This window comes from Myotis daubentonii, chromosome 14 (genome assembly GCF_963259705.1).
Source record: "Myotis daubentonii chromosome 14, mMyoDau2.1, whole genome shotgun sequence".
In the NCBI taxonomy this organism is placed as follows: domain Eukaryota; kingdom Metazoa; phylum Chordata; class Mammalia; order Chiroptera; family Vespertilionidae; genus Myotis; species Myotis daubentonii.
This window is the reverse complement of record NC_081853.1, coordinates 33,780,618-33,852,706: the sequence shown is the minus strand read 5'-3', so window position 1 is coordinate 33,852,706 and position 72,089 is coordinate 33,780,618. Positions and strand designations below refer to the sequence as shown.

General features: G+C 41.1%; 1 protein-coding gene across 8 annotated transcripts; it reads left to right on the top strand.

Moving 5' to 3' along the window:
- Positions 1–26,743: 26,743 nt before the first annotated feature.
- ACP3 (acid phosphatase 3) lies at positions 26,744–71,015 on the top strand. Of its 8 annotated transcripts, none has more exons than XM_059663953.1 (12): positions 26,746–26,945; positions 36,231–36,326; positions 39,857–39,943; positions 40,400–40,552; positions 45,596–45,694; positions 47,112–47,204; positions 49,071–49,203; positions 53,431–53,513; positions 56,027–56,130; positions 58,267–58,436; positions 62,353–62,405; positions 67,425–67,525. In XM_059663953.1, exons 1-12 carry the CDS (start codon positions 26,832–26,834, stop codon positions 67,428–67,430), a joined length of 1,191 nt encoding a protein of 396 aa, XP_059519936.1. In that variant the 5' UTR covers positions 26,746–26,831; the 3' UTR covers positions 67,431–67,525. The 8 variants fall into 8 exon arrangements, with proteins under 8 accessions (XP_059519940.1, XP_059519943.1, XP_059519941.1 ...); XM_059663959.1 differs by lacking the exon at positions 62,353–62,405 and adding an exon at positions 29,034–29,201 and having other exon boundaries at positions 26,823–26,945; positions 67,425–71,015; XM_059663952.1 differs by lacking the exon at positions 62,353–62,405 and having other exon boundaries at positions 67,425–71,015.
- Positions 71,016–72,089: the final 1,074 nt, after the last annotated feature.

Sequence of the window (72,089 nt, the reverse complement as noted above, 5' to 3'; positions counted from 1 at the left end):
TGACAGATGAGCTTCAACTTGAAGGATTAGCAGGAATCATAAGGTAAAAGGAGGGTATGAAAACAGTGTTACCATCAGGGAGAGCAACATGTACAAAATAGATTTTACACAAAAATAAATATAAAGTGAAAATAAAGATGGTCACTACATATTACAAAGAGTTGAATACTCCAGGGAGAAAGTGACTCTAAATTCTATTTTTCTAATAAAATCATTTTTGAAATGTATTAACCAAATTGACAGAAAGCAAAAGAGAAAAAAAAATCTACCATTATAATGACACATTTTAATACATTTCTCTCAGTAGTTGATAAATCAAGAAGACAAAAATTAGTACGAACATAGAAGATTTGAATAAACAATTCAGACACTTGCCCTAACTGGTTTGGCTCGGTGGATAGAATGTCGGCCTGCGGACTGAAGGGTCCCAGGTTCAATTCCGGTCAAGGGCATGTACCTTGGTTGTGGGCACATCCCCAGTAGGGGGTGTGAAGGAGGCAGCTGATTGATGTTTCTCTCTCATCGATGTTTCTAGCTCTCTATCCCTCTCCCTTCCTCTCTGTAAAAAAATCAATAAAATATATTTTAAAAAAACAATTAAGACACTTGATCTAATGAGGACTAATAGACATCCGACATATATAGAACACTGCAACCAAACATTTCAAAATACACAATCTTTTCAAGCTCACAGGAAACATTATATACTAGGCCAGAAAGCAAGTCTCAAAACATTTTCAATAAACAGTGTCAGACCAAAGTCTCAGTTTAAAAATGTGACTAAGTTAAAAATCAATACCAAAAAGATAACCACCAAAAAACCTGATGTTTTGGAATAAAAAACAAAACATGCATCTAAGTAATTCATAGGTTAAAGAATAAATATCAACAGAATCTATAAAATATTTAGCAATAAATAATAATAAATATACCTCATCTTATAATTTATGAGATGCAGCTAAATAGTACTTAGAGGGAAAAGTATAGCCTTAAATACACAAATTGGCAAGGATGGAAAGGGACTAAGATGAATGAGCTAAATCTCTCTAGATCCATATATGCCCCCTTCTAGATGCATTGGTGGCCCTTTTATTCCTATTCTGTGTCCCAGAAAGCTCACCTTGTAAGGACTACATCATTCCAGCTACCTTTCAGCTGGCTTCCAGTTGAGTTTACCCATTGGATGAATTTACGCAATTAGTGATTCCAGCAGACATCAGAGGGTAAGAAGAGAAATCAGGTTATGTATTCTCTGTTCCCTCCTTACACCATGGTTGCGGCAAAGGCTACATTGCTCTGCCTAAGTTCATAGCTCTCCTTGGCAGCCCCTTTCCCAAGGTTACAGATCTCACCAGGGGGTCTGAAAGTATTGTACCTTCCCTTTCAACTTCAGTCTGAGGAGTAATAATGGCTTCCTACTGCTGTGAATTCTGGGTACTTCGCCTCTTGTTGGTTTCCTTAACCCTGCCACATCTATGTAAATGCTCTCTTCATTGAACTAATCCTTTCTGTGAGTGGCCATCTATTTCCTGCCTGGACCCTGGCTAATAGAGCATCCAACTTAAGAAGTTAAAAAAAAAAGTAACAGAATAAACCCAAAGAAAATAGATGGAAGAAAAATAAAGATCAGTAGAAATTAATATAATATAAAATAAACATAGAGACAAAAGTTGATAAACCATTAGCATGATTGAGCAGGGGGGAAAAACACTCCGGAATAATATTAAGAAGAGAAAGATATAGTTAAATATCATGTAGAGATTTAAAATATACCAAGAGGATATTGTGAACAATTTTATGCTAATAAATTTGAAAACAGGTGAAATGGAAAAATTTCTAGAAAAAAATATAATGCAATTCCAATAAAAACCTCAAAATACATATCCCTATAAATGATATATTTACATTGAACCATCTCACACTGAAATCCAGGAGCCAATTATTAAGTATTAATAATTGTGAGGTGATTGCTAACTGCTGTTAGCTTGCTATCAAGTATAGTGGGAGAATTTACACTACAGAAACCAGTGACTACTACAACCATTAAAAGTATTATAGAATTTAAGTCACCAGTTAAAAATCTCTCCCCCATCAAGATCTATCAAACATTCAAGATCAACAAACAGATAATTCCAGTCGTGTACAAATTCTTCCAGGGAAGACTAAGTAAAAATTTTAATGAGTTTCACATGACCTTGATATTCAAACTGATAAAACATGAATAAGAAAAATCTAAGGACAATCTCAATCATTACCATAGAAACAAAAATGGCAAACAAACTACTAGCAAAATAAATCCAGTGATGTATAAATCAGAGAGAGATAACAAACAAAATGGTTTCTTCCCAGAAATGCAAGGATGGTTATAGAAAATCCTTTCATGTAATACCCCACCTTAATAATCTTATTGAGAAAAGTTTGTCATTGTCTCAAAAAATAAAAAAAGAACCTTTGAGGAACATCAATAATGTTCATAACTTTAAGAAGAAAAACTCCTAACATCAAGAATAGAAGGCAATGTCTTTAACTTAATAAACAATAGCCCCCTTCCCCTGCAGAAATTAGAGCAAATGTGGTCACACATTGAAATCCTCTTATAAAATCAGGGACAGCTCCATGGCATCAATCACTTTCACTACTTCTATGCAACATTGTACTGGGGGTTTCAGCTAGCACTTTAAGGCTTGGGAAAGAAATAACATGGATGAAATAACAAAGCTTGTTGCAATATAAATACAGTGTGGGAGAAGGGAGCTGGCGCCACTCTCCAGGAGGAATTTATAGCCAACATCTATATCACAACAAACCTTGAAGGCAGGCAGAGAAGAGTTAAGGGGAAGACCTAAGAAGCTAAAAAAACAATTTCCCTCCTTGCTCTTCGGTAATGATTTGACCACCAGGTAAGACCATCACTACCCGGCAGTTATTAGTGATTCCCTAGGATCTCTCCACCCTCCTAGGGACCACAGACCCTGAAGACAATGAGCAGTGAATTCCCATTTCATCAGCCCACTCCAGCCTCCAGTAGCCAGCATGAGCCCAGGGTGAAGCAATCACTCCTTCTCTCCCAGGACACTGAATCCCTATTCACTGCTCATCCCCTATGGCTGGTGGCTCCAGATTCCAGTATCTTCTAGTGAAATTTTAAAAACAACCAACCAAACAAATAAAAATACTTCACCTGGGGCACGTTTTAAATTCTCGTTGCCCAGGCCACACCCTGTACCTATTAAATCAGAGTCTTGGGTATGGCACCAGACACCAGTCTTTTAAAATAACAATAAAACAGACTGTTCCAGTATACAAGCCGGTTGGAGCCTTTCTTCTCAAAGGGTGCCTGTGGACCGGCAACATCGGCATCGCTAGGACGCACGTCGGAGCTGCAGGAGCTCGGACCCCACTCAGGCCTCCTGAATCGGAATTTGTGTTTCAACGAGATTTGTATGCCCATTCAAGTCTGAAAAGATTAACCTTAGAGAAATGGTCCCTGGTAAAAAAATGCATGTGGAGGCACCAAGGAACAGATTCTTCTGGGAAGCCAAGTTGAGCTGGGTGTCCATCACCAGCGCTACTATTAGCAGAAAGCCTCCCTGTTGCCATCCATCTTTCCCACTGCTGCCAAAGCGATCTTTCCTAAACTCTAATCTTGTACTGCTCGCCTATGCGATTGAGATACAAAGTCAAGGCCAAACCCCTGATCATGAGGTCCACTCACCACCCCTCTCTCCAGCCCCAACATTCTGTCCCCTTTCCTGTCTGCCCAAACGCCTACACACCTCCTCCCTACCTCCACACACCCTGGACACTCGTGCCTCTGCTAATTCTGCTCCTCCTGCCTCAAATTCTCCTCACTCTCGGTTAACACTGGTGAGGCTGTTAACCTCACCCTCTTCTCTGCCTAAAGAACTCCTTTCCCTACTTCAAACTCAGCTTAATTGTCTCTTCTCCAAAATCAGGCATTTTCTCCTCCAGTTTCCCACAATTCTCCTACATTGGTTTGAATATGACCATGTTTATGGAGTGGGAACCACTTGTTCACATGTTTGTCTTGCTCACAGTTATGTGCTCTGAAGGGCAGGGTCCATGGCCTCTCACATCCACTCTGTAGCTAAAGGAATCATGAATTTTGGAAGGACCATTGGCTAGGGGTCTAATTGGGTCTCTATCCCTCCCCACAGTTCCAGCACCCACTCATGGGGTTTCCCCTTTAACACTCCCAAATAAGTAACCATATGCAGCAAACATTTAGTAAATGCTGCCTTGGGAATACAAAGATGAGGACATATACACACCTTTTCAGAAATTTATCTCTGCGACACTTGATGAGTCCACCCTCCATTCCCACCCAGCAAATGCTTTAAAACTCATAACCCAGTGGGAAGGTAGGGTGATGGCATTCTACATTTCCAGCAAAGGGATCAAGGGTTAAGAACTAGATTAAAACATTTATAAACTGGGTGATATTCTGAATATGGTTGATTCTCATTATCCACAGCAGTTATGTTGTATACATTTATCACAAACACTAACTTAGTGAGTACTAACTCATTGCTTCTAGGGAAAACACAAGGTTAGATCCTGTGAGCCACTGATCACATCTTCATCACCTGATCAACACACAACCTTGCTTTATGTATGTTTCTGTTTAAAGGCACCGTATTTAATACGTATTGTTGATTACACTGAACCTAGCCAATAGCACTGTTAACTCATGCCTGAATGGTGCCTATCTAACACATGCATTTTCTCTTTAAGGCCCATCACAGTGTTGTTCTGCACTTAGGAACACTAGACAGCACTTCAGCACTGCTCTTCTGGGCCATTTTAAAAGTGGAGTCACCAACAAAATGCAAAAATCATGGTGCTAATCAAACTATGAAAGGGGACAGCATGAGAGCTGACGCAAGAAGGCAAGGCATCACTTTGTTTAGAGGGAATGTGCATGTCGGGTATAGGCACATTTTTCACCATTCTGCACGTGTCCTCAGATGACTGCAAAAGCACCGTGAGCATGGACTTGGGGTTACAAATGAATTTTAGCAAGGAGGCAGAATCTGCCAAGAGTGAGGATTGACTGTATCTAACAAGTAGTAGGACAGGAGCAGCAACAAATCAGAAGAGATGCAAACCACATTATTTAAGGCTCTGGGGACTCCAGATGTACCAGGAAAGAATACTTTGATTGTTGAGTGCTGGGTCCATGGGAGCCCAAGGGAGAGCCTGAAGGAAGAGCCTGGCAGCCAGGGTGGCATAGGGACAACAGGCACTTACCAACCCATTTTGGAAGGACTGTAGTATCTTATTAATTCAATTGGCTCTAGTGGCCCTTGCTAATGTCAAAACAGTTCCTGGCTGAGAAATCCCAAATTTTCCCATTATTTTCTAAGTCTGTTTGATCTATTTATGTGGGAAATTTTATTAGATTTACTTCAGACCAAAAAGAATTTTTTTAATTGTATCTTAAGAAAGGGAAAATCTGACAATTTTAATAGCAACCTGTTGGCTATTGGCAAACATTACATTTCAAGTGGCACCACCCCCAGTCTTTGTGGATTGGAGCTGAGCCTGCTCCGCAAGAAATTTTGGTGCTGTCCAAGTTTGCAAAATGCTAGTTCATAATAGTATCACACGAGTGCATAGAGAAGAGGAATTCATCAGGAGGCTTCAGTGATATGATGACTGGGATAAAAGGAGTCATAGACTGGGCCTGGCTCAATGCTCTTTTTATATTATTGTGGGAAGGGGGGGGGGCATCAATGTGAGAAAGAAACATTGGTTGGTTGCCCCCTGTATGCACCCTCAACCTGGGCATGTGCTCTGACTAGGAATTGAACCAGCAACCTTTCAGTGCATGGGATGACAATTAACCAACTAAACCACACCAGCCAGGGCCTGGCTCAGTGCTCTTTAAGGTACCATCTGTCCTGAGCAGTGCTTCACAAATGCAAGGTGCATACCTGGGAATCCTGTTAAAGGCCACACACTGATTCAGTAGGTCTAGAATGGGGTCCAACACTCTTACATTCCTCACAAGCTCCCAGGGGATGCTGATGGACCACACTGTGACTATTGAGGTCTAGATTGGAGCAGTGGTTATCAGCCACACCTGAGCAGGCATCAGAATCACAGAGTCTGTGGCCCTAGCTGGTTTGGCTCAATGGATAGAGCATCGGCCCATGGGCTAAATGGTCCTGGGTTCGATTCTGGTCAAGGGCACATACCTCGGTTGCAGGAGTTGCAGGCTTGATCCCGTGCAGGAGGAAACCTATCAATGTGTCTGTCTCATATCGATGTTTCTCTCTCTGTCTTTTCCACTCTCTCTCTAAAATAAATAAAAATAAAATTATTTAAGAATCACAGAATCTGTTAGAGCATCAATTGCTACCCTCCTCAGCCCGAGTTTCAGATTCAGTAGCCCTAGGTTAGGGTCTACAAATTTGTCCCTTTCACAAATTCCCAAGTGACAATAATGCTGCTAGTCTGACAGTCACACTTTACAGCCTAAGTGCCCATCAGTAGATGAGTGGATGAAAAAAGCTATAATACATTTATGCAGTGGAATACTATGAAGCTGTAAAAAGAAGGAAGAAGAAACTATTGCCCTTTGAGGCAACATGGAAGGACCTAGAGATTATTATGCTAAGCAAAATAACCCAGTCAGAGAAAGACAAGTATCACATAATCTCACTCATATGTGGAATCTAATGAACAAAATAAACTGACAAACAAAATAGATCCAGAGACATGGAAGCATGCAACAGACTGACAAATCTAAGGGGGAGTTGGGGGAGTGGGAAAAGATTAACCAAAGAACTTATATGCATACTAGTAACCCAGTGCATGGATTCGTACACATTGCAAGGAAATTAATTAGAAGGTGGCCAGTGGGGTGGGACTGGGTGAGATGGGCCAGACACACCCTGGAGCCAACCTCCCTCGGTCCCTCCCTGGTGTCTGGAGAGTGAGCGGGGGTCCCTTCAGCAGGTGGGTTCCCTCAGCCTGGCCTGCAGGGATAAGGCCAAAACTGGCTCTCCAACATCCCCGCCCCCCACCCAGGGGTCCCAGAGTGCAAAGTTACTGTCGTACAGGGTGTGGAATGCAAACACAAGTGTACAGTAAACCAGATTCGGGCCAACAGTGCCCCAGCAACAACATAACCCACTGCCGAAGGTGGAATCGCGAGGCCGCGCAAGGAATAGGGCTCCCTCCTCCCTGGTTTTGGGGTGCGTCACCCAAGAACTGCCGCTGCCAAATCATTGCAGCTCAGCAGTTCCTGCGTTAAGCATCTGCCCCCTGGTGGCCAGTGTGCATCATAGCAACCGGTTGGACGGTAGGAGGGACACTTAGCATATTAGCCTTTTATATATATATAGATATGCATAACCCATGGACACAGACAATAGTGTGGTGAAGGCCTGGGGAGGAGGTGGGAGCGGGGAAGAGGGGGTTAATGTGGGGTTAAAAGGGGATATGTATTTGTTCAACAATAAAGATAAATATTTTTAAAAAGCAGTGTGCCTGGCCAGTATGACTCAGTGGTTGAGTGTCAGTCTATGCATTAGGAGGTCACCAGTTCAATTCCTGGTTAGGGCACATGCCTAGGTTTTGGGCTCAATGCCCCTCCCCAGGAGGAAGCAGGCAGGAAGCAGCCAGTCGATGTTGATGTTTCTCTCTGCTTTTCTCTCACTGATGTTTTATCTTTCTCTCCCTCTCCTTTCCTGTCTCTCTAAAAATCAATAAAAACCTGTTTTAAAAAGCAAACAAACAGCTAATTAATAAATATATTATATTTTACCTGGGGGGGGTGTGGGGGGGGGGGAACAGACTGGTCTAGACTAAGCAAGTCAGACTCTTAAAAACTTGTTTCCTGCAACTTATTTATAGATATAGTGCTAGCTTTTCATCATGTTAGCAAAGAACTTAAGATTCTCATAAAAGATATTACTCCAGTATTGAAGTTCTCAAGATCAGGGGCCATATCTTATATTAATTTGATATAATATGAATATAATAAGGGCAAAGTAAGATAAATTTGGATTTATGGGAATTGAATAATGAATTTTATTATCTGATGGGACCTTTTACCCTTTCAAGTGCTTTCTGTCTCAAATGGCTCAAAACCAATTACCAGCTGCCAACTTTTACTCTCAATTTATTTTTTATAATTTTCAAATTATGATTTTTACAAATTCCTTTTATCTTTCCCTTTTTGCAAATGAAAAACCCAAAAAAAGAAAGCAACTGGGGTGTAGGAGGATGTGGCTCCTTCACTTCCCTATGCCTAAAACAGGGTCTGTCAAAATGTAAGTACTCAATAAATATTTGAGGAAGAGGAAGGAAAGAAGGAAGGAAGGAAGGAAGGAAGGAAGGAAGGAAGGAAGGAAGGAAGGAAGGAAGGAAGGAAGGAAGAGAGGGAGGAAGGAAGAGAGGTAGGAAGGGAGGGAGGGAGGGAGGGAGGGAGGGAGGGAGGGAGGGAACTTATCCTGAGTTCAATGTGCAGCTTGCTATTAGCTTGTCTTCAAAATGACTAAACTAAATACACTTCTGAAGGTAGAATGTTAAGTTTACTTATAGTTGGGTCTTCATTCCAGATGAAGTCCTTCTGGCAATAAAAATTATTTCTTGATAATAATTATTATAATACATTTTAAAAAGCCAGTGTGTTACTTAGCTTGTACAAAGCAGTTGGCAACTAGGTCACTGGGGAGGGTATAACTATGGTCTATTCATCAAGTGAGGAAAGCACTGTCCTCTAACCAAGTTGATTGATCAGCTAATTGCTGTGTCTTGTACAATGATGGAGGCTACCAACCAGATACAGTCATGGTCTGGGTACTCAGCTAAGCAATTAAGGCCATTCATTTATTCACAGCAAGTCAACTGTACCTTCACTGAGATATTCCAAGAAGTGGTGAGGCCTGGCTGCTTCCCCTGGTGATGAGACCTGTCTTTGCAAACTTTTGCCAGGGGCCTACTAGGTGCTGGCAATTTGTGAGAGTCAAGCGATGGGGGAGATTAAAGGAGAGTGAGGTGTAGTCTATACCTAAAGTAGTCCCCAATTCTTCTGGAGAGAAGAGAAGGTGAACAAGTGACTTTATGTTATAATAGATGTGTGTACATGGCCATGAAACAGAGAAAGTAGTGACAATCTAACTTGGGGATGTCAGGAAAGACTGAGAAAGACTGACATTTACATTGGCTCTTAAAGGATATGAAGAAATGAAGAGCAAAAGGCAGCACAGTACATTCTAGAGAGAGAACAGCATGTGCAGAGGTATTGTGAATTGCACCATAAAAAACAAACAAACATTATTAGAGCAATGGGGATGGGGAGAGAGCTGACCTGGTGGTGTTTCAGCTTTGAGCACATGTCACCTGGGTCCACCCAGGCCAAATAGCTATTTAGAACAATACCTGTAGGCATGGTTTAATTCAGTGCTTAATGACAGCAGCAATTAGTTAAGAATGACTGAACTCCAACTATGGAATGAGAACCATGTATAGTTACTACACAGCTCCAGTAGCATGAACAACAAGTCAACTGACAAAGGCCTGGTATTCATTCCAAATTTCTCATTATAAAGGAAATAGTTAAAGTCCTTAGTCACCGGGACTCCGTTCCTTTAGATTTCTTTTCTTTCATTGATCAAGATCTGTTGATCCACTTTTCTAAGTCCCATGCTATTTCCATCCCAATACAATCGGCACTGTTTTCTTGGATCAAAAACCTGTACTTCCAGTGGCTGCCTCTGCGTATACTCAAGATAGTATTTTTGCCATGAAGAATTCTTCAGCTCACTATGTGAATTACTGGCCCACAAATGGCTTATGTCTTTGGTGACAGGGTCCTGCAGATTTTTCACCTTCTATCTCTTATCTGGACATTTTACATCCAGAAGAGCTGTGTGTTCTTAGGAATGAACAACCTCTGGTGGTGGCAAGAGGAGAGAAGTATCGTATACCCTGTCTCTTTTGGTGGGAAGAGTAGCTTCCTGAATGGATTTGAGTTGAAAATGGTTTCCCCAGTGTGGTAGAGTTTCCCAATGGATTTGTGGTTTCATTTATTGAACCATATTTATGGAGTATCTACTATGTGCCAGGCACTATCCCAGGTAATGGGGTGCAGTGGTAAGCCAAAACAGACAAAAATCTTCATTAATCTGTGTTCCATCATGCCCCAGTGTAATTCTGCAGGCGATTAAGCTCCCACCTTTAAATCGTTCCACCATGATTATCATGTAGTCTATACAGAGACATGGAGACATATAAGAGTAGAATGCTTTCAAAAAGCTGTGGAAAATCATATCTGTCACTTATGTACTCTCCACACCTAATAGTAGTGCATGTATTTATTCATTATTTTATTCAATAAACATTTATTGAGCACCTACTATTTACCAATGACTTGTATTCTAGAACAATTCTCCTCAAACTTTAACAGATTTATGAATCACTTGGAGATCTTGTTAGAATGCAGCTTCTGATTTCATAGGCAGGAGTGTGGGGACTTGGGTTCTATATTTCTAACAGGTTTCCCTTGTGACCAATGCTGCTGGTCCATGGGCCATACGTTAGCACCATCACTTACACTCTGGTGGAAGACAGAGATAAAGCGACAATTAGAGAATAGTGAATTAATATATAGAAAACAGCAGGAGAACAGAAAGGGGCCCCAAGTAAGAAATGACAATGAGGAGAATGTGATGAGATTGGTCTTTTGAAAATATAACTCCAAATGCAGTATGAAGGAGAGCCTGGGAGGAAGTGGGGAGAGACTGAAGACACAAATTAATAATGACAACTCTAAGGCTACTGTTCACTGAGTACTTACATCAGGGTGAGCATTGTGCAGAGTGCCTTATGGGCTTATCTCATTGAATCCGCGCAATAGCCCTGAGATAGGTACTTGTGGTCCGCAGAAAAATGTCCCCCAGAGATGTGCATGTCCTGATCCATAGAACCTGTGACTATGGCAAAGGGGGATTAAGGTTGCAGATGAAATTAAGGTTGCTGATCACCTTTCAGAAAGGGAGTATAGCCTGGGTTACCCAGTTGAGCCGAATGTAATCACAAGGATCCTTAAAGCAGAAGAGGGAAACGAAAGTCAGTGATGCCAGGTGAGATGACTCAACCGGCCATTGCTGCTTTAAAGATGGAAGGGGGCTGGGAACCAAGGAATTCAGGCAGACTGTTGAGCTGAACTATGGTAGTTCCTCCTGAGGAATAATATTCTCAATAGGATCATTGTGCTCCTCGTTCAAGAGTAGGAAATACAGAGCGGGATGGGGAGATGGAAAAACAGCATGTGAGAGAGCTTGTCAAACAGGGAGGGTCAGTCTCTACCTTTCAAAAGAGGACTTAATCTCTTGTCTGAGAATTATTATTGAACTGGCACTTTTCTTCAGTGTTTTGAACTTCCTTCAAAATCAACTTATAAAACAACTGTTTATCAAACATTCTTAATTTCTTCTTCAAGCCACGTTACAATATGAAGATTTGAGGACCCTCCTTTTCTTTTTTTTTTGAGAGACGTTATTTAAAAGTCAGAAGAGAACATCCTATTGGCTAATATGCCAAAACTCCCTGCCTGAGGGAGGCATTGTTCTGTGAGTGAACACTCATAGCCTTTGGAATTGCAGTGACCTTGGTTTCAAATGCTGGTCCTGCTGTGTGATCTTAGACAAATTATTTAACCTCTCTGAGCCTTCTTTCCTCACTCATAAAATGCGGATTTAAATCCTACCTCTTGGGATTATTGTGAGGAATAAATGAGACATATGTATATATAAAGTGCCTAGATTATGAAAGGCATTTAATCAACATTTCCTTTAACTTTTAAAATCAGAAAAACCTATGGTAAAAAAGAAAGGAAAAAAATTCTACCTGTAATATATCATTACCTATAATGGGAAGTCACTTTTACATAGTACATTTTTCAAAATAGATTTTTATTGACTTCAGAGAGGAAGGGAGAGAGAGATAGAAACATCAATGATGAGAGAGAATCATTGATCAGCTGCCTCCTGGACACCCACTACAGGGGATCCAGCCTACAACCCAGCCATGGGCCCTTGACTGGAATAGAACCTGGGACCTTTCAATCCGCAGGCTGATGCTCTATCCACAGAGCCAAACCAGCCAGGGCTTACATAGTACGTTTTTATCGCCTGTAAGATGTGGCTCAGTCTTGGCAACTACTTTCCAAGTACAATGGAGATCTTTGTCATCAACCTAATTTATTATGAAGGTTCTCATTCTGGGCTCCCAAGCTCTGCAGGGCCTGCTAGAGTGAGTGACAGCTATACTCAAACCAGAGAGCTGAGATCAAATCTCCACTGTCCTTAGGGTCACTCAACCCAATCAGTTCCTCAACAAGCATAACCCAGGTAAAACAACCCATCATGGGGTACAGTCTAAAACCACAGTTGTAGTCAAAGCAATCAAGCTCAGTAGGAAACATAAAATGGAAGAATCAAATGTTTTCCTACCTTCTCTAGTTCTTCTCCCCCTGGCCCCCTACTCACAAGCTACACTCTTCTCTCGGAAAGACACACCTTTCACTCCCTTACTTTATTCAGGTCTCTCTGTTCAAGTTTCGCCTACTCAAAGAGACCTCCCAGCCCTGGCTGGTTTTGCTCGGTAGATAAGAGTGTTGGCCTGTGGACTGAAGGGTCCCAGGTTTGATTCCAGTCAAGGGCACATGACCAGGTTTCGGGCTCGACCCCCAGTAGGGGGTCATGCAGGATGTAGCCAATCAATGATTCTGATGTTTCTATCTATATCTCCCTCTCCCTTCCTCTCTGAAATCAATAAAAATATATTTTTAAAAAATACAAAACAAAACAAAGAGACCTCCCTGTCATCTTCATCTAATAACATCTGTTTCTTCCTCTTTGCCTTGCTTAACTTTTTCATAGAACTTATTGCTATCAGAAGTTCTATCATAGGTTTATGTGTTTGGGGTATTGTCTGCTTCTATTATTCTTACATAAACTCTAGGAAGACAGAGGCTTTGTTTTGTTATGTTGTTATAAATATCACTCACTATTGTATCCCTGGCACTTAAAACTTGTCTGGCCACATAGCAGATGCTCAATGAATATTTCAAATGTCAAAAAATCAGTTGTCTAAGACAATACATGTTATGTACAGGGTGAGTACATGAAACACAGAGTTTATTCTTGTATTATTTTCCATACGAACAACTATAAACATACTTTTGCTCCACCCTATATTTTATTTTTTTAAATCAGGCCCCCCCAAATTTTATGAGTTAATCACTATTATCATCCCCATTTTACAGGTGAGAAAACTAAGGTTTTACAAGCTCAAGGAGCTGGCCCAGAGACACACAGGTTGCATGAAGTGAGATCAGGAGTCAAAGCTCCACCTGTGCCCTTATTCCCTAAAGCACATCCTGCTCTGGAGAGCTGGAAAGTGGGCAGGTGATTAGAATAATGGGCTTTTAACGTTGATTCCAAGTGTGCAGTAATGGGAAGAAGACTTATACTATGCTAAGTCAAAAAAGTAAAGCATTTTAAATATTAAGAAGTAAGCTTGCCAGCCCTCACTTTGGCCTCACTAGGAAGTGTAACTCAAGTAGAGTGCTACAGAGCAAACATGAACTAAAAGGGGCCGTATGCTTTTACCTTGGCCACTGGAGCCAACGTAGATTGACTTTACACAGGCCCATTTGGGAACTCAAGAAACTGCCTCTGCTCCAAACCACCTGTTCTGTTTATGTCCAAAAGGTACACCCTGTAGATTTATCCCTCGGGAACATGAGTCTATATTGAGAACAGAGGGAGTGGAGAGCAAACAAGTTTATATAAATTTAAGAAGCCAGTGGCTGGGACCATATAGAGGCAGGTGGTCATGTGAGGCAGGAACTCCAAGATATGGGTAGGTTTGCTTAGAAGCGACCCAGGTTTTCAGAGAATAAGGGAAGATCACACACACACACACACACACACACACACACACACACACAGAGTCAATCCCTCTCTTTTCTTTTCTGGGCACATCATGCCCACCCCATGTTAGGTGATTAGTTTATCCGATTTCCCTTGCCTCACTCTGAAATACTTTCCAAAAGTAAATATCTCTGTGTCACCAACACCACCAACCACCATGCCCAGTAAAGTTCAAATTCCAATAAATAGTTCTTAAATAAATTCATGATAGAGAACGAAATTATGTGTTACTAATTTAAATACCAAGATAATAGTTTTTTTTAATTGTCATTATTTTAAACTTGTGGCTCACACATACCTTTTAGCAGAGATATGGCAGAATGCTAAAAAGGACCGGTTTTATATTCAGGAAATCCTGGGTTGAACTCTGGCTCCTAATATTCTGTGTCCTGAGAACGTCCGTTAACCTCCAAACTCTTCTTTTTTTTCGTCTGCTCATTGTACGTAGATAACAGCTACCTTTCTGCTGGGAGAGGTCATCCAGAGGGCGTGACCTCTAGTTGACCTGAGAGCTCCATCCAGACCATTGGAAACTCCTCACCCTCTCACTCCTTGGAATTTACATTCTGCCTACCAGTCCCATGGTGGGAGCTATTGTCAAGGACGCAGCCTTGAGAGAGCAATGTGAGATTGAGACCATCCAGGGGTCCTCAAACTTTTTAAACAGGGGGCCAGTTCACTGTCCCTCAGACCGTTGGAGGGCCGGACTATAGTTTAAAAAAAAAACAACTATGAACAAATTCCTATGCACACTGCCCATATCTTATTTTAAAGTAAAAAAACAAAACGGGAACAAATACAGTATTTGTATTTGCATGTGGCCCGCGGGCCGTAGTTTGAGGACCCTTCTGGACAGTATATGTGACTAAACCCCATTCAGGCCTCTCTATCAACTTCTAAGACTCTGGTGAAAGGAATGGAGACCTACTGGTCTTGCAGTGGCCTGAGCAAGCTCATAGGGAAGCTCCCCTGCTGGTTACCCCTGCCACCTACCAATCTGAAGGGGTCATCAGCCTCTTTCTTGATTTCTCCCTGCCCTTCGTGGGGCAGTTTCAGACTTCACCAGGGCAATTCCCCAGCTTGCAAACACCATCGTTTTCAGGGTTGTTGTGAGAGTGGTGTGAAGCTCTTGTCATGGGGTCTGACAACAGGAAATTTTCAGAAAATGCTACAGATTACCCTTATGTTTCTGAGCTCAAGGGGTTCATCACTTGGGAGGTTCTGTTCAAGAACGAGGTGTGTTTGTCGTTAGGTAGTTTTATTTAGAAGGAGACAGGGGATTCACAGCCAAAGCTCTCTCCCTGGAGGGAGGCTTAGCCATTGCTCATTATCCACTACTATTTGGTTAATTACATGTTGATTCCTTCTTTACAGTTGTTAAACTTACCTGGTTGAGTTCCCATCAAGCGTATTCAGTAACAGCTGCAGCTGCACCTGCAAAATACTGTGCTACATTTTAACATTTAGCAAGAATAGCGTTTAAAAGAAAAAAAAGATGGCATTTAATAGGGGCCATCAGGAACTTGAGACTCGTGTCCTACCTAACATTTAGAATGTGTTTTTACTTAATTGTCTGAGTTTAGCCTCAGACAGTTAGTCTTGTTGGAGTTCTGGTAAATAATTGGCTCACCAACATCTGAGCTTCAAAGGGTTGAAAGAAAAAAATATAATAACTATGTAAGAATTGAATACTTTACCATGTCAAAAATATCATCAACAAAATGTAAACAAATAAACTAGGAAAAATATGTGCAATACATAAAATAAAAAGTTAATATTTAAAGAGATCAAACAATCAATATGAAAAAATACTTAAACCCTATAAAAAAAGGTAAATAGTATTAACAAATAATTAATCAAAGGAGAAATTGAAAATGGCTGCGAAACCAGAAATTTAAAATAAAAGCTTTTATACTTGCCAATAATTGAAGGAATACCTAATAAAACAATAGAATACTAATTTTTGGTATATCAAATTAGAGAGAGAGAAAGAGAGAGGTAGAGAGGAGGAAGGGAAGGAAGGAAAGGGAAGGGGAAGGAAGGGAAGGAAAAGAAGGGTAGGAAGGGAAGGGAAGGGAAGGGAGAAATACTAAGATGTGGAAATTATATGCTTTCAGCTGGGATTTTAAACATGGTCAGTGGTAATAAAAATTGAAAAAAGTTTTTTAAAAACAATTTGGCAATATTATGAAGAGCATTTAAACAATTCACTCTTGATTCAGTAGTTGCGGTTCTAAAATCTATCCTAAGAAAATAATCCAAAATTATATAAGATTTATAACATTATTCATTTCGGTGTAATTCAAAATAGGAAAAAGCAAAAAATATATACATGTTAAATACTACTAGGTGGCATCCCTTGGCCTGGCCTGTGGGGATCAGGCCAAAACCAGCTCTCCAACATCCCCCAGGGGTTCCAGATTGTGACAGGGCACAGGCCAGGTCAAGGGACCGCAGTGGTGCAGGTCAGGGCCAGGAAGGGACCGCAGGAGGGCTCCAGGGAGTGTCTGACCCATCTTGCTCAGTCCCCATCAGCCAGACCCCAGCAGCAAGCTAACCTACCGGTTGAAGCATCTGCCCCCCTGGTGGTCAGTGTGTGTCATAGCAACTGGTCAAACAGTCAACCAATCAGTTGGACGCTTAGCTTATTAGGCTTTTATTATATAGGATAAGAAAAGCAGTTGTTAACATAATTTTTAAAATATAGGGTGTCCCAAAAAATGTATACACATACATTTTTTGATAACTCAAGTGATGTTGCTTTTCAAATTAAACCCATTGGAATGAATAATTATTCGAAGTGTGTATACATTGGGGGGTGGGGGGGCACCCGGTATATATAATATCTTAAGCAAATATCCAGAAAAAGAAAGTAGAAATACAAAAAAATTACATGATTTTTGGAATTTGGGACATTTTCATAGAACTTTGTGCTTCTAATCATGAACAAATGAATATGCATGTATATATTTCATTGATCTTAAGATATCCATTTCTACATTTTGAAATTTGGATCCACCTAAAATCAATGAGGACTTAAGTGAAATACTATTCATTTCTGCTATTATTATCATATTAGTTTCTTTATAGTTTATTGTTTTTATAAATCCATAATGAGTGGTTTTACTGTTCTAATTTTATTTTATTTTTTTATTAAAAATTTTTAATGTTAACATTATTGCAGGTGTCCCCCTACCTCCCCCCCCCCCCGGGCCTTCACCAAACTATTGTCTGTGTCCATGGGGTATGCATATATATTTTTTATTTTATTTATTTATTTTAGCTAATCCCTTCACTTTCTTTATTCAGTCACTCCCACCCTACCCTCCAAATCAGGATCTCTGGGACCAGTGTCCAGGATTCAGATTTTTGTTGTTGTGGCTTAACCAGCATCACAGGTGATTCTTTCAGAACAACCCTAAGCCCTAACCTACCTGTCTTACAGAAAACCGGAGAAGAACCAAGCAACGCTTAGAGAGTTGGAGTTACACTTATTATTATTATTATTATTATTATTATTATTATTTATTATTATTACACATGGGCCCAGAGGAAAATGTCTCTCAAATTCTGGGCGAAGTCACACAGGAAGTTTCCTGTATTTATACCATTTTACCCTCTTTGTCTCCCAAATATGGGGTTTTCCGGTCCCCTTTGCAAGTTCTTAAAGAGCCCCGATGGGGCTTTGAGACCTCCACCAAAGACTTGGCCTGGTGCCAGCACTGATAACTTCGTCTGGGAAGGTTTAATTGCCTCTTTGAAATGGGAGTAGTCTTATTTTCCTTATTATTTAAGTCAGCAGGCATTTACAGAAGCCAGAAATAGCAGGGTTAAAATTTCAAACAGCGGGGGGGTTTTTTGTTGTTGTTTTTAAAATATATTTTATTGATTTTTTTACAGAGAGGAGGGGAGAGGGATAGAGAGTTAGAAACATCCATCAGCTGCCTCCTGCACACTTCCTACTGGGGATGTGCCCGCAACTAAGGTACATGCTCTTGACCAGAATCGAACCTGGGACCCTTCAGTCCACAGGCTGATGCTCCATCCACTGAGCCAAACCGGTTAGGGCTCAAACAGCAGTTTTTATACAAGATGGATGCTTCATCTTCTGTTCCCTCACTCCCCTGTTGTCCAAGTTATAAGTTGTATGTTTGGTTGGTTGGTTAGTTTTGTGGGGAATAGATTCTCTACATTCTACATTTGCCTTGATGCTAAGAGCGGACCTCGAGACATCTGGAATTCTAACAATGTCACCATTGAAGCCGTGGATCAAGTTGTAGAAGGTAGGAGTTCATCTGGCTGTTTTTTATAGGACGTGGGTTGCTTTGATGATGGACTGTCTCAAAATGAGAGGAAGTTCAGAATATACATTGTAATGTGAAGAAAAGGCTCAGTCATGTAATAATTGGGGAGACTATGCCACATCAATAAGAGAGAGGAACATCAAATTGTTGCCTCCTGTATGTGCCCGACTGGGGATTGAACCTACAACCTAGGCATGTGCCCTGACTGGGAATCGTACCTGTGACCTTTGGGTGCATGGGACAGTGTTCCAACCAACTGAGCCACATGGGCTAGGGCAAGTATGCCACTTAGATAGAGAAAAAAATATACATGAAAAATGGTCACTATATGAAAATAACGGTACAGTTCACAATGAAGATCCAGTTATCATTCATTTTTATAAGGCAAATATTATAGCATGTAAATACATAAGGCAACTTAAAAATGCGATGAGAAGTGGGCAGAAATACAATTACAGTAGGAAACATTAGCTTGCCTTTTAAAATTAATAAAAAAAAAAAGTGCCCTGTGACCAAAACATTTTGAAACCCTCTCTCAATTTGGTCAAGAAAAAAATTCAAATAAATAGTAACTAACTTATAAAATAATAATATAATCACAATGCATAAGAAACTGAGTAACCTCTAAAGCCATCATGAAAACTCGTAACTTTAAGCTTTTTTATTCTTGACCAAGAAAGAAAGCAAAAGTGCACCAAATGACACAACATGAAAAAAAGTAAGAATAAAGCAGAAAGCTATGAATTAGGAGGTGGGGGAGAAAAAACAGAGACAAAGCTATAAAGACATCTGAGACTTGAACCTTGAACCAACAACAAATAAATGGTTCACTGGCTCATATAATTTTTAAACAAACTTACATGTGAGAAAAAACCACACACATAAATATAAAGGGAACTTAAAATACTATAAGAAAGCTGGATGAAATGGATTATTTTAATATAAATTTTCAAACTCATATAAAATATAAATTAAATATTAATATAAATGACAAAAACAGTGAAAGAAATGGAGTAAAAACAAGGAGACTAAAAAACACAGAGAAAATTGTCAAACAGCTCCCCTTTGAGAACTACACAATGCTGACAATTTCACAGGGATAGCAATCAACTTCTGTCAAACTTACAAGGAACAAGATTTCACATGTTATTAAAATAGTTCCCAAGCATGAAAGCAAAAGAGGGCATTCAAACAGTATTTACAGAGCCAGGGTAACACTGACACCCAAATCTGAAAACGATAACAGAAAAATACAGACCAATATTTTATGAATACTATTTAAAAAGCAAAAATAAAATGATAGAAATGGAACACAGTTGCACATGGAAAGAAAAATGCAAAAGGAATGATTGCAGCAATTTAAAGTTCCACATACTAAAAGATCAAAGGAGTTAAAATAATTTTTCCACAGATGTTAAAAATCCGTAGAATTTTCAATATTTATTCAATATATTTTTCTTAATTTTTAGAGATTCTTAATAAAGCAGGATTTTTTAAATTCTATAAATGGGGATGGTGAAGAAATGTGTTTGTATATGTGTGTGTGTTAAGTAAAAAATCCAGCTTCCTGCCTAACAGTAAAACATTAGAAGTAGTTCCTTTAAAGTCATAAATGGGCTATAAGTGCCCCTATAGCACAACTATTATTTAAAGTTATGTTTTAAGTACTAACAATTAAAATCAGAAAAGAGAAATAAGAAAAAAATAACCCACACAACTGGAAATGTACTCTTAACAAACTTGTGCTGAATAAAAGATAAATGAGCAAACAATGAAAGTAAAGGAATGTGGAACTGTTGTAGCCAAGACCTCAAGTGGGCCCTTGGCATGGCCTGGTCGTTGCACTATACGTCCGTGGCGTATACTACCCAAGACATGTATTTCCCAACCCCTTGCTCCTGAAGCCTTTAAGACATTCTCCGCCTTCCTTGCTTCCACTCATCATATAAACTCAATACTTAACACACACAAACACAGAGCGGGGAAAACCCACATCTTCTTCCTCAACTTCTCCATCGATTTCCCCATTTTCAGCTCCTTTTCATGCAAAATTGTTCCAAAGAGTCCTTGGTGGCTGTTAGTTCTGTGTCCTCATTTCTCATTCCCTTCTCAGTCAGTCTGAGTGTACTTCCCCACTCCACGGGCACTGCTCCTATTAGAGTCAACGCCACCTCACCTTGCCCAATCCACTGGCCACTGCTTCTGTCCTCACCCTTCTTGTGCAAATACTCAGGGCTTTTGAAACAGTTGACTTCTTCCTCCATGAAATACTCTCCACCAGCTCCCATGACACTACTCTTCTGTTCCCTTTCAAGTCCGCATCAACACCCTTCCAGGTCCCTCCTGCACCCCAATTCAGAACAACTCCACAGTGCTCTGTTCTTGGTCCTTTTCTGTTTACTTTTAAAAAACAACATTATTGAGGTACATATACTTACATATCATAACATTCATTTTAAGTGTACAATTCAATGATGTTTGATAAATATACAGAGTTGTCCCAGCAAGATCCCTCTTGCTCATTTAGAGCTCATTCTGGTATCCACACCCAGCCTAGGTAACTTCTGATCAACTTTCTCTATGTATAGATTGGCTTTTCCTTTTCTCTTTCGATACATTCTCTGTATGTGTTGTCATATAAGCCTGTGGCATTATATACTAGCTCTATATCCAGGATAACCACATTTATGTCAATAGTCTCCGTCTTTCTTCCAGACTCCAGACTCACATATCCACTCGCCATTCAACATCTCTGCTTAGATTGAAATGTTGCTTGTTTACTCCCCTTGGTATAGAGACTAAGAGCATAGTCTGCAGCAAGACATCCAGGATTTGAATCTTGGCTTGTCATTTATTAGCCGTGTGGCCTTACCTTAAGCAAGTAACTTACTCTTTCTGTGCTTTAATTTCCTCATCTATAAAACAAAGTTTAATTAGAATACCTATTGCATGGTATTATAGCTATATTATAGGTATTGCAGAATTCCTCTATACCTAAATAGTGACAGCTATTTTGAAACCATAAATAGGGCTCATCTAAATGAGAGAGATGGTGAAAGAAGTAACCAGGATCTTGGTGATGTCCTTGAGCCCCTAAATTAACCAGACCTGGAATAGTCTACCACTGTTATATGAAAACACAGATGGTTCTTCTGCACCTCATGGCCAAAAGCATTCTGATATGTGACCTTGGTAACAGCACCACCATTCATCCAATTCTCAAGCCCAGCGCCTGGGAGTGCTCCTTGATTCCCACTCCCCTTCACATCTCCTATCCAAGACTGATCAGCTCTTCCCTCCATCCTCTTTTTTCCACCTCCCCTTGGTCCACCTTGATCCAAGCTATTTGTGCCAATGCTATAACCCCCTGGCTGTTCTCCTCGCTCCCTCATTTGCTTCTCTGAAATTCTCTCTGGACAAGTAGCCATAGTGATTTTTAACACATATCCCTCCCTTGATTAAAATTCCTCATTTGTCTCCCCACTGCATTTAGAATAAATCCAGGCTCCTCACCAAGCAAACAAGACCCTGTGTGATTTGACAGCTTTTCACCCCTCTGACTACACCTCCTCCCACCATATTCACAAATTTCCAGCGGAGGAAAAGCAAGAAAATCACCTGCTGATTATGAGTTAAGTCAACCCACCAACCTCCACAGGGAGAGCTCAGCTCCATGGGCTGGGTTTTACACACACAACAGGAACATATTGTCCAGTGATGCAGGGCATGGCCTCTGGGATCATACACCCTTGGTTCAAATCTTAGCTGTGTGACTATGGGCAAGTTGCTTAACCTCTTCGTGCCTCAATTCTTTTAATCTATAAAATAGGGATCATAATGTTTTTATAAAAATGTTGTAGAGTAGTTGCCAGATTTAGAAAATGAAAATACAAGATGCCCAAATATTGCATAGAACATACTTACACTAAGAAATTATTTTTTTAAAATATATTTTATTGATTTTTTACAGAGAGGAAGGGAGAGAGATAGAGAGTTAGAAATATCGATGAGAGAGAAACATCGATCAGCTGCCTCCTGCACATCTCCTACTGGGGATATGCCCGCAACCCAGGTACATGCCCTTGACAGAATTGAACCTGGGACCTTTCAGTCCGCAAGCCGACGCTCTATCCACTGAGCCAAACCGGCTTCGGCAACACTAAGAAATTATTTGTGCCCTGGTTGGGTGGTTCAGTTGGTTGAAGTGCTATGCACCAAAAGGTTGCAGGTTTGATCCCTGGTCAGGGCACAAATGGGAGGCAACTGAACAATGTCGTGAGCTCTCTCTCTCACACACACACACATATCAGTTAAAATAATTAATTAATGAATTAATGTAAAACAATGTCATTAAATATCAAAATTTTAAATAAAGACAGGATCAATATTACTGTTTTTTCCTTTCACTTCATGCTCCATTAAGGCTTGGCAGGACACTGATCCTGATCTTATCTGAATCTCCTGAACTGGAATTTCTGGGAATGAGGCCCAGGAATCTGTATTTCATTAAGCTTCCCAAGTGACTCTTACATGTGTTATAGTTAGAGAAATACTGGAAAGATGATCTCAGTTATAGCTTACTTTGATACTTTCCAATGACATAGTGATTGGTCATATGAGGGGATGTTTATCTAAATATTAAACAATAGTCATTTTATGCAAGGGCAGATAGAAGTACACACACATACACACACACACACAGTGATTGGTTTAGGGCAGTGGTCAGCAAACCGCAGCTCGCGAGCCACATGCGGCTCTTTGGCCCCTGAGTGTGGCTCTTCCACAAAATACTACGTGTGGGCGCGCACATACAGTGCAATTGAAACTTCGTGGCCCGTGCGCAGAAGTCAGTTTTCGGCCTGGGCGAGTCTATTTTGAAGAAGTGGCGTTAGAAGAAGTAGGGGGTGTCGGTCCTCGGTCGGTTGGTCTGTCGGGCAACAGGAGAGGCGGCGCAGGCGGGGAAATTGTTTTGAGGTACGTTCGCTGGAGGGGGGGGCGGGGCGGGGAAATTGTTTTGAGGTACGTTCGCTGAGGTCAACCCCTTCCAACTTTCCCATCCACACTCCTCTATCTGAAACAAGTATACAAGATGAGTGTGGATGGGAGAGTTGGAAGGGGTCGACCTCAGCGAATGTACCGCAATCAGATTGAGGACGTTTTTAGCAAAGGCCAGCTTAGGAGTACCCTAATTAAGTTAATAACAATGTACCTACCTATATCGTTTAAGTTTAAAAAATTTGGCTCTCAAAAGAGATTTCAATTGTTGTACTGTTGATATTTGGCTCTGTTGACTAATGAGTTTGCTAACCACTGGTTTTGGGGAAAAGAATTTTTACTCTAAACTTGCCTTATATTAAATTTGCCTCAAAGCAGCTAACATAGCAACAAGGTTCTGAAGCGATAATTCGCCTTTATGTTGACTGTTAATCAATCAATATTATTGAGTGCCCAAAGTCCATATGGCACTAAAAGCCAAATAATACAATTGTGAAGATGTAGCAAGTCAGAGAGTTCAAACATAGGCTTTCTACCTGGTGAACAGTCAATATACCTGCTAATGGGTTTCAACTCCAACCCCAGTCTCTTGCTATCAGAGGCATACTTAGTACTTTTATAGCCTTCCATCTACCAAAAATCATGAATTTTTTCTTCATAAATATTTGTTCATTGCTGTGATTCTGTGCTACACCACCCAGGTCTCTCTTATGAGCTGAAGGAGTAATTCACCCCAGCTCTTGGGAACTTGTCTGATATCACTCAGCTGTCAACTCCTTTGAGAAGTGTCCTGGCAGAAGGGAGTCACCTTACACAGGGCCAAACTCCCTGCCAGGAGCAACCTGCACCCAATGACTGGCTAATGTCGGAGTAAAACGTCCTGTCCCTTCACCCCAATTCAGACCAACTCCACAGGCCATCCCTGCTGTAGAACTCTAGCAGGATCAGCAGGATTTCCTTCTTTTCAACCCTGCTCATTTCTCCTCCCCTTACCTTTGCTGATCCTGAGAACACTCCCTAATAAATTTCGCATATGCAAATCTCCATCTGGGTGTTTGCTTTCCGATGAACACAGCCTGTTCCACTTATGGGACTTCCTAACACATACTAATTAGAGGTTGAACATATGACGAAAGAAATATCACAAGGAAACTAAGGTAATTCAGCCAGTAAGTTTTGCTAATCCTTGACAATAAAATGATTGGCAACCTTCATTGGGACGTCAAGGAAGACATCTCAGTATATTTTCAGGTCTCACTTTCCATGCTATCATATCCATATGTTTACTAGTATTCCAGATGACTCTTTAAGTCTTTACAAAGGCTTTGTGTGTTCAAGGTTCAAAAGACCAAAGGAGACTCTAAAACAGGTTTTATCTGAGTTAAGGTTCTTCAAACCCTACTTCATGGTATGCAGATCTGCATTTATAACCTTCTCCTCCCCTTATAATTTGATAATCAAAGTAGGAGTTTTGATGGGGACTGAGACAGAATTATAAACTACCTACTTATTCCAACTTGAATTAAGTTTGAATTGAAATGTGTTCAATTCAAGCAGCTTTTTGTTGTTCTTCTTTCTATAAGAAGTTATTGCTGTTGTTGTTCTTACTTAAAGGGCTAAAAGGAGCCCAGAGGAGGTGACAGAGATAGTAGGGTTTGGGTTAGAAGGAGGGCTTATCTAACCTAGCACAACCTAACACAGGTAGGTTACAGAACCAGTGTGATTATCAGGAGGCACTAAAACTGTAGTCAGAATAGTATCAGGCATCAATCTAAGGATGAGACAGGGAAGAAGACCAGAGAACAAGGAGCAGGCTGATCCTTGAGAAAATAAGACACTGAACAGAATCAGGTGTCCGGCACAATGTAAGGCCCGTGGTTCAGAACTAAGCCTGTGAACAGTAAGCAGGTACTGGCGCTTCCTTTCCAAGGTTGCTTGGCCCACACAGCAGGGATCAGTGTGGCAACTTCAGCTGTGCCCTGGACCACCTTTTTTCCCTGCGCCCATCTCCTCAAAATCTCACCCATTAGAAATGACAGTGGAGACTGGCAGGTGGAGAATGTAATGGCAAAGAGAGGCTCACAAGTCCCCTTAAATGTCTAACTCTAACCACACATGCTTTCACGTTTCACATACATTTCCTCGCACAGAAGAACAGCTCTCCCACACACTGCATTCTGGGGCATCCTTGATCACATCACAACAGCACCCTCCCGTCACAGGTAAGCACCGTGTGCTGGGGAACAGGTTGTGGGGAAAGCATTGCCCTCCTCTGCTAGTGGGGTGGAAGCATCAGGGACAAGAGCTCTGCTTGAAAATCCCATTTTAACCTATGATTGGAGCTGACAGGATCAGAGAAATGGAAGCTAAGTTTCCTTAGTCCAGATTATTCTCTTCCATAGCTTCCCCGATGAGATCATGGCTGGAGAGGCCAGGGTATGACTCACCCAGAATGTCAGGCTCATGGCCAACGTTGGTGATGGACAGTAAAGAGTTGGAGTTAGTTTGTTGTTGTTGTTGGGCTGTGTCATGTTAGGAAATAAACTTTTAACCCTAATTTTAAAATATCACAGGTGAGCCCCATATATCTTACTGTCTAAGTATAAAATTGCTCTTGCTCTTCTGCAATTTAAGAATACCTCTACAGGCTACATGAGAGTTCTAGAAAAGGGAGTCACGTATAGCCTGGGTAAGGGATCCAAAATATGCCAGTACCTGTGTTACCGGTGAGACAAGGAGACCTCGGTTCTTGTCTTTTTGAAAGAAAGATTTCAATCAAGAGACCAAGTATAGAAAAGCAAGCAAGAATGTATTGACCACAGCAAAAATATACTGAGGACAGTGAAACAAGGAAGGGCATAGAAGAAGCAACAGGAGAGCCCAGGCTGGGCTGCTTTGGCTCACTGGGAAGTCAGAGAAAATGGGGCCTTGGCGACAGGTTCAGGGGGTTAGCCTGGGACGAGTTACCACTGCCCGTTGCTCCCCGCGCCTGGTGGCCAGGGCAGCAAGCTTTCACCTTAACTTCTTGCTACCGCTTTCCCTCTTCCACTTGTCCTGGAATTTTCCTAGCTTCTTACTATCCTATTACACCACCAGTTTCTTCCATAGTTCACCCCCTTAGAATTCTGGACTCCCAAAAGATGAGTCATGACTGGCCTAAGGCTTCCAAAGCCGCGGTAAATCTTTTTCCCAAGTGACAGCCACAAAGCAAACGCTGGATCACACCGCATCGAAAGGAAAGATAAAGCTAAACTCAAAAGCAAAACAAAACAAAAAAATGCCTGCGAATTTGCTCTGCCACCTTGAGCCACAGCATTCCCTTCCCTGGGTCTCCTTCCAACTGAAATCCAGAAGATTGTGATCTCTCACACCTGGCCCCAAAATTAATCTGACCGTGCCAAACCCCGCCCCAAGCTACCTGGAGGTTTTACAAGTTAGGAGTCTGGCTCCTCCCAGCTCCTCCTTCTCTTTTAATTCTTGATTAAATAGCTTCCCCTTTAATGGCTTTTGCAGGGGAAGTTGCACCTCCTAGGTCCTGCCAGCAGCAGCTCTCCCCAGCATGACAGCTGCCCGGTGCCTGGTGGCCAGGGCAGCCAGCCTTAGCTTCTTGCTCCTGCTTTCCTTCTGGCCGTACCCAGGTGTGGGAGCTAAGGAGCTGAAGTTTGTGACCCTGGTGAGTACTCTTTCCTCACTGCTTTTCTCTCAAAACTGTGACCAGCCGGGTCTGAACATCGAGTGTCAGGTTTCTGGTTACCCTTCTGTTTGTTGCCTTGGGGAGACCAAACTGGGAGAGTGAATAATCAGGTTTCGCAAGTTCCTGGGAGTGAAGTTTTAACGTGTGCTGATGCAAAGGTGTTTGGTTTGGGTATTTTTGCCTTTGCCCATGTTCCTCCTTTATCCACTTTCTTCACAACTGCCTCAAATGCAGACTCCTTTTGACAGCCAATCCAGCCGGGAGAAGAAGCCACAGCTGGCGCTGTTTAGTACCAGGCGCTGAACTAGCTTCATTCTGTTTAATGATGATTTGTTTGCAAACCCCAAAAAACCCCAGTCATTTCTGAGTGAAGAAATCCTTCTGTTTATCAGTAAATTTACAAACAGTGTTTGAAAAGAGAAGTGAAACTAAACTTAAGCGTTCTAGGATGACTTCCTGATACATCGATTTGTTTGACCACTGAAATCATGTTTTTCCCCACCCATATGTGTGACAAGTTATGAGAAAAGGCGGCGGCGGGAGGCGGGTAGAGGCTGCCTAATGCATGATGTTAGGGAAAGAAAATATACTGTTGGCACTGTTTTAAAAATAGAAAGAGTTTTCAAAATAAAGGGGATTTACCACTTTACATAGGAGTTCTGGAATTAATCCTTCTGTTGGTTTCTGTTTGTGTCTGATTTTCTCTGTATCTCTGTTTCTCTTTGATCTGTTTCTGCCCCTGACCCTTTCCTTGTCTTTCACAGGTTCTCTCCCTCTCTTTCTCTCTCCCACATTTTTCCTTTGCTCGTGAAAGTATGCTGATAAATACGTAGATTTTTCTCTCTGTAAGAATGTTCATGATTTATTTTTAGAATGTTCTTAAAAATTAAACATGAAGTTCCTATTTTGTCAGCTTAAGTGTAGTCAAAACTCCTTTTCCTTCTACAAAAAAAAAATTTTTTTTTCATAACCATGAGTTTATGCAAGTCATGATTCTTAGTCCAGTAAATCTTTACTAGGTCATGAGTCAACAATGAGAGAGAGAGAGAGAGAGAGAGAGAGAGAGAGAGAGAGAGAGAGAGAGAGAAGAACCAGAGAAATATACCATCAATTTATTTACAGACGATTCACCAGCTGTCAGGCTTCTGTGCTGAAAAAGCTGTGTAATATTGTGCACTACCATGGGAAGTTAGACTTTCAGTTACAGAGGGAAATCCATGCGAGTTAGACTTTTAGTTCTGTGCCTGGGTTCCTTTGCCAACATGTGCATTGAGCAAGGGTGGGAATTGCAGAAATTGCCCTGCAATGCTGTAAACCTGTGATAAGCCAGTTCAGTAGTGATCCTCTCTGAGATATTACGGTCAACCCTCAGTGAACTGCCTGTGTTTGGGTCTCCTCCGTGTTTTACTACAGCCCAGGCCAACTTCCCTTGACTATCAAACTCTCCTCCACTCTTAGTTAACATAAGTGTAGGGAGTCCCAGTTAAGTCTTCCCTAAGAAAAACCTTACAGAGGTAGTTCACTGGCAGCCAAAAACAATGAACAATTCTCACACAAAGCCAATGTTAACAATTTCTCCTACCACAGCTTTCTTCCATGAATGGCAGATGAAAGGCAACTTAATACACCTTTCTTGGCCCTTACAAAACAACTTCTGTCCAAGGAGTTAAGCCAGAAGATATTACCTTCACCTTTTTATGGATTATAGCAAATGTTTGACTATAAATGGTTCCATTATATACCCCGGAAAATCCGTAGAAAATTATCAGGAGAACCAGAACGAAAGAAAGGTGCCTCTGATTAAAGAGATAATATTAATGACAATAACCCGTAGTTAATTGAGTGCTTACTAGGTGCCAGGCACTGCTCTGAGAGTTCAAAATGGATTATTTCACATAATCCTCCCAACCACCCTATAAAGTAGTGTTGCCAGGAGAGCACAGGATGTCCCGTGAAATTTTAATGTCAGATAAACAGCAAATAATTTTTTAGTGTTAGTAGGTTCCATGCGATATTTGGGCATCTGGCAACCACCCTATAAGGTTTTTTATGATCCCTATTTTATAGATGAAGAAAATTGAGACACAAAGAGGTTAAGCAACTTGCCCATGGTCACACAGCTAAGATTTGGACCCAGGCTGTATGATCCCAGAGGCCATGCCCTGCGTCACTGGACAATATGTTCCTGTTATGTGCATAAAACCCAGCACCTGGAGCTGAGATCAGCCTGTGAAGGTTTGGAGTGTCGTCTTAACTTATAATCCGCAGGTGGTTTTCTCCCTTTTCTTCTGTGATCCAAAATAAATAAATCTCCCCCAACTCGGAAAAGCTGTTCTTGGCAGGAAGGACAGGAGACTGGCCTTGGTCCTTGTTCCGTCTCATAAGCAGGGTCACCACATGATCCTCTAAAACAGGATCACCAAAGCGTGCCCCATAGAATGCTAGTTGGACTAGCTGTTGATAGACATTGCTTGGTGAAGTGGGTTTCAATAGTCAAATCAGCTTTGGGAATTGAACATGCTTTAAATTGTGTTTAAAGGTCTCTTAAATGCAGGACTCCCATTATACTGTAGCTTTCAAAGAAAGGATTTTGTAAATCGTATTTCCTAAATTTTGACTACAGAATCTACCTCCTTTTTTCCAGAGAGTATGCCATAGGAAACCCTTAGAGAATTGCTATTTTTAAATTGTTGAATCCTAATGTACCAGCTTCAATAATTATCACTCATGGGCAATCTTGTTTCATCCGTATGCTCACACACTCCTACTGTAATCCTGTACATCATTATTCCATCCATAAATAGGGAGATGCCTTTTGAAAGCATTCTCTCTATTCAAACAAGGGGAAAACCACAAGTTCAGGTGATCTCAGACAGAGATAAAAACTCCTCATTCCACCAAGGTTTTACAAAGAAAGAGATGATGAGTCACCTCAGCCTGCATATCAAAGGGTTGAGGGTTCGACACCGGCCCCAGTCAGGTGGAGTGTGGGAGACAACCAATCAATGTGTCTCTCTCACATCCACGTCTCTGTCTGTCTCTCCTTCTGCTTGCTCTCTCCTTCTCTCCGCTCCCTACCACTGTCTCTAAAAATCATTGGAAAAATATCCTTAGGTGAGGGTTAACAACAAAAATAAGAGTCACAGTATAAACCAGCCGTGAAAAACTACGGCCCGCAGGCCGGATCCGGCCTGTTTGAAATGAATAAAACTAAAAAAAAAAGACCGTACCCTTTTATGTAATGATGTTTACTTTGAATTTATATTAGCTCACACAAACACTCCATCCATGCTTTTGTTCCGGCCCTCCGGTCCAGTTTAAGAACCCATTGTGGCCCTCGAGTCAAAAAGTTTGCCCACCCCTGGTATAAACTCTTCTTATTCTTTATCGTTAACCTTGCAAAATTCTTACTCAGGCCATAGAATATCCTGTAAGAAAATAGCCTCTAAATCTTAAGCACAGTATCTCTACACTGGGATGAGTAACTTCCACACTGTGGTTGGGCAAATTCAAATGAGGCTGGCCATCATGCTTTTCCAGGGACCTCAGATCTTCAGGGTTCTTCCTCACTCCTCCGGGAAAGGAAACATTGGCAAGTTACTCCTCAGGTGGGCAGCCCAATACTGTTCTAAATTCTCTAGTGCTATGTGCCAAAATAAAAGTGGAAAGAAAGCCATACCTAGGAAAACGTTAAACTTTCATTGATTCAAGTTCCAGAATCACTTACCAGATATGAGACCACAGACAGGCCACTGAATCCAGCTGAGTCTCAAGTTTTCCCCAAACTTAAAGTTGGGGAGAATGACCACAACTGTACTTCCTACTTCACAGAGTTGTCTTTAGGTTCAAATGTCATGACATCCATATGAAAGAGTAACCACGTTACAAATGTGAAGTCATCAGCTGAAACAGAAGCTTCCCAACCTTTTGGATAAAATCTAGCTGATCTTTAATTATTCTTGTTTAAAATTGTGGTAAAATGCACAGAACATAAAATTATTCCCATCTTAACCATTGTAAGTGTGCAGTTCGGTGGCATTAGGTGTATTCATATTGCGGTGCTACTATTAAAACCATCCAACTCCAGAACTCTTTTCATCTTTCTTTTTTAAACACAAAAGCAATTGATTTAATTATCACAAATATTCTTCCAGTGAAGACACTTGTCTAAGATAATGTATTTTTAGACAGTTACAAGTAAATAATACCTCTCTTGATACACAGTTGTCTTGCTATAAAATTTGGAGGGACATACTGATAATATATCTACTTGCTCTGAATTACAAAGCTTGGATAAATGTTATATCTTTTTCATTGAATATATTACTTCTTACCTCAGTTTTTTGTTTGTTTGTTTCTGTGGAATTAATTCTTTTATTTTTTCAAAAAAATATTTATTGTTGAAAGGATTACCTATGTCCCAACTTTTTTCATCTTGAAAACAGAAACTCCATACCCTTTATACAGCAACTCCCCATTCTCCCCTCCCCTCAGCCCCTGGCAACCACCATCCTACTTTCTGAATATGAATCTGACTACTCTATATATTTCATATAAGTGAAATCATACAGTATTTGTCCTTTTGTGAATTACTTACCTCACTTAGCATGATGTCCTCAAGGTTCTAGATAACCCTTTATTATTTTTAAGCTTATAAACTTAATAAAATACAAATTGTACTTTCTAGTTTATAAAATTAATAAGGAAACTTCGTAGTTAAGCACATGTGTAACTGAAAGGGATCCAAGAAAAAGGAATGTAAGGTACTAGATCATTATCTACACTATAATCTTAGACTGCCTAGAACCTTAGACTAACTATGTCACCTCTTTGTACTCAAGTCTTACCCACGATGAATTATAATTCATTTTCTCTTGGAGGTGGCACATCTGCAGTATGGTTTGAGGAAGGAAAAAGCAGGAGGGGAGAACAGAGAGAGAATGCTACCACAGTTCAGGAAAAGCACAGTAAAGACCTGAGTTGGAAAATAAAGGATGAACTTCTTTAAAAAAAAATTGTGAAGGGAGAATCCCTATGGGTTGAATAATAAGGAAAAAAAGAGAAACCAAAATGACTCTGAGTTTTCAGTTTTTGGTTGCTGGAAAGATGATGATGTCATGGAGGTGGGATTATACGAGGCATTAAACATTTGAAAGTCTTAAAAATTAATATGAACTATAAACACCGAAGAAACTTACAGTACTGTGTCCTACACAGCACACGATAGCATCGTGTTTAAATGTACAGACCACCTGAGTTTGATTACAGCTCGACCCCTTACTAGCTGTGTGGCTTTTGATGAGTAACTTAACCTTTCTGTGCCTCAGTTTCATCATCAGTAAAATGGGGATAATAGTACTTCACGGAGTTGTTGTGAGACTTCATTGAGTTAATACTTAGAAGTACTTAGAAGCCTATCTGGTAAATGCCCCAAACATTGTAACTGTTATTAACATACATACACTTACATAATACATACAATTATCCCATGTGTGCTTTTTGTAACATTCATAACCAGTTAATTAAAATGCCAGGATTTGTTTTTCTTTCCTATTCTTTCTGTTCTAAAAAGGATAAAGTATTTACATGTCTTTTTTTCTTTTAAGTTTGTTCATTTTTCTTCCCAGCTTTGGGTCCCTGGCCCAATAAAAACTAGAAAAAATAAAAATTTAAAATGTGACTCAAGAGTTAAACAGAATTTATTCACTCCAACCACGGTTTGACTTACTGATCCATTGACTTACTTGTCCTTTCCTTCATAACTTTTCTCTAGAATAAGATTGGCAACTGCCCTTTTATTTGCTTTCATCTTAATTGTTCATGTTTGAACAATGCCTTAGAACACAGGCAGGAACTTCTCAAGGCTTATAAATGTTATCTTCTGCTTCTATCAAAGTAAGAATCGCAGCTACCATATTGTGAGCATCCACTAGATGCTAGGCTCTTACATTTGTATTTTGAATCCCCCAAATGACCCAGCAAGGCGTGTAATATTGTCTCGGTATTAAAGAGGAACTGGAACTTCTTTGGGACATACTGGGTGCTGGGGGCTCCCGCTGTAACTGTCCGGAGCCACGCGTACAAATTGGTTGGCATCTAAAAGGGGGACCAGGGAAAACTCTCTACTGGCAAACAAAACCAGGGCTCCGGCCTCCACTCACGAACAACCCTCCAGGGTCTCTCCTGGGCTCAGCGGCCCCCTAGGCCTACATGTCCTTCAAGGGCATCTCGCTGGGCAGAGCGCGGGGCATCTTGCTGTGTGGGAGCATGTGCGTCCTGTGTGCCAGCACTGTGTTGGGGATATAGCGGTGCCCATGACAGCAAGGATTCTACTGCCAAGGAATTTAGGGGGAGAAGAGATGCCAGATACGCATACACACAAAACACAAGAAAATAGGGTCAAAAATAGAACGGGGGGATGAGAGAGAGATGGAGCAGGAATTACTTTGTAACCTGTGGTCAAGGGAGGCCTCTCCGCAGAGGGTGCCTTTCCCAGGACAGATGTGAATTAGCAACCGTGTGTGTGTGTGTCTGTCCCAGGGGAAGAAGTAGAAACAGGCCATTTGAGGCAGGTAGGACATCAACACTCTGAGGCTGGAACAAATTTATTATATCAGATGGATGGGCCAGCAGGAGGGTTTGGTGACTAAGCATGTTTAGCAAAAATGTAAGGTGAGAACATGATGGTGGCCAAGGCCAGATCAGGTATGCTCTTGTGAGGCAGAGTAAGGAAATTATAATTTTATGCAAAGAGCAATAGGAGATGATATAATGCCTGAAATTATATGATGTCTGAGAGTAGGCAGGGGCTCACTATAACAATCTCTACTTTTGTATATCTTTACGATTTTCTGCCAAATAAACAGAATGAGAGGATTCTAAGCAACCAAGTAACACATTCTGATTGACTTTTTTTTTTTAAAGCACTTGAGGTCTGCCTGGCCGCGGTGGCTCAGTGGTTGAGCGTGAACCTATGAACCAGGAGTCATGGTTTGATTCCCAGTCAGGGCACGTGCCTTTTTGGTTGTCACAAGTGGGGAATGCTACTGTCAATCTAGTGGGCAAAGGCTAAGGATGCCGCTAAACAAGGAATAGGACAGCTCCTCACAAGGCAGAATTACCCAACCCAAGTGTCAGCAGTACTGAAGCTGAGAAACCGGGGAAATGAAACAATGTGGAGTTTATAACCTATTGAAACCATATAACAACTCTAGTTACTCAGATCTGGGAAAGTGTTTTGCATGTACTATTTTGGGAAGTAAAAGTCTGAAGTGTGTTTCTATTGTGAAAAGAGAAGCATTAATATTTAGCCTCAATAGTCTGTGGTCATAACCAAGTCACTCTTGGTGACAAATCACTGTAGGTGCTCATCAGAGGATATGTGGCCCTTCTTCCTGCCATGAGGGCACCATTTATTACAGTAATCTCTTACCTGGCCCAGACGGTTTCTTAAGACCCACTGCACCATTAGCCCTGTATTTGCTGTGGTCTGTTCTAATGAGATTTTACTTTAGGGAAGCGATTTTCTACCTTTCTTGTCTCATGGCACACATAGACTAATTACTAAAATTCTGCGGCACACGCCAATCTGATTTTTTAAAAACAGGTATGCTTTTGATTCATTCACACCAAACAGCTATTGTTGTGTTGGCTGTTGTCATTTTTTTTTTACAATCTAAAGGAAAAGAGGTCAGTGTCCCTGACTAAATAGCCAGGTATTGCATGTTTTAAAATTTCTTGAGCACACCTGTTGAAAATTGCTGGTTTAGGGACCAGAAGATCAGTTTTCTTCAGACACCAGAGACACAACCGAAGTCTTAGAATCCTCCCTCACTGCCTCAAAGATGGCTAAAGCTTTGATACTCTTTCTTATTCAGTGTCCACTGAGCTCTTTTACAGAATTTCAGAAGAACAGCCTCCTGGCTTTCTTTTCAGTGGAGCACCTTAGCCAGGTAGTGTAAGCGAAAAGTGCAATTAAATGTGTGTGCTGGCATCAATGTAGACTTCATCTTGTTATTGTTGTTGTTGTTGTTCTTCTTCTTCCTCTTCTTCTTCTTCTCCTCCTCCTTGTCCTCCTCCTCCTCCTCCTCCTTCTTCTTCTGGTTAATCCTCACCCAAGGATATTTTCCCATTGATTTTTAGAGAGAGTGGAGGGGGAGAGATAGAGAGAAACATCAATGTGAGAGAGATACATCAATTGGTTGCCTCCCGCATGAGCCCTAACCAGGGTCAGGAATCAAGCCTGCAACCGAGGTATGTGTCCTTGACTGGAGTTGAACCCAGGACCTTTCAGCTCGAGGGCCGACGCTCTATCCACTGTGCCAAACAGGATGGAGCCATCTTGTACTTCTTGAGTGTTTTTCTTTCCCTATCTTTTGCTTATAAAATAACTTTGTGTTTGGCTTGGTATACTGCTCAGAAAACATATTATAATCAAGGTTTCAAAAGTTCAGGCTGCACCCCAAAGAGTAAAATGGGCACTCAAAATAGCATGACATACCAACCAGTGAGGCTCAGTAGTTGAGCATCAACCCATGAACCAGAAGGTCACAGTTCGATTTCTGGTCAGGGCACATGTCTGAGTTATGGGGTGTGCAGGAGGCAACGGATCAATGAGTCTCATCATTGATGTTTCTATCCCTCTCTCCCTCTCCCTTCCTCTCTCTGAAATCAATTTAAAAAAATAGCATGACATGTGTACACATCCAAAGTATGTCCGCAATTCCTTTACCTCCAACCTCCTAAAAACTAAAGAATCATTGATGCAAAATAGTTGCAATTTCTATGAAGCATTTTATTATAGGCAAAAAAATGTTGACACCATTATTACTGTAACCACAATTAAGGGAAGACTACTTCTCATCAGAGTGCATCTGCAATAAAGTGATCTTACTGAGCTTTGTGTTCCTTCTCGTCCTGTCCGATGTACAAACCAGTCTCCATCTGCGGATGGTCTGCCTCCTAATGACTAATCATTTGTTACTTGCTTTACCTGAGACACAGGAAAAGTGCTAGTGATTTTAGAACAGTGGTTCTTAACCTCCGATTTACCTGGGAAGGTTTTTAAAATCCTGATGCCCTGGCCGTATCCCAAATTCATAAAACAAAATCACTAGGGGTGGCTCAGAATATTTTTAACTCCCCAAGTGAGGGTATGAGCAGCCAAGATTGAGAACCAGTGGTTTAGAAAAACATCTATTATGATGAGTAGAGGCCAAATACCAAAATGAAATTTGTAACATTACTGTCTTAATCTATTTTCAGGTTTTTAGGCATGGAGACCGGAGTCCCATTGAAACCTTTCCTAATGACCCCATTAAAGAAGCCTCCTGGCCACAAGGATTTGGCCAACTCACTCAGGTTGGTTGGATTTTTAGCTAAAGTTGATGAAAAGTCTCAAGGGAAACTAAACATTGTGGGGTTTGTAATCCATTGAAACCATAAAACCACTTTAGTTACTCAGATCTGGAAAAATATTTTGCACAATTACCTGGGATCTAAAAAGTCTCAAATGTGTTTCGATTGTGGAACAAGAGGAACTAATGGTTAGCCTTGTTAATTTCTGGTCATGTCCAAGTCAGCCTTAGTGACTAATTACTGCACAAAAGTGTACAGAGCTTCCTGTTTCGATTTTTAAAAATATATTTTTATTGATTTCAGAGAGGAAGGGAGAGGGAGAGAATCATTGATGAGAGAGAATCATTGATCAGCTGCCTCCTGCATGCCCCCTATAACCTATAACCCCGGCATGTGCCCTTGACTGAAATAGAACCCGGGACCCTTCAGTCTGCAGGCTGACACTCTATCCACTGAGCCAGATCAGCTAGGACTTGATCTTTTTTAATTGTGTGTTTTATTAAAGCCTAAGAGATGTGCATGAACAACAGAAAAATGCAGGAGTTTAGTGATGCTGAAATGAGCGAAAAGATACTTATAAGCCAGCCCTTGAGATTCTCAGGCTCCACCTGAGAAAGTAATCTTGTAATCAATAAGCTGAATTCACAGGGTTGGAAAAACATTCCTCTGGAAGTGCTGATACCAAATTTGATTTCTTTTTAAAAAAAATATATTTTATTGATTTTTTTTACAGAGTGGAAGGGAGAGGGAGAGGGAGTTAGAAACATTGATGAGAGAGAAACATCGATCAGCCGCCTCCTGCACACCCCCCACTAGGGATGTGTCCGCAACCAAGGTATATGCCCTTGCTGGAATCGAACCTGGGACCCTTCAGTCCACAGGCCGATGCTCTATCCACTGAGCCAAACCGGCAAGGGCCCAAATTTGATTTCTTATCAGCTAGATATGTTGGGTTTAAGCCTTCCTTTTAAGGGGTCACTTACACACAGGAAGTCCTACTTCCTACAGAGTGCCGAAGGAGAAGGTGAACTGGGAAACAAAGGCAAATGCAGTCTCTGCTCCATGCTCCAGTGCCCCCCAACCTGCACTTGTAGGAGTGGATGGCTCTTCTGTTTGGAGCTATAAGGCCAGGTGCATTGCTTCTGTCCTGATCAATGCACTGTTTAAATATATTAAGAAGCTGTTCAAGAAGGTTTAGAGTTGGATATCTGCAACACTAATGGGTCTTAATCTTGGCCAAACATTGGAATTATTGGAAGAGCTTTAAAAAGTTTTTTGTTGTTGTTGTTAATCCTCACCCAAAGATAGATATTCTTTTCATTGAGTTTTAGAGAAAGTGGAAGGGATGCTGGGAAGGAGGGAGGGAGGGAGGGAGAGAGAGAGAGAGAGAGAGAGAGAGAGAGAGAGAGAGAGAGAGAGAGAAAGAGTAAGAGATGTGAGACAGACTCACCAACTGGTTGCCTCCCACATGAGCTCCAACAGGGCCTGGGATCTTACCTGCAACCCAGGTACATGCTCTTGACCTAGAATCAAACCCATGACCCTTCAGTGAGCAGGCCAATGTTCCATCCACGGAACCACACCAGCCAGGGCACAGCTTTAAAAAATATTGGTGTCTGCCTGAGAGATTCTGGAATTGGTGCCAAGTGTGGCCTGGATATAGGATTTTTAGAAGCGCCTTGATTGATCAGTTGATTCAAATGTGCAGCCAGAGCTGAAAATTACTGCCCTCATTCAACTACACTGTTTAATAGAGGAGGAAACTCAAGAGGTTGTTTGAGGCCAGCATCTTCTGGCTCCCAAGTCAGACCTCTTCCCACCACAGCCTACCCAGCTTGTAGCTTCTTGAATAAGAGGTATTACAATAATTCAGGGCTGCTTCTCAATAACTATGGTTCTATTTAGACTCCTGTTCCCTTTCTGTGCTTTCAGTAAGGCTAAAAGATTCTTGCAGACTGTGGTATCTGTATTTTTCATCTGAGACTTTCTTGACTAACCATCAGATTCTCCTATAGGGGTGTTTCTCAAGCTTTCAAGTGCAAATGAATCATGTAGAGATCCTGTCAAAATGCAGATTCTAATTCAGCAGGTCTGACATGGGACCTGGGATTCTGCATTTCTAACAAACTTCCTGGTGATGCCAATGGTGTTGGTACATAGACCCTCGTGAAGCAGCAAAAGTTCTAGAGTTCAAATCTTGTCCTTGACCAGGTACTTCGAATCTACATAAGGACAAGTGATGGCTTTATAGATCAGTGGTTCTCAAAGTGTGGTCCCTGGCACCTGGGAACTTGATGGAACTAAATTCTTTGGCCCCACCCACTGAACCAGAAACTCTGGGGTGGAAGCCTGGGAATCTTTGTTTGAATGAGTTCTCCATATGATTCTGTGCAAGATAAAGTATGAAAACCACCGCTCTATAGAAGATGATTGTTTCATCAGAAGTCAGTTTTAAGTTAGAACAATGATTGGACCCAAAATACCAGCTTATTCAGCTACCCAGATCATCCAGTAAACTCACAAGACTCAAATTACACATTGCTCCCATTACCTTTTTCCCCATTCTAGAGGGGTGGTGATGATAGTGGTGGCCAGGAGTGACAAGCAAATGAGCGTGTGGGGCCAAGCAGAAGCCACGGTGACCACATCCTCTTTGACTCCTGAAGCTCTGGTGAGGCTCAGGGTTAACGACAGACCTGAACGCAGTGCTTCTCAAAGCATGGTGCTCTACTACATGGGTCTGAATCACTCGAGGCAGTTGTTAAAATGCAGATTCCAGGACTACACCCAGGATTGAATGAGCAGGAATCTTGGGGGGAAATGCTGAGGAATCTGCATTTCAACAAGCACCCCTAGATACATTTTGCTTCTGATGCACAGATAGGCTTAGGGATCATTGAGCTAAAGTAATGCTTCTCAGTGATTACTGGCCATTACAGTCAGTGAGCTTGTTAAAAACCGATTCCTGAGCTCATCCTCAAACTAGGTGGGACCCAGGAATTTGGTTTCTAACATACTCCAAAATGATGCTCATACTGGTGATCCACAGACCATACTTTGAGTAACAAGCTCCAGTTTTTCATGGACCATGCATAAATAAACTGTACAAATAATAAAACATTGCACCCAGAGGTTGATGTGATCTTCAGATTCATCAAATCCAACCTCTTAATGTTTGAATTTCTTCCACCAACCCCCTAAGCGGTCAACCAGCCCCTTGAATGTTCTGCCAACAAAGATGACCATTGAATGCTCTACCACACCAGGGATGAATCATTTATGTAGATCAGATTCATCATCAATTATTAACTGTACAAGGCTCTATGTTAAGTGGTAATGAAGGTAAAGAGTTTTCTCAGGGAGTCATGACTAAAAAATACAGCTTATTTTTTCTTGTTTTCATTTAAAAATGTGTTGTTGTGGAACTATTAAAGTACACTATTATTCACTCATTTAATGAGGAGAGATGAGGTGCATACATAAGAGTCACAGAACTTACTTTCAGTAATTTGTGCTTTTATTTTTTCCTCTAGTTGGGCATGGAGCAGCATTATGAACTTGGAGAGTATATAAGGAAAAGATATGGAAAATTCTTGAATGAGTCATATAAACATCAACAGGCAAGTTGGGGAACTAGAAGTGGGAACCTTGTCCCTCTGAAAGAATTTAACATAATGTTGCATTTCCTAAAGTGCTTTGCCTATTTCCTGACAGATAATCTTGCTTAGAAATGTATTCCTCTTTCTACAAATATTTTATTCCTAAAACATTATGAATATGAGTGAGCTAAAATGTTAAGGACAACTCTGGTAAATACTTTAGCTTGGCAAGTAGTGACACGTAGCCTCCACTTAACTGGTCTCTTTTGTCAATTCAACTATTGGCATAGCAGGTTGCTTTATAGCATGGCATGCTCATAATACTGTCTCTTCCATAACAGATCTTATGATCATGATGCTATCACAATGTTTGCTAATATTTTGGTGTGGATAGCCTGTCCTTTCTCAGGTACTAGCTGCACAGGAAAAACCCACAGTTCCTCTCAGTTGGATTCTGCTTTGATTTTCCCACTCTAGGTTTATGTTCGCAGCACAGACATTGACCGGACGTTGATGAGTGCCATGACAAACCTTGCAGCCCTGTTTCCCCCCGAGGGTATTAGCCTCTGGAATCCCAACCTGCCCTGGCAGCCCATCCCAGTGCACACAGTCCCTCTTGTGGAAGATCGGGTCAGTATTCTGGGAAAACCAGGAGATTCTATTGGGCCTGGAAGGCGGGAAGCAGGTTGCTCAATACTTGTGGATTTGGGAGTCTGGACTCTTCTTGGGCTGTGTGGCCTTAATTCTTTCCTAAATAAAAGTGCAAAGGACAATGTAAGACATAGAAAGCCCAAGGCAAGAGAGAGTAGGAACAGAATGTCTCTCTGGATCTTTATCATCTATTTTGTTTTGCCACTCTTTCAACTTTTGGCAATTTGTCCCTATCTATCTACACACACACACACACACACACACACACACATACACACACATACACACACACATACAGCTCCCAGTGTTTAATTCTTTGGTGCCCCACACAGGTTCTCCTCCATCGCAGAATATCCTAAGACCTCTTTACCCCATGAAAAATCCCCATTTCCAGGTAGGAAAAAAAAGAATTAAATTGAATATATGATTGGTACACAACACTTTTTTTTTTTAAATACATTTTATTGATTTTTTACAGAGAGGAAGGGAGAGAGATAGAGAGTTAGAAACATCGATGAGAGAGGAACATCGATCAGCTGCCTCCTGCACATCTCCCACTGGGGATGTGCCCGCAACCCAGGCACACGCCCCTGACCGGAATCGAACCCGGGACCTCCCAGTCCGCAGGCCGACGCTCTATCCACTGAGCCAAACCGGTTTTGGCTACACAACACTTTTTATGTGTCATTATATTTACTTTTGAATGGACAATATTATTGTTCTCCTTTGATAGCCAGGGAAATAAGTGCTTAGAGAAGTTAAACAAAATGGACCCAAAGCCACACAACTGGTAAGCATCACTGTTGGAACCAGGCAATTCCAGAACAATTTTCTTCTCTGGAAACTAGTGCTTCTCAAATTTAGCTACATATTAGAATCACCTGACAATTTTGTAAAACTCCTAATGCCCAGGGGACTCTCCATAACAAATTAGCATCTCTGAGGTTGGAACCCAGGCATCAGTATTTTTTTAAGCCTCATCTGAGGATATGTTTTTATTGATATTAGAGAGAGAGGAAGGGAGAGAGTGAGAGAGAAACATCAATGTGATAGAGAAGCATTGACCGGTTGCCTCCCATATGGTCCCCACTAGGGATCAAACCCACAACCTTTCTGGTGTATGGGATGACACTCCAACCAACTGAGCCACACCAGCAGGGCCAGACAGCAGTGTTTTTAAAATAATCTCTCTAGATGACTCCAGAGACAGCCAAGTCTGAGAACTAGTGCTGTAAGGCAAGCTGCTTTGAGAGAAACTCAAGTTTATTTACACTGGGTAGGACTGATCAATAATTCTTTAACCTTTTCAGAGGAATTGCTATTTTTTAATAGTAATAAATCTAACTCATCTCCCAGGTGTGGAATCTAAGACTATATGAAGGAAATAGTTTAGGACAGTGGTCGGCAAACTCATTAGTCAACAGAGCCAAATATCAACAGTACAACGATTGAAATTTCTTTTGAGAGCCAAATTTTTTAAACTTAAACTATATAGGTAGGTACATTGTTATTAACTTAATTAGGGTACTCCTAAGGCTTAGGAAGAGCCACACTCAAGGGGCCAAAGAGCCACATGTGGCTCACGAGCCGCAGTTTGCCGACCATGGGTTTAGGACAAGGAATCCTTCTAATCCCTCTGCAATCACAGTAAAAGCATGACCATCTCATCTCTCTATGAGCTCAGCATGACCATTGGACCCTGACTGTAGCCCAGACAACTCTGGGGTAGGCTGCTATCCTCTTGGCCCTGCCAGTGCTCCTGGAAACGTGATTCAATTGCTACATCTGGTGACTTAAGAATTTTTCCCAACCCTGTCAACCTCACTCTAGGTAAATCTATTCCAGACAATTTTTCTAGTGTTTCCTGATAAGTCAGGATTATTTATTTATGCCTCTTTCCATCACATAATCAGGAGTGAGGTATTATGACTATCAGTATTCTTAGGAGTTTGTGAATATATTCTTCCAAAAAGAAAAAAAAAGTCACTTTCAACACAGCCTTTGCTGCTTAGTGGACAGCAACACTAAATTTAGCCAAGGTAGACCAAGGTAGCTATTAAATCCTTAATCTGGAAAGGTAGTAATTAAATTAAATGGTAAAGAGAATACAGGTGCTCTTAGAAGAGGAAAAGAGAAACGGGGAGAGTGAGGAGAGGAAGAGAGAAACAAGTAAGATTACCTACCTATGGCTTCCAGCTCCCTGCTCTCTCAGATAAAAACAGTCCTCTAATATCAATTAAGAAATCTAATAAAATCAAGCAATACAAAGTTATCCCCAGAGCTGTGCTAAGTGCTGTAGAGAAATATGATGCCAGGTTTCTTCGTTAATTTATGGATCCATTTGATGAAAAAGATTCACGTGTGAAATGTGTAGCATACAATGCAAGATGGTGAGCAGTGATTTCAAATACAAGCTGTACATGCTGAAGGAGTCAGAGAATGAGATGTACATGGAGCTACCAAAGGGCAGTCAGTCAGTCATTCAGGTCTTCGTGGAGAGAGTGAGAACTTGAACCAGACCTTGGAGGACGGGTAGGAAAGAGAGGAAGGCAGCCGGAAGGCAGTGAGTGAATAAACAGAGTGCTTGCCCTTCTGTGTTCCGAGTTCATATTTAGAAAGAATGAAGCTGTCTTGGGTACAGATCAGAGAATCCAAATTTAATAGCCAGAAGGAATCATGAGGCTGAATGGCAGTGTCTTATAAAAGGAGGGCTAGATTTAAAGTTGGAAAAAACCTAGGTCTGAGAGCCAATTACCTCAGACACTTGACCTTGAGTAACCTCCCAGCACCTCAGTTTCCTTTTCTGTATTTTGAGAACAACAGTCGTCCCCTAACTCCTTCATAGGGATTTGAGAAAAATAAGTTAGTTAAGAAATGGAAAAAACTTTGTAAACTTCAAATGTTTGGCAGATATTTAGGTATTATCCTATATGATAAAAGCATAGTATGCAAATAGTCCCCTTGACTGGGAGTTCGACCAGGGGGTGGGGCCAGTCGGGGGAAGGGAGGGAGGCCCTGGCCAGCAGCTGGCCGATGCTAGGGACCCTACCAGTGCACGAATTGTGTGCACTGGGTCTCTAGTTCTATATATTTTCATCCTGATTCTTTCAATATGTGGGATGAGGAAACAAGTCTAGAAAGGTGAAATAATTCATTAAAGCCTAAACCTTTAAATGAATAGTCTTGTGCTTTTTCCCTCAATAATGTCATTTCTAACTATGGAAAAATTTGAAAGCCATGCAATGAAATTTGACATAAAACAGTAGATATAAAAGTATACTTTTTTTTTCAGAATATCAACTGTAATTGAAAAATTAAAATTAAAAAAATTTTAAAGTATACCTTCTTCAATACCATACATGGATGATGAGTAGTGCTTTGAGGCATTTGTCTGACAGTGACTTAGAAGGAAAAGATACTTGAGCCTCTGACATAGTTGAAGCAATTCAGAAATAAGGAAATGAGGGCTTGAAATTAGATGGCAAAGACATTAGGGGAAGGAAAGACAGGTGAGACAAGTGACACACAGACTCAGAAATGACAGGAAGCAACTTATATAAAAAAGTGTTTTCTCAGTGGCTATTCATAGGCCAGGCCCAGTTCCAGGCATTGATGACACATGCGTGAACAGGACAGTCAAGATCTGGTTGTCCTCGAGTCTATATTTTATAGGAAATAGATAAGAAATAAAGAAATAAAATAATTTCAGATGGTGATGAGCTCCTTGAGGGAAATAAACAAGGCAATGTGGTGGCTGGGCAGGATGGTTAGAAAATCCGGGGTGGGAGTCAGTGGGGGAGTGTCTCAAGCAGGAAACAGTCTGCAGAGACCTCAAGCCTGTGTGTCCAAGGGACGTCCCAGGCCACAGTATTGCTGGAGAGGAGTGAGAGAGGAGGGCAGTGGGACGCAGGGCCGAGCAGTCACTAGGGGCCAACTGTGAGTTTAGGTTTTGCTCCAAGTAAGATGGAAAGCCAATGAGGATTATAAAGCACAGGATGACATGATCTGACTGAGGCTGTAAAAGGATTCGTGTTTACACAAATCAAACAAAAAGGATTTGTGGGGCTGCTTGTGGAGACGGCATGGGAAGGTAGGAAGAATGGACACCGACCCATCCAACAGGAAGCTCTCAGTGGTTGAAACACAGGTTGGGTGGCTCGGACGGGAAAGGGACAAGGAAGATCAGGAAAAGGGGTCTCTTCTGGAAATATTTTGAAATCAGCAAGCAAAAGGGATGAGCTCATGAAGCAGGATGATCATCTTGCCTTAGGCAACAGTAGAGAGATGGCAAAGAGGAAACGGTTCAAAATGAAGAAGTTGAGCTCAGCTTTGTACATGTTACATTTGGGGAAGAAGAGAGCCATCCAAGTAGTGATATCCACCAAGGGCTAGAAATTCAGGACTAGCCACAGGGGGAAAACAAGAGCAACAAAATAAACTCGGGAGTCACCAACCTGTAGAGTATGCTTAAAGCTACAACAGCTTGTTGGGTTTAAACTTATTTTTGCATGGTCACTTTGTCCTCACGATAGGTCTTTAAATATATTTTTCTATTGATTTAATATGTGCCCTTATTCTAACAACAGTCTGCAAATTTGCAAGAATTAAGTCAATGAATGGTTTACTTGATCTCTCAAGATTCTTTCCAGAACCTGTAATTCATTTCTCTGTACTCATGTGCACCTAGAAAATAAAAGGGGTCAGGAGGGAAGCAAGAGATTGGTTATTATTTCACATGGAAAAACCAGGAAGTGTGAATATTTACTAATAGCACAGTTCTCTGTAGGCAAGTTCATGAAAGGAAAAAAAAAATGATTTCCAGTTCTGGGTTCACATTCTACTTTTAAGACCAGCAGATCCCTTACCTCTTTCCCCTCAATTTTAGGATTTCCATTCAGCTCAAAACACATTTGAATCTCTTATGAATGTCTCTTTGCACCTAATGTTTAAAATATGGCTGCAGCTTCCTTAGCAAAGTTCTTCTGACTAACAAAGGCTTTATGATTTTTCTTTTGTCCTCAGTTGCTATTCCTGCCTTTCAAGAACTGCCCTCGTTTTCAAGAACTAGAGAGCGAGACTTTGAAATCGGAGGAATTCCAGAAGAGGCTGCAGCCTTTCAAGGTTACAAATGGTGTCTTTTCGCGTGTGCACGAGTATGAGGGCCAAGTCCAAGGGCGGAGCTGCAGCTTCTTGAAAGTGTGGGTGGAACGGGCCTGCAGTGGCTGGTCGAGGCCAGTGGTCGGCAAACTGCGGCTCATGAGCCACATGTGGCTCTTTGGCCCCTTGAGTGTGGCTCTTCCTAAGCCTTAGGAATACCCTAATTAAGTTAATAACAATGTACCTACCTATATAGTTTAAGTTTAAAAAATTTGGCTCTCAAAAGAAATTTCAATCGTTGTACTGTTGATATTTGGCTCTGTTGACTAATGAGTTTGCCGACCATTGGTCTAGGCAATCGGTGAGGCTGTTTAATGAAGGTCAGTCATACTTCCTCTTCCCCATGGCTGTGCTGGGACCACGGGCAGAAAGAAGCCAGTCCCTTTGGAATCTTATACCCATGTCCCTGAGCGGAACCAGGTGAAAGTGTGTGGCTGGCTCAGCATAAATGCAAGTCTAAGATGATCTGCATTATTTTGAGGCTGAGGGGCCTGGCCTACTATATACAAAAGATAGGTTTGTGTGTGTGTGTGTGTTTTTAATGTTTCCATTTTGTGAAATGCCCCTTTTCAAGACTATGCGAAAGGTAAATTATCTTCCAAAATGCTTCCCAGAAATTGCTACCAGTGTCATCAGGCAGATAGCTGAGTGGTGGGTCTATTAACGTGGCAATCTAAGAATAATATAGCACATAGAGAATGTTTGCACCTCATCCAAATTTTACACTTACGGCCAGACACCAGGTCCTGGTTCTGCTGTGTTGTCCTGGGGTCCTTTGACCTGGGGCATGCTTTCCCTTCTCACGTTGGCCACTGATTTATATGTGAGTTGTACGTAACCTACTTCCAAAAAGAATTTTGAGGCAGTGCCCTTCAGTCTGCTTCCGGGACAAACAAGGAGCATGTGGCGGTAAGCCAGCCTTTGCTCACACATTGAATGCAGTAATGAGAAATGATCAATTCGTATTTATAAAAAAAAAAAAATTAGATATGTTTTAATTGATTTTTTAGAGAGAGAAAGGGAGAGGGATAAAGAGATAGAAACATTGATCAGCTGCCTCCTGCACACCCCCACTGGGGATCAAGCCCATAACCAGGGCATGTGCCCTGACTGGTAATTGAACCTCTTGATTCATGGGCCAATGCTCAACCACTGAGCCACTATGGCTGGGTTGGCATTATAGCCAGTAATACTGGCACACATTTCTGTAAAGAATAACAGTTCCCAGCAGGGGTAATCTAGTCAGTAGAGGCCAGGGATACTACTAAACATCCTATAATATGTGGGGCGGCCCCCCACAACAGGGAGTTATCCAGCCCAAAATATCCACAATGACGTGAAACCTGACGTAGAAATGTCTTTCCCTCTCCATGTATTTCAGGATTTTATGGAAACGTTGCCAAAATTGTCAGGATACCATGGCAAGGACCTTTTCGGAATTTGGAGTAAAGTCTACGACCCTTTATTTTGTGAGGTAAAAGAAAAAATATATTAAAAATGAACTTGAAATCTGATTATGCCTACTTTGAAATAGATGAATACATTTTCTTTTGCTTTTTTTTTTTTTTTGCAGGTGTATTACTTATACTTTCTTTGATATTGAAACATAATTCAGTCCCTCTTTATATTAGCTCGAACATCCCGACTTCTTCTCGCCATTATTTATGTTTTCACCCTTTAGAAAATTGCAAACAAAATGGCTTTTCTTCTGTGCCTTGTCGCTTATTTTTCAGTCACTCAGAAATGTTGGGCTCCTGTCATGGATTTTAATGAAAAACACAATGTTATTGTACAGTAAGATAAAAAAAAATTAATCTGATTTCTGGATATAAATCAACTTTAAGCCACTATTGAAAATGGTTTATCAGGAAAGGATCTCTTCCTTGCCATGTAATGCATACAAAATAACCTTTGAAGCTAAATTAACTACTGAGTTTTTCAAGGACACGTGGTGCTTCTCACTCACGTGCTCCACCTGCTGGCCAAAAGGAATACTCTACAGTCCTGGTTTCCCAACCAATTCACGGAATCCTGGGGGGAAAGCCTGACAAAACTCATGTCCACTCCTCATTCTGCGGTCCTCATGAATGTCTGAGGGGCAGCAATCCTTTCATAGTTCCATCGCAATAACAGGTGACACCGTTTGCCCCTCTCCCAAGCACACGCTACGTTCCCAATATTCTTACTTTTTCATCAGCACCTGTTTCACGGAAGCTATCTCAGTCTATTTATAAACACTCTTCAATGGAGACAAGAGCCCACATTTTGGTTCTGGTCTTAATTTTTTTTTCTTTGTTCCTTACTACAGTTTGATATGAGTTATTCGATAATGTGGTCATGGTGTGTGGTTCTTTTTCACCTCTTTCTCTCTTGTTTCCTCACTTCTCACTTTTCTTCTCTCCTCTCTCTCTCTCTCTCTCTCTCTCTCTCTCTCTCTCTCTCTCTCTCTCTTCTCCTTCTTCTTCTTCTTCTTCTTTTCTTCTTCTTCTTCTTCTTCTTCTTCTTCTTCTTCTTTTCTCTCTCTCTCTCTTCTTCTTCTTCTTCTTCTTTTCTCTCTCTCGCTCTCTTCTTCTTCTTCTTCTTCTTCTTTTCTCTCTCTCTCTCTCTTTCTTCTTCTTCTTCTTCTTCTTCTTCTTCTTCTTCTTCTTCTTCTTCTTCTTCTTCTTCTTCTTCTTCTTCTCTCTCTCTCTCTCTCTCTCTCTCTCTCTCTCTCTCTCTCTCTCTCTCTCTCTCTCTCCTGCCTTTGAAATTTAGGCAAGCTTAATTAACTTTCATGGCAGATAATAAATATTGGCACAGCATCTCTGCCTGCCCTATTGTATATTCACTCATCAGTTTACCAAATGCCTTCTGTGCGCAAGGTGCAGGCTTTCCTCAAGAGGCAGTGAACTGGAAGCTGATGGGAGTAGGAGTATATTATAGAAGGCTCTATAAGTATCTTACCTTCCCATCCATCCTTTTAGGCCGCCATTCAGCTTTTAAGGAAACATCATCTAACCCTATTGGCTTGGTCTTCCCCCCAGGTTAATAAAAATATTTCTAAACCGCTCATAAGAGGATAAGGTATATTCTTGCCCTACCACACCCTTACTCAGAAAAATACGAATTATCCTTTGACCCAGAGTTAAGCCCAAAGCTATGGACTTGGTAAGAGGGGGCAGATTAGTTTCTGTGATTTTTTTCTTCTGAAAATCAATGCCACTATTTATCACAGAGTAAAGTTTTCTTAGAAGGAAACACAGGACACAAAAGGCTGGACCCAGTAGTTCTATGGGGTGAAAGAACAAAGAGGGCACTCAGAAATAAAAATACACCTTTCCTCCCTTTTTCTTTGCTGCAGAGTGTTCACAATTTCACGTTACCCTCCTGGGCCACAGGGGACACCATGACTAAGTTGAAAAAATTGTCAGAATTGTCCCTCCTGTCCCTGTATGGAATTCACAAGCAGAAAGAGAAATCTAGACTACAGGGGGGTAAGTACATTTTTAAAAAATGAGAGGAGCAAATTGAATTTGTGGTTGCATGATACAGGTCTAAGTCCTGGTTCCACCACTAATCCCCCATGCGACTTTGGAAAAATCACTTGATCACTCTTGTACCTACCAGTTTCCCTGATGCAAAACCAGGATAATAATGATATCCACTTCATAGGTCATAAAGATTAAAATGAACGAAAATATTCAAAAGGCTTAGGACAAACACTACCTGGTACATAATATGCTGAGGATAAATGTTATGCGTTATTATAATTCTTAGTATTACCCACTCTGGGCCTTAGTTTTCACATCTGGAAAATGAAGGCTTTGGGCTAAAGCTAAATGATACTTTTCATCCTCTTCAGATCAAAGAATCAAGGATTTTGTATCTGAGCCCTGTGAAAATCAATGTGTCCAGTGGCCTAGAGGATGAATTTTTCAAGTGGGGGGTATGACAAAAGTGGCCTATTTTCCCAAAACCCTTGGCGGTAGCTATTTCGAAAGTTAATCAAACATATTTTGCAGACTGATTATAGCCTTTAGAATAATACCTATTGCAATTGGCAAGCTTATGACTCAGCTTAAATTTTTCCATTGGTGTTACAAAGTGTTTATTTCTCAGTGATGCTTCTCCTCAGCTAGATATGGCCCTTCGTGGCATGAGACATCTTATAATGAAGGTAACCCAGGCAAGAGGATGCCAAGCCCTTATAATCAGGACAGGTGGGTGGAAGAAAGAAGCCAGGACCAGGCAGGATGGAGATAGACACTGAGGCCTCTGAGGGCATCAGGTAGGAGGTCCAAGACACCAAAGGGTGTGTCAGGTTCAGGTGTTGTTAATATAGACATTAAAACTAAGGATGGAGAGCAAGAGAAGGTCCATGATGTCAGGCTGACATAACAATGAAGCAATCCTACGCCATAGGAGATGGTTCAAGTCACATGCTCTACACAGTTTGAGGAAAACAGTACAATCACAGCAGGACGCCATCCATGGCCAGACTCTATTTTCATGGGGTCAGGACAAGTTCAGCAGAATCCCAGAAGAATACAGAGAAGCAAAGCATCCTGGTGGTTGGACCACACTGGGAGGAAGTTCGCTTGGGACTGCATAGCTAGAGAAAGAATGCAAATCACCAGCCAGAAGAGGAGTCAATTATAGCTACGAAAAAAGAGTGATGGAAGCTATAACCAGAAGAGCAGCTAATGAGGCGTGTACTCCATATGAGCCGTACAAAGTAGCTTGTGGCAAATGCTTAGGACAGTGGTCATTAGTGATATGAGGAAGTTGCAGGCCTACCGTCACAGAAGTCTTGATTGCATGGCGCAGAGACAGACATGGTAGAAATATACAAGCTCTTACTCCATGCTAAGGGTATGGGCAGCAAGATCCAGCCTTTTGGGAAGGGAGAGCATCCAGAGATGAGTCTTTGATGGGATCTGGTATATTGGAGGAAATCAGCAGGTAGGATACAGACTGTGTGTAAAGGACAGAGCCCAGGAAACAGCTTCATCCTATGCAATAAATAATGAAATGATGCAGAGGGTGAAAGTTGGGCTTCATTGGCTATATAAGCACCAGGCCTCATACTTGGACCCCCAGGAACCAGCATTATGACTTAATACCAAGTCCCATTAGATGGTGGAGGCAGGACTCTTGATTTCTTTCCTCCAACCTAGTCATGGGCTCAGGAGTTCAGCCCCTTGCCACTGAAAATGCAGTCCAAGGACCTGCAACATCACCTATCACGGGGCTAGCAATGCAAAATCTCAGGCCCTACCTCAAACCAGCTGAATCAGAATGTGCATTTTCTGGAGGAAGTCCGGTGCTATTGATAAGCCAGGACATTATTTCCTGAGTGATACCTGCCAAAACACTAGCTCAGCCTATTGTTCCGATCTGGCTAGGCAAGAGAGACTTGTCAGCTGCGTGCTTGTTGAATGATGAAGTGACTGGACGCCACCCTGCAGGGAAAACATGTGTTGTCTGGGTGACAGAGTCACATGGGAACATCAGGACATTGAGCAGCAGCTTTGGACCTCTGCCAAAACTTTTTGTCCTATCAGTTGGTTTCCGGGGTGACACTGGTGGGTAATATGCACCCTCAACTCACCTGCTGCACACACACCAAGAAAATCCTTACAGTTCGCTTAGAAATATATGGCTGGTCATACGCATATGGGTGGAAATCTCTGTGCTCTAGATCAGGGGTTGGCAAACCACACCCTGTAGTCCAAATCCAGCCCACTGACTATTTTTTGGTAAATAAAATGTTATTGAAACCCAGCCACACTCGTTCTCCGGTCATGCCTATGGCTGCCTTTGTGCTTCCACCCAAGAAGTGAACAGCTGCGACAGACCCTATGGCCCACAAGGCCTAAAACGTCTGCTATCTGGCCCTTTTCAGAAAAAGTGTGCCAATCCGTGCTGTGGCCCAAGAGTGAGGGAAGTGGCGTTTATGTCTTTCAATCAATGGCATTTTGTCTAGTTTATGCAGATTCAATAAATGATGCAATGGGGAACTCAGCAGCTAGCTTTTATTGCAGCATGGGCTAATGACTAAGAGCAAGGGTTGTGAAGTAGGACATGCTGGGTTCAGAGAAGCTCAGCCTGTCTGCTCAGAGTTGTGTAATCTTGGACAGGTCTCTGAATTTCCCTGAGTCTGTTTCCCCTCCTATAAGTCATCATTACTAGGATGCCAGAACCTGGGGATACTTGTGATAGTTCCCCCTAGTTTCTCCGAAGACCAGGTGTACGATCACTCCCGGCCGAGAGCTAATAGCATTCCATTATCAGCGCTGAAGCCTGCTGCAAAGGCACCTGCTGACAAGGGTCAAGTTGATGGAAGATGGCTGTCATGACCCACAGAAACTTGGCTTCAGAGTTTAGTACTGATGTGGCTAAAGATCAAACTGAAGTTCTTTAGGGCTTTCTGAAGGCAACCTTCCCTGGGACAGAAAGATGTAGGCCTGTTGGAGATGTAGTATCCAGCTGCTTCCATTTTGTTTTTGTTTTTTATTTTTTAAATATGTTTTTATTGATTTCAGAGAGAGGAAGGGAGAAAGGGAGAGAAATAGAGACATCAGTGATAAGAGAGAATCATTGATTGGCTGCCTCTTGCATGCCCTCCACTAGGGATCAAGCCCGCAATGTGGGCATGTGCCCTGGCCAGAATCGACCCTGGGTCAATGTTCGGCCACACTGGCCTGGCCAGCTTCTTCCATTTTTAATCAAAAAAGTCCCAACATCTACAGAAAGCAGGTCACCTCCCCCCACCCCATAATTATCTTTTATTGTGCTTATTGGTATACAGACCAATAAAGCATCTTCTGACTATTTTATGAGCTTTCTGAGGACAGGAAATGTGTGATTCACCTAGCAAAGCATCTGGACCATTGAAGCTGCTCAGTCTGTGTCTATTAACATCAATGTCCTGCTCATTCCAAAAAAAATAAATAAATAAGCAAAAAACTGCTCATTCCTAAGACAAGCGAGCACATGTGTAATAGAGTAGAGAGACCACCAACAGAGACACAAGGGGTCTTCAGGTGATGATGGCAGAATCCCTGAGGCAACATGCTCCCCAAACAGCACCTGGCACCACAAGGGACCCTCAGCCTTCAGCGTCTGAAAACAGGATGGAGACCGAGTTGTGCACCGCGGGAGCCACAACTACCAGGTATGAAGGGCAGACAGAATCTCTCAGCTATGAAGACACATGAAGCTACAGATGCTGCCTGCCCCCCGAATAGTGACGCCCAGGATACCTACAGAAATGGTCCGCAGGAATCAGTCCATGAACTGGACAGACGACCAGAGAGCTGCTTTCTCCCGTGATCTCCAGCAGGTCTGACTGCCAGAGAGTGGAAGCAAGAGAGGCGAAGACAGAGAAGTACACACCATGCGGTCACTTCAGGCCTGCCCTGGAGGGGAGCATGGGCTAACAACTGTCTGGGAAAAAGCCGTCTGAAATTCTTTCCACGTTGCTCAACCTCCTAACTTACACAGTCAATTGCACAAGTCAGATTTCAGTAAAATAATGCATGTAAATCACAAGGCTAGCCCATGGCAGATGGTCAACCGAAATGAGTTCTTTTCCTCTCTTCTTAAGTCTTGAGAATCACGGCAGAGAGAATCACTAAGTATGAATTAACTGAAAGCTTATTAACTAAAATAGAAGCCCGTGTTTGGTCCAGCTCCACAGTTGCTCTATCTTCTTTTAGGTGTCCTGGTCGGTGAAATCCTCAATCATATGAAGACAGCAACTCAACCATGGAACCACAGAAAACTTATCATGTATTCTGCAGTAAGTATTTTTGTCTCCACTCAACCTCCACTTGTTCAGGTGTGTGATCTCTTGAAGGTGGGGCCCTCATTTTTTAAAAAACATTTTTTATTGCTTTTTAGAGAAAGAGGAAAGGAGAGGAAGAGAGAACCATCCATGTGAGAGTGAAACATCCAGCTGCCTCCTGCACGCCCCCTAACTGGGGATCAAACCCACAATCCAGGCATGTGCCCTGACCAGGAAGCAAAGGGACAACCATTCAGTGCACAGGACCATGCCCCAACCAACTGAAAAGTCAGTTGCACAAGTTTCCCTTAGTTTCTAATCTGGTTTCCAGTTCTAACTTGTGTGATTCTGGGACGTCACATATCTATAACACCAGCCAGGGCAGGGCCTTATCTTGATCATCATTTCCTTATTACCCAGTAGGTGCTAAACACCTGTTCAAAGCTTTTAAAATTAAATACATAATTCTGGCCTTTGAGGAATTTGCAATCTAACACTGACAAGATGAGTATATACAGAAACACCATACAGAGCAGTATAGAAATGCCATCAAGCCAGTGCTTTGGTGCCTCGAAGACAAGCACTCACTTTTCCAAACCAGGGCATCAACAGGACAGGAGAAGCTGAGTGCAGGACTTGGTGATGGACTGGAATGTGGGTGGAAGGCAATGATGTGGAAGGAAAAGGCAATGTTTCAAACCTCAATAACTGGGAGGAAGATGGAACCATTAACAGAAGTAGTCTTAGGCCAGATAAATGTACCAATTAGACAACTGGGTTTGAAATTCCAGGGGGGGCATCCAAGTCGAAAACTCCAGATGGCAAATGGACAGGCAGAAGAGGGAAAGGGAAAGAGAGTTGCAACTTGAAGTGAGAGCTGCATTTGGGTACAGAAAGAAAAGAGAGAGAGATCTGGGAGAAGACTTCCTCCTTGGAGCAGGAGAGACAGGGGAAGAGACACAGGTGGAGGGGAGTTTGCAGGGACTATGCCCTGAAATGCCCATCCATGGAGTCTGGGACGAGCAGGGAAACTGGACATAGTATGCTGACTCAGTCTTCCACCCACCGTCTCCATGACAGAGGATCTTGCAGATGTGGCTAGAGAAAGCCACGCTTTCATTCTGCACAAAGATGGAAGAGGTGATTGAAGATACAGGGAACTCTGCTTATCATCTTATCATCAGGGGTTCTACATGGCATAGACCAGAGAAAGTGCTCTGTAGTGCTCCCTGGAGAGAGGCAGGCCTGGAAAGTCAGTTGCACAAGTTTCCCTAGCTTTTAATCTGGTTTCCAGTCCTAACTTGTGTGATTTCTGGGACATCACATATCTATAATCCATTTCTTTCTCTAGTAAACCAGTTCTAACCCCTTTTGAATATGTCTACACTGCAATATAGCTTAGGCAAACAAATGTTATACCCACTGGACAGATATGGAAGTTGAAGATTTCATAGAATTAGATAGCTAATCAGTGACAAAACCAGTCCCCTATGCCTCTCAGCCATTCTGGGATAAACATTGAACAATTTTTTTTATCTTTTTTTAAAAATATTTTTTATTGATTTTAGAGAGGAAGGGAGAGGGAGAGAGAGAGACAGAAACATCAATGATGAGAGAGAATCACTGGTTAGCTGCCTCCTGCACAGCCCCTACTGGGGATGGAGCCCGTAACACAGGCATGTGCCCTTGGCCAGAATTGAACCTGAGACCCTTCAGTCTGCAGGCCGACACTCTACCCATTGAACCAAACCAGCTAGGGCAGAACAATTATTTTTTAAAATATATCTTTTTATTGTTCTCTGAGATGGAGGGAGAGAAAAAGAAAGATATAAAAATCAATGATGAGAGAGAATCATTGATCAGCTGCCTCTGACACACCCCACACTGGGAATCAAGCCCACAACCCAGGCATGTGCCCTCACTGGGAATCTAACCATGACCTCCTGGTTCATAGGTTGACACTCAACCACTAAGCCATGCTGGCTGGGCTGAACAATTATTTTTAAGCTATACACTCTACTTCCTTATATTTTATTCTCCTTAAACATTTATGACCTCATATATTCCTCTCCAATTTTAAAACCCCAGATCATTCTATACACAAAAAGAATCTAGCATTAATATGTTCCAAAGTATTTTAAAATTTTAATGAAAATGACACAAGCTAAAAGAGAGATGCCTCTAGGAAAAGGCATGGGGGGGAAATCAGAAGACTTGGCTTAAATGTACTTTCTTTCTTTGGGGGATTATGTGACAGTAAGTGAGCTACTTAATTTTTCTTGGGTCTGTTTCTTCATCTTTTAATTGGACGTAGTGATGTGTATGCAAATCTGACTGCCTAGCACACAGCAGATGCTCAACCAAAATTAGTTCTTCTCCTCTCTACTTCTAAAGTCACTAGGGGTATGGGGAATTTAATTGAATCACAAACCATCATGGTGCTTTACAAATGCTGAATATATACCTATTGAATGTAAATCTGAAACCGAGGTAAAGATTAAAAAGTGATTTATTTCCAATCTCTGCAGCATGACACTACTGTAAGTGGCCTACAGATGGCGCTAGATGTTTTCAATGGAATCCTTCCTCCCTATGCTTCCTGCCACTTAATGGAATTGTACCTTGAGAAGGGGTAAGTGTCTAAAGAGGTGCTTTTCAAAATTAATATCATTGGGCCTGAAGTTTTTTTTGTTTTTGTTTTTTAATATATTTTATTGATTTTTTTACAGAGAGGAAGGGAGAAGGATAGAGAGTTAGAAACATTGATGAGAGAGAAACATCGATCAGCTGCCTCCTGCACACTCCATACTGGGGATGTGCCCGCAACCAAGGTACATGCCCTTGACCAGAATTGAACCTGGGACCCTTGAATCCGCAGGCTGACGCTCTATCCACTGAGCCAAACCGGTTAGGGCTGAAGTTTTTTTTTTTATTATTGCTATTGTTAGATTAACTGTATTCTTAAGATATTTAATTTTCAGTTAGGTACATAAACTTAAAAATCATATACTACATTAAATAATTCACTAAATAAAAATATTTTGTGCCATTCACATTTTATCAAACAATTATATCCAAACTTCTGTATGCATCTTAACTTGTCTTCACCACTAGAGCCAATTTTGAATCCCCTAAAACTGTTTACCAGCTATATTAATTAATAAGAGTAATTTTGGCTGCTGTAGAAATGAATCTTGAATTCTCAGAGGTTTACTTAATTCAATGGAGATTTATTTCTCAATCATTCATCTGACAGTTCAATGTAGATGTTCCTAGTCAGTAGGAGCCACAGGGTGATTCAGGGACCCAGGGTTCCATCTTCTGGACCTACAGTTTTTAAGAGTGCTGGACTCATCTGCAGGCAGCTTGCAGAAAGGATCAAGAGGGTGGAAAAAGCAACCTGCTTATGAACCACCTCAGCCAGAAGGGGAACCTATCATTTCTACTTACATTCTACTGGCTAAAATTAGTCACTTGGTCCAACTGAAGTGCAAGGGGGTCTGGAAAATGTAGTCACTCCTCAGCTTTAACTCCGTTCTATGGAAAAAGAATCACAAATTTTGAATGACTTTGGGTCATCTTTGCCATATCATCTTTTTTTTAAACTATTTTTTTAAATATGTTTTTATTGATTTTAGAGAAAGGAAAAGAGAGGGAGAGAGAGAGAAAAGTATTGATTGGCTGCTTCCTGTATGTATTCTGATGAGGACTAGACCCAATAACTGGGCATGTGCCCTAACTAGGAATTGAACCAGCGACCTTTCGTTGCATGGGACGAAGCTCAAGCAACTGAGTCAAACCGAACAGGACTGCCATATCATCTTCAGATAAAAATCCTGTCACTGGAAAAGTTGTCCCCAATAAAAGTACTCATTCCCATAATATTAGGGACGTTTTTAAAAACTTATAAGTGATTACATAATTGTTTATATGGCTTTTTAAAGTAATGTTTAAAGGCTTGTTTATAACAACATCCAAATGTGCAATTGTGAGGTTATTATACCCCACTCCCAAAGAAAAAAGAAAACACTAAATCCTATTTGAATTTCTCTCCGGCCTCTTTGGCAAATGACTTTCACAAGCACTTCATACTAGCTCTACTGAGATTGGTTGAGGACAATGCACCTTCCGCAAAAAGTACACTGTTTTTTGAAAACAAATATGGAGAGAACCCTCTTTAATATGAGAGAATGTAAGGATTTGAATATAAATCCTCACTTTGTCTTTCTGAGGTATAATTTTGATAAAGTCTTTGCTGTGTTCAAACACATGTTATGTATTATTCAGTTCCATGTTTATGACCTGGTTAAAGGAGAGGGGAGAGGGATTCATTCAGAGGAAAGACTGAAAAATACTGGGATGAAAAGAGAGAAAAGGAAGGAGCAAATGAGAAGCATAGAAGAAAAAAAATAGGAGAAAGGAACCCCTATATCCCACCCCAATTCTTACTCAAAGGCTCCTCAAATCACCCCCAACTCCTCCAACCACGGCCTTTCAGCTTCTTCTCTGATTAAGTATTCTGTTCTCCACCTCCTATGCCCCTGGTTATCTAACAAACCAACCCCCTCCCCCCATTCCCACCCTCTTGATCTGGCCCACTTCCACTATCTCCCCATTCTCACCCCTAAATTGGTTAAAATCTACTTATTCCCATACATTTTTCTACTAGTCCCTCAGCTGGCGGGTTACAGGCTAAGTAGATAGAAATTCCATGGCAGTTCAACAATACAAAACTAACAGAGCTCTCTCCTCTACCTTCCTCCACCAGGGAGTACTTCGTGGAGATGTACTATCGGAATGAGACTCACCATGAGCCATATCCCCTCACGCTGCCAGGCTGCACCCCCAGCTGCCCACTGACGAAGTTTGCTGAGCTGGTTGCCCCTGTGATCCCCGAAGACTGGTCCACGGAGTGTAGAATCACGAGCAAACATCAAGGTACTAAGGACATTGGGGATTAGGGCGCACGCAGAGCCCTGCAGAAAGGGCAGAATGCTCTTCCTTAGGGTGGACGGTGCTTTGAGAATATAACATGACCATTACCCCCCAGATTTAAAAGAAACAGGTTTTTGGTGATAATCATATGTTTCAAAGACCCCAATTTCAGGCAACTCCTACCTCTCTACCTGCCCCTGCCCCCACTTGCCATAAACCTTGACTTGATTTATCTCAGTGTTAATCTAAAAGGGCATCAATGCCTACATATAACCAGAGATAAGACTTCGATCAAAATTCCTGGAGCTCCCATGAGCTACATGATTGACCACATAGGACCTTTTGTTGTTTAAAGATTTCAAGATTTTATTTAAGCAGAATTAAATGAGGCTGTTCTTTAAGTGTCTGAAGTGGAAAAGGTTTCAAACAAATCTTGGTGACAGCAAAGACGGGAAGACTTTAATCCTAGGCGAATGGGCAAAGAACCAACTTACCCATTACTTCCAGCCTTCTCACAAGAAGCAAAGAAATGAGCTACAGTAGAGAGATCTGGAGAAGTAATCTACACCAGGAAACTGATCCTATCTTTCAATGTTTCTGTAAAAACGTATTGGGTGGCAGAGCTGAAAAATAAATACTCTTTGTATCCTTTGGCACGGGAAAATTCATGTTACTTTTGATGAAACCAAAAGCAATCTTGCCAGCAAACTTTTGCTGTACATAATGTATATGTATATGTATATATCATAGCAAATAAGTAATTTGATGAGAACAAGATACTCAGGCCCAGCACATCGAGATGAGAGCCCTGCAGAGTGGAGTTGCTCTCGAAGCTCCATGTTAAGACATGTTGCATGTGGAGTTGACATAAGAGAGGAAGTATGATGACGCAGTTTCAAACTGGAACAAAATTAGAAATGTCAGAATGTCTTGAATGCCTCCAAGATCTAAGCTTATTGGAATATTGAAAGTGTGGCTGTGATACCTGTTCTGATGACAAAAGCGACGTGTAAGGCTTTGGTCCTGGTTTCCGCAAAAAACCTAAGCACCCACAGGTCCTGCTGAAACTACTCACTTATGTAAGAAGAAATCATGTTCAAATGATGACTCTTTGGAGTCCTGTAGATTTGCCATGTGGTAGATGCAATGCATCTAGAGAACAGCGTGCTATGCCGTGCTTACTGCTAAAGATGAAATGGTTTCTAGAGATGGTTTCTACTGGGCACCAGAGTCTAGAGCTAGGCCGTTCCCCCTCCCAGTTGGCCATGGGATGACTGACACAAGATACTGATTCACATACTTATTTGCATGATTTCTTTCCCAAGTAAATATGTGGCTTTGGGCATATCATCTAATTATTCTTTCTCCTCCATGCATGTAACTTTCCTCTAGAAGTGAGCTAAGTGTAAAATAGTGAATAAAGTCATTGTTAGGAAGTTCAATAACCATTACATTTTTATAATGGATGATGAAAAGTGTGTGTGTTTAATTATAATAAAATTCCCAAAGGACAGATTTTAGGGACTTTGTTTGTTTTGTGGCTTTAATGTAACAGAAGGAAAAATGTATAAAGTAAAATTATTTGACTGGCTTACATTAACATTATTCATTGAAAATGTATTTAGTTTGGACTTGACTACTTCAGATAAAGGCTAAGCTGATGGATGGCTCTGCTTCATCTATTTAGGATAAAACTTGCTAAGAAAACATCCTTGGGCAATTTATGATGTAGTAGGAATTAAAGAGATACTTATTACACAGAATAACTAGGGTTTATGTGTTATGACTACAAGGGTTGCTATGGGAACAAGAGCTACCTGGATTTCGAGGGAGGGAGGTAGTAAGGAGTGTCAGGGAGGCTTCTTGCAGGAAGTGACAACTGACCCATCTGAAGTCAGTGTGGATGGGGATTTCTAACAATGTGGTACAAGGTACTTGAAAGGCATATATCAAATGTCCTAGTGGCTGGAAGCTGGAATGGATAGGGGAGTTACTCCCCAGAAGATTCCTAAGGGGCCAATTCTAAAGAAATAAAATGTCATCTCCACAATACCCAGGATTCTATTTTGTTCTCTGCTATATCTGCCCTGGGCACCTAGAAGTGCCTATGCCTGGCATGGATTGGTGCTCAATGAACATTTGCTCAGTGAGTGTATGCATTAGTTACCTTTCCTCCCTGAACCTACTCTTAGAATCCATCTTGACTGGCAGCAATACCAAGTAACCTGGGAGTGTTTTTTGACCCAACCCTCTCCTTCATCCCCCACAGCTAATCTGTCATCTCTTATCAAATCTACCTGTAGTATGTTTGTAAATATTTTCCTCAAAACACCACTATCAACAATTCAAGGGCCACATAGGATGAAATATAATTAAGCAGCAAAACATGTTAAGAAGAAGAAAACTCAGGGACTGGTGTGTTCAAGGAGATCAAGAGAGGAGCGTGTGCATTGCTCCCCAACTATGATTCAACGACTTCATTTTGGTGGGCTGAAGTTGGTCATGGTGTCACAGCTGGAGCATTTTCACCACAGAAATCAGCATATTCCACAGATCAGTGTGTTACTGGTTTTTTTATTTTTGCTTTATGAGATCCAGTTACCAGCACACAACTGGTTTTAGCACATAGAAAGCTTGTTAAGAGTCTATGACTTGAGGTGGTTTCCAACAAAGTGAGTTTAATATTTGAACTTCTTTAAGTAAAAAAGGTTTGCATTTGTTCTATAGGGCCTCAAACAGTGATGGTAAGGGCAGCAGGGAAACATTTCAGAAAGACAGATTGTGTCTGCGTTAGGAAATTTCTGGGACTGGGAGTGTCCGTTGGGCTGGTGGTCACTTGCTGTGACGAGACACTGGAGAGCAAGGTGAAGCACCAAAGAGTATAGGGGTTGAATGGCTCCTTAATAGGGCATCCAAATTTAGCAAATAAAAGTACAAGATGCCAAGATAAATATAATTAATAGTTCTAGTAACTGAATTTTTATAATATATATATATTTAAAAGGCCAAATTAAGGACATTTAGGCTGTTCTGAGAAGCCCAATGCAGGAAGCAGGACAATATCACTAAATAAGGACATGTTCTAGATATACAGAATGCCTGGCAACCCTACTCCTGAGGGCATTTCTACCCATGAAATCCTACTCATACCTGCAGGCAGTGTTTTCAGCTAGTAGACCCAATTAATTTAATTCTCACATCAATTAACCAGAGCCTTTGCTGGAAAATTCATGATAAGTCTAAGTTCCATACTGTGTTACTTTAAAAAAAATCTTTTTTAGAAAATGCTTTGTTAATTCCCAAATTTTACTAACACAATCAGATCTTCACTAGCACTCTCCGAACCCTTACCTCAATCTCCACTCCAGTTATTTCATAGGAAGGAGATTCACTGGTAGGCAGTTCCCGTGTCCCCTAATAATGCTTGAGAAGTTGAGACTCTATAGCACATATACACATGCCCGAGAGTCAACCATGAGCCTTGAAGGCAGGATCCATATTTTTTTCCTCCATGAATCTCCAGGCAGTCTACAATGCCTAGAATCTGGTACCTTCAACCAATATTTGCTAATTGAATAAATGTTCAGCCGTCCATACCTAGCCTGGCTTCCTCATGGCCGGACCCAGATGTCAGAAGCCTGCACTCAGTTGTTTAATAAATAGAGGAAAGCTATGAATGAGCCTCAAATGTGACTGCCCAATAAAGATGCAGTCATGGACTATATATACATATGCATAGATCAACATGTCTCTGTTATTTGACCTCTTATTTCAGCATAGTCACCTTGGCATTCTCTTATTCTCCCATTGCTGTTTAGAGACCTGTTCAATGATACCCATCCCAGCACTTTTCCTACCTCAGAAATTAGGCCATCTGATTGTAATATTTTTTCCCCATACTTGTTGCCATTATCATCAGTTTTCCCAAGACATGTCTCATCATTCATAAGAAGACATTGGAAACTTGCTTTGGTATATACCAACTCACACCTCATTTCCACTTCTGCCCTCAATCTGAGCAATTTGAACAGTCCTAACAATGCCCCACCTCATATTCTGCCCACCACACCGATATCCAACCCTACATCAGATCAAACACACAGTTTCTCCATTCTGATCTGCTGAGTGAAGCTTAAGGCTGTTGTCACCATTTCAAACTATGAGTGTTGAAATTTCTATTCCAACCGCAGCTGGGTCTTTCAACCCTGGTTGGTAAAGGTATTCACCCTTATGGGACTCTTTTCCTGTTTTCTACAGAAAGGCATTGTGTTGTGTGTGTTTTTCTGAAATTTCTAATTCTATCTTGGCTTTTTTAATTCTCATGATATGTCTAAGAAGACCAAGATAATCCACTGAAAGCCCTTTTAACTTCTGTCACTATCTCAAAATATCTCAGTAGCTTGAACCTGCGTTTACTGCTGTCCCTCTGAAAACATGTTCCTCCTTGAGTAACCTAATTCCTTTCCCTGTTCATATGGTCCCCAACACTTCAGTTTCCTTGGACCTCAATGAGTCTCTTAGCTTCATTTTGTTCCATAGAAGGCTCCATCCCTTCTACGATGAAAACGACCAAATCTTCTCATCAGAGAATGCCCTCCAGTGCCTGTTCTATCTCATTCTCTTCAATCTTAACTTTCTCAAACGAGTAATTTGCACTCTCTAACTCTATTTCCTCATCTCCCTCTCCTGAACTATTCTGTAAAATGATCAACCTTCCTTCATGTTTTTAATCCTCACCCAAGGATATGTTTATTGATTTTTAGAGAGACACATCCATGTGAGAAACATCAACTGGTTGCCTCCCATACACACCCCGATCCTTCATGTTTTTTGAAATTTCCTTTTTGAAAGCCATCAGTGCCTAATTCAGAAGCCTCTTTTCCTTCCCCTGACAACTTCACATATCCCCATTGTGCAGAGAAAAATACCGAACCTCAGAAAATCACATGCCACAAGTGGTAGGGTCCGGATTCAAGCCTAACACTTTCCAACACCGTATTTCTCTTATATCAAAGTTCCTTTCCATCCCACGCTGTCTTGTGCACCATTTCCTTAGGGCAAATTCCAAAAAATGGAATTAGTGGGTCAAAGTACATGAATATTTAATAAGTAATAGATATTTATTGAATCCCTATTTATGTACTCAGTATGTCCCTATGTAGCAGGCATTAAGTTTGCTGAGGAAACAGCAGCAATACAAGACAATTGTCTCCTGTGTTCTTGTAGATCTGGGCAGGGAGGTGGGGAAGCAGGCAAGAGGAGAGGGAGACAGAATTAAACAAGCCCTAACTGAGCCGGGAAGTTTTGGGGGTTTTCAAAACACAAATTGGGCCATGTCACTTCCATATGTAATAATTGTTAATAATTTCCATTTGCCCCACGGCAAAGCAGACCTTCCAAAACCTGGATCCCCACCTACATATCTGGTCTCACCTCACCATAACCTATACTCCAGTCACATGCAACTGCTTATTATTTTCCCAAACATACTCTTGAGCTATTCATTCTATCTCTTGGCAAAATCTTATTTACCACACAGGCCCGTTCAGATCTTATCATTTTCTCAGAAGACTTTCCAAACTCTTTCTCTTCCAAACAGAATACCTGTGTCAATTGCAAGACAGGCATATACTTTACGACTCTATTTTACTATGTATCACACTAACTCATAATTATCTATCCGATTATCCCACTAGGTATTGAATCTCCTCAAGAGGGGGGATCATAGAACCCCAGAACCTAACACACAACTGGTCTGGCATATGCTGTGTGCTCTCTGCATGCCTAGGGAGGCATGAAGGAAAGAGGAAACACCTATTTCACTGAACCACAATGACAACATAGCCAAAAAAAATCACTGAAAATGATTTCTGCCCTGGCTCAGTGGTTGAGTGTCAACCTATGAACCAGGAAGTCACAGTTCAATTCCAAGTCAGGGCATGTGCCTGGGCTGTGGGCTCAATCCCCAGTGGGGGGTAAGGAATCCAATCAAAGATTCTCATCATTGATGTTTCTCTCTCTCCCTTTCCATTCCTCCCTGAAATCAATAAAAATATACTTTAAAAAAAGAAAATAATTTCCAAATATAGACAGTCATGGACATTATTTTTAAGAATCATTAGTCTCTGCCTTCCTCATTTCCATTTAGTCCTTTCCTTCCTTCCTCAATTCCATTTAGTTCCCTCCAACTTGCCATTAACTCCATCCTCAATACTAATGGCACCCAACTCCCAGGTTCTAATTTTATTAATATTCACCTTCTCATGTTGCTAAGAGAATTCCTGACATCATGAGAAAAGCACTGGACTAATAGTCAGGAACCCAGGAGTTCTAGATCATCGATTTATTCCACAAATATTTATTGAGCACTTGCTATGGGGCAGGTACTGTTGTAAGTGCATTAGATACATTCATGAACAAGAGACAAAAGTGTCTGCCTTCATGAAGCATACATTCTATTAGAGAGGGAAGAAGGATAGACAATAAGTAATAAACATGGTAAGAAAGTGAAGATCATTAGCACCAGACTGGAAATGGATCTGGGGAGAGGACATATAGATTGCACCTTTGAATGAAACTCCTCCATGCGAAGATGAGATTTGAGAAAGAAGGTGATGCAGTGGCCTGATGCAGAGATATGTGAAAAGAGCATCCAGACAATGATAACAATATAGCAAAGGCTGTAAGGGGGAGTGTGCCTGGCATGTTTGAGGATGGACCAGTCTCTGTGTGGCCAAAAGAGAGGAAGGAGAGGGACAGGAGAGGAAATCCAAGAGGTTAAAAAGCCAGGTGATGAAGAGTCTCATCAACTGTTTTAATCAGGGCTTGGGCCTTCATTCCTGTGAGAGGAGCATTCACTGTAGACTTTAAGTAGAGGAGTACGCTGATTTGACTTGAAGTCATTTGGCTGCTGGGTTAAAAACAGACTGATTGTAGGGAAGAAAGGATAGAAGCTAAGGAGCAAGACAGGAGGGCATTGTAGTAATCCACCCACCCCCACCCCCGCACCCTCCCCCCCAAAGATGGTGGCTCAAAGCAGGGTAGTGGCAGAGAAGGGGAGAAATCACTGGATTCCAGATAGTTTTTTACAGAAAGAACAGGATTTCCTGACTGGTTGGGTATAGGATGTGAGAGAAGAGTCAAGGAAGTCTCCAAGAGTTTTGGAGTGAGAGACTCGGAGAAGGAGGTTTCCATCAACTGAAGTGGAGAGGCTGCGTGAGGGAGGAACAGATTTGGCAGAATGTTGGGGGTAGGGGTGAGCAGAGGTTGGGAGTGCAGGTTTGGAGTGCCTACTAGATGTCCCAGGGCATATGTCGAGGACACTGTTGGATATATGAGTCTTGAGTTTGGGGAAGATTTAAATTTGGAAGTCATTAGTAAATAGATGGCTTTTAAAATTATAAGATCCTATGTATTCCAATCCAAATTCAAGTATCTGCTTTAACGTAGCCAAATTATCTAATCTCTCCACTTCTCATTTTTCTCATCTCTACAATGATAAAGTTAGGTTAAATAAATGATTTTCAACTGGGTTCCGTGGAACACTCACTAACTAGGGTTCTGTAGACAGAGCTTCCAGGATCAGAGATGTTTGCTCTCCCATTGCCTTTGCCAACACGCAATCCATATTTTTACAATGAAAGTCAGACATACATTTAGATATTTATGACATGCACACTATAGTTAACTAGGATGTATGTGTGGGTGGGGTTAGGACAGGGGTGGGCAAACTTTTTGACTCGAGGGCCACAATGGGTTCTTAAACTGGACCAGAGGGCCGGAACAAAAGCATGGATGGAGTGTTTGTGTGAACTAATATAAATTCAAAGTAAACATCATTACATAAAAGGGTACGGTCTTTTTTTTTTTAGTTTTATTCATTTCAAACGGGCGGGATCCGGCCCGTAGGCCGTAGTTTGCCCACGGCTGGGTTAGGATAACTTTCCAGGTGAAATAATGAATAGCATCTCATTTAAAATGACCCCATATATGTGTATCATGCCTGGTCAGCTGTCAAAGGGATAAGTGTAAATAAAGGTACAGATTAACAGTAGTACACAGTTATCGTAAAAAATGCTTGCCCAGCTGGCATGGCTCAGTGATTGAGCATAGACCTATGAACCAGGAGGTCACGGTTCGATTCCCAGTCAGGACACATGCCTGGGTTGCGGGCTCGATCCCCAGTGTGGGGCATGCAGGAGTGCAGGAGGCAGCTGATGAATGATTCTCTCTCGTCATTGATGTTTCTATCTCTCTCTCTCTCTCCCTTCCTCTCTGAAATATATATATATATAATCTTCTTAAAAAAATGCTTTCCATAGTCAATCTGTGCTCAAGGTTTCCTCTCTAAAAGATATTTACCAAAAATCAAATGTTGAAAGATGATATTCCATTTCTTTTAAGTCCAATTAATGATTGAAGTTGAGTATTCAGAAATTCCTTTGACCTTGAGACCATGAACAATTAATAATTTTAATTGTAGAAAAATACATGAAGCTAGTCCTGGAAGAGGACTTTAGAAATACTTCAGTCAATTGGCCTCCCTTTACAGTGGAGGAGTTGAGGCACAAAGGTCAAAAATCCTACTGGAACTGGGACTTAGGTCATCTCCTGAGTCCTAGTCTATTGCTCTTTTCACCACACCATGCCGATTTCAAGGCTGCTTCAGAAATGCCACTGACATTTACAATTAAGGCAGAGCCCTGGCTGGTGTGGCTCAGTTGGTTGGGTGTCATCCTGTGCACTCATGGGTTGCAAGTTCTATTCCCAGTCAGGGCACATGGCAGATTTGGGGGCTCAATCGCCAGTAGGGGTATGTAGTAGGCAACTGATCGACATTTCTGTCTCTCTCCCTGTCTCCCTTCCTCTCTCTCTGAAATCAATAAAAACATGATTTTTTTTAAAGGCAGACATCAACACTGATTGATTAGTAATCTTCATATTTTTCTAATCCATTAATTTTACATTAATGTTCTTCCTATTTTCCCACAGTCCTAAGGCTCGTCCTTGCCATTGCCTTTTGCCTGGTGTCTGGTATCCTAGTGGTGCTTCTATTTACCCTCGTCCGTCATGGGCCCTGCTGGCAGAGAGACTCCTATCGGGACATCTGAACAGACAGCTGAAGAAGGGCAGACGTGCCCACCTTCTGTGAAGCAGCATCTCTCCGTGACACAGGATTGAAAGGACAGTTTCACCATGTGGGCGCAACCCTGCCCACACTCTTCCTTTTGAGTCTGCCTAGAGCAGGAACTCACAGTGAGTGACCCAGGGACAGCTGCTGGACTGACTGATGAATGAACGCCCAGGTTGCTTGGTTCGGTCTCATCGCAGTGCAGGCTTCTCATTCAGCTAGGAAGAAGTTCTCTGCAAATGACAGTTGTTTTCTCTGGCACAGATGTCCAGACAAAAACAAGAAGTCAAACTCCAATCAACCTGTAGCCTGCAAAGATCAAAAGGTTACAAGGTGTGGCAAAGACATAGATTAAAGAGGCCTGGATAATGGAAGTGGGGATTAGATTAGCAGTAGAATTATATAGGCTGATTCTTAAAAAAATAAGACCCAATCAGAAGGTTTAATAAATTTGGTTGTGTGTTTTGTTTTGTTTTCAGCCACTAAGTAGGTTTAATACAAATGCACACACACACACTCTGGAAAAGAAACTCCTATCCAGTGTTTGATAGCCAACACATACATACACATATCTATATTGAAAATGCCTATATTTGATTATCAGAAACTGTAATATCAACTACTTTAGTTGTAGCTCAGATCATTTTCCCCATAATTTTTATAATGGGGAATAACTAGAAAATCTACATAACCCTGGTGTGTTTTTTTTTTACCTCAACTATCAAAGCTCAATATTTTTAAAGATCTGATTTCTTTATTTCATTTTAAAATTCAGAGATTTCACTTTGACAAGGGCTATTCATAGCCATGGTGAAATGATAATGTATTTTAATTGCTGCAAATAGAGCTGAATTTCTCAAGTGGTGAGGTAGATAGAAAAGAAGACTGAAGGATGATGACCGACTGCCTCAGCTCTGTGCCAGCTTTAGGCCAAGTTGGAACAAATGTTTTAAAATCTAAAACCTTGGCTTCATAATCTAGAAATGAAGAGTCCTGACTCTTCACAGAAGTCACATCTAGTTCTCATGGTCTGTGAACAATGTGTTTTTCCATTTTGTACTCAGGATTGGTCATTGTCCAAGCAAACACTTCCACGAATGATACTGTTGTAGTAAGCCTGAAATTTATTCTTAGCAATTATATTCTGCATTGAGCTTCACCCAACCAGTTGGTGGAAAATTTGATTTCCTTCATTGGTAGTGTTCTTCACCTCCTCGGGTTCAACTAAAAGTCCTAGAGTGCACCTAGTGGAAAGAGTCAGGTGAGAGTCCAGTAGATTGCTGTCCACACTGGTCTCCAATCAGCTCACTTCCACTCCCACGTGGTGCTCTGAAGGTAGGGCATCGGTGCCATGACTCCCAAGGCTGTGAACACACTTGGAGCTCATCAGCCTGACATTGTCCAGTCCCCTACTGGGGTGTTACCTGCAGGCAGTGCTGGGATCTCCCAGCAGCATAGAACCTGCTGCCCCCAGAACCCTACCCCATCTTTTAGTTAGTCTCAGAAACCTTCCTCTCCCCTTGGATTCCACAGCTTCCACCTGTTAAACTCCAAGCACTTACCTCTCCTCCTCAATTTCTGCTTAATTCTCACTGAGCTATGGCTATTGCAAACAAAAGCCTGAGAAGTTGTCTCCTCTTGCCAGGCACTTGCTGATTTCTGTGGGAACACAGGAGGCACATAGGCAAGAAACACAAGATTTGACTACGTTCTCAGCTTGGGGAAAGGCAAAACATCTATAGCAGCAAGAAGAAAGAGCACATTTCTGTCTCCACAAAGTAGCCAGCCATATCAGTAGGGAAGTCACAATATCCTATGGTAATAAGTGACGAGACTTTAAAATAGTAGTATGAACAGAACCGCAAGTCATGGATTTTCTCACTCATTCAACCAACATCTATGGAAGACCTACTGTTTGCTCATCTCTGGCCTAGATGCTAAATTGTCTATCCCTAATTGTTTATTAAGGTGTTTGGCCCCAACAACTATCTTATACAGCGTTGACAGAATGTGAAAGTAAAAGCTTCCACCCCTTTTCTTCATATCTTTTCTTACCATAAGTGGCTAAAAGGACCTCTAATTACTATTGTTCTGAGAGATTTTTAACATCCCCCTGTTCTCTTCCTCTACCATCTCTTGACTACTGTAAAGAAAGTTCTCACTTCCAACTTAGCTGTTACTTTTACCTTCCACAGAACTATGCTGTTGATCAATGCTGTCATTGTTTTTTCATACTTCATGGCAGAACTCCCATGTGACAAATGAAAATTCAAAGTGACAAATGATCTATAGTGATAAAGCAAAGAGCACAAATGTACTGTAACATTCCTCAGGAAATAAGTTAATCATCCAATTTCCATAGGAAATTATCTCTACTGATAAAAGGACTTTTTCAGAGGGGTCAGGAAAGATGGGTCCAGTTGACACGATGATAAATATTGTATGAAAAACAATTGCTAGGGTTGAGATAAGCTCTGCTCTGAAATGTATTCCCCACATTTGAACCACTGGAGAGGCCTTTGAGCAGAATTAGAATATTACAATAATTACTGTATCAATGTAGGGACATTCCCTGCCATAAAAATTATCAGCAATGCATATGTAGGAAAGTTCTAAGGAAGAGTTGAGGTAGAATATTCCTAGCTAGAATGGTATTGCATAAAGAAAGTATTAAGAGAACATGATTACAAAAAGAATAATTGGAAGAGTACAAGCATGAGAGACAAACATTTTACTGGAAGTCATTCAAACAAGAAAACTTTTTAATATTAAAACTGGCATTTTTTTCTCCTGATCACGTTCCCTATTCTCTCAACGTTCTGTTTTCTGCCTTGTTCTAATATTGTTGGCATTGATTCTCTCTTCATAGCCAGGGGGAGATTTCTTGGTAAGTGAAAGCCCAAGTGTTAGTTTTCTCTTTTAAAACTTTCTTTATAGAAACTCTATTTGAATAATAAGGGCTACATATATACAATAAAGGAGTAATAGAAATGTAATGCAAGCCACAAATACATTTGGGATTTCAAATTTCCAAAAGGTAAAAATAATGAAATTAATTCTAATAAAATTTATTTAACCAGTGCATCTAAACTATCACTTCAACGTATAATCATTATTTTAAAAGTTTATTAATGAGACATTTTACAGGTTTTTTTTCATACTAAGTATTTAAAATCTGATGAGTGTTGCTCCCTCACAGCACATCTCAATTTGGACTAGGCACATATCAAGTCTCAACAGCCACATGTGGCCAGTGGCTGCCATATTGGGCAGTACCACTTTAGACCATTAGATGGCAATCCTTTGAAGCAAAGAGAATGTATTTGTTATAATTTGTAAAATCCACTTTCAGGTTATTGTGAAAAAAATAAAAGTCAAATGTTTATGTCTATCTCTTAATATTTTTGCATGTTTGCTGAATCAATAAAAGATTTTTCTGAAATGTTTTTTTTTGTAAACTTGCCTTGCCTACTATACTTTAGAGAAAATAGACTTTTTCTAAAACTACCCTAAACTAAATGGACAAGTTCCTTTTCTTATGAAATAGTTTAAGAAAAAAATGACATCATGCTTAGAAAATAAGTACTGCCAGATTTGGGGGGAAGGGTGTCTTTTAAAGTAATTTTAATACAATTACAAGTGATTGTATTCAAAACAAAAATAAGTGCAGATAATATAGAAGAGTATAAAATACAGAGTAAAAGATCTTCCTACCCACTTCCAATCATCGGAGGCAGTGCTGTCAACAACATCTGCTCTTTGTTCCCCCGTGAGTAGCATGAATTTTATGAACTACACTTATACCTTTATTTTCTGAAATTGTACATCTTTCACTGCTCATATAACCCATATTGCCCTCTTTCTTGTATTCTTTTTTTAATTTTATTGATGTAATTTTTAAAGGATACATGAGCACGAAATATGTCTATATTTTGCCCTCTTACCTGTCAATTGGCTAGATATAACACTTTTCAGGTTGAAAATCACTTCCCTCTAGAATTTGAATGCAGTATTCTGTTGACATCTAGCATACAGGACTACTGATGACAAATCTGTTATCAGTCTGATTCTCATTCCAATATAAGTAATCTGCTGTTGTCTGTTTTATTTTATTTTATGTATGAGTGCATACACTTATGTTCATGTGTATATATTGCTGAGTCTTTTAAGATATTCTTTTTAATCTTGAAGTTCTGGAATTTTGCTAGAATATATTTAGGCATAGGTATTTGTTTGTTTGTTTGTTTTGTCTAATCCTGTATGGCTTACATGTGTCTTTGACTCAAGAAAATTGTGTTCTGGAACTTGAATTTCCTGACTCTATCCTTTTTGCCTCCATCTTTTTCCTCATATTTTCCTACATCCTAAGAAATACCTTTTTCTAGAACACCATCTTGGTCTTTAGCAAATCTATTTTAATGTTTTCCCCAGGAATTCTTTCCTACCTATTGCTTCTTTTTCATAGCAGCTTCTTCGTATCTTATGAATGCAATCTATTCTTGAATATCTTTAAGGACACTATTAAG

Coding starts and splice junctions, on each gene's coding strand:
- ACP3 (XM_059663952.1), top strand. CDS start 26,832: ATGACAGCTGCCCGGTGCCTGGTGGCCAGGGCAGCCAGCCTTAGCTTC. Junction 36,327..39,856: donor GATTTGGCCAACTCACTCAG/GTTGGTTGGATT, acceptor TTTTTCCTCTAG/TTGGGCATGGAGCAGCATTA. Junction 58,437..67,424: donor AATCACGAGCAAACATCAAG/GTACTAAGGACA, acceptor ATTTTCCCACAG/TCCTAAGGCTCGTCCTTGCC.